Source organism: Lissotriton helveticus, chromosome 2_1 (genome assembly GCF_964261635.1).
Source record: "Lissotriton helveticus chromosome 2_1, aLisHel1.1, whole genome shotgun sequence".
NCBI lineage: Eukaryota > Metazoa > Chordata > Amphibia > Caudata > Salamandridae > Lissotriton > Lissotriton helveticus.
In genome coordinates this window covers 1,298,683,714-1,298,755,802 of record NC_136059.1, presented here as the reverse complement: position 1 = coordinate 1,298,755,802, position 72,089 = coordinate 1,298,683,714, and positions in this window count along the sequence as shown.

Here is a 72,089-nt window from a genome sequence, read left to right as displayed (position 1 = left end):
TCAAGTCATCTCCTCCTTGTGACAATATTTCATTATTGGTGCTGTCAATTTCAATCAATGTAGTGGAATCATTCAAGTCATCTCCTCGTGACAATATTTCATTATTGGTGCTCTCAATTTCAATCAATGTAGTGTAATCATTCAAGTCATCTCCTCCTTGTGACAATATTTCATTATTGGTGCTGTCAATTTCAATCAATGTAGTGGAATCATTCAAGTCATCTCCTCCTTGTGACAATATTTCATTATTGGTGCTCTCAATTTCAATCAATGTATTGGACAATTCAAAAGAAATTGCCACGGTCTCTTCATTGTGAGCCATTTTATTTTGAAATTGCTTGCTGTAAATTGCAGAAAAAAATAATCACTTTCATTTATCGTTTTTAGTAATACATAATATAAAACTAACTTTATCAAGTATTTAGTATAACAGAAGGACTGCAAATAAATAACAGAAAACATTTTTCAAATTATCTTCAAGTGTACAACATAGTTCCCCTTACAAATTAACAACTCACCTTTTTAAAAGTAGGAGAAGTGTTAGTACTGTGTAAATCAAACACCAGAAATTCACCACCAAAAATTCCTCACAAATGTACCTCAGACAGTAGTATCACAAAATGGCTGTGGTTTCCTCTCATTTGACATATATACATAACCAATTAACTTTCATTACACACAAATACAAAACCAAAGTAACATTTTAATTGGTTCTAAATTTCAACACTTTCAAATGTGTTTTCCCCATGCAATTTTCCATAGGACATTTACATACGTCTACAGCCTAAATGGCTGAACGGAATTACACCAAACTTGGCAAAATGGTACATCAAACCTAAGAGGTCAGGAAGGATCTACTATGCCCCCTTATAGTCATTTGCCCCTTCGCTTTGGCCTCCTCTTGTCTCTCGATCCTACCGAGAGACAAGATGGCGGCCGCTACGGACTGTTTGGAATGTTGACAGACGCCGGAGAACCAATCAGCTTCGCAAAGCTCCGTAACGCGAAAAGTACGAGAAGCAGAGCGCTGTTACAGATATATATCTTTTTTTGAACGTTAATTTCTCAAAATCCACTGGAGCACATATATTGAGACCTAGCAAAGGCACATCGGGCTACCAGTCCCTAATATTTTGCCAAGTTTCGTGCAAATCCATTCAGCCGTTCGATTATTGACATTTAGATACGTCTACAGCCTGAATGGCTGAACGGAATTACACCAAACTTGGCAAAATGGTACATCAAAGAGGTCAGGGAGGATCTACTATGCCCCCTTATGGTCATTTGCCCCTTTGCTTTCGCCTCCTCTTGTCTCTCGATCCTACCGAGAGACAAGATGGCGGCCGCTACGGACTGTTTGGAATGTTGACAGACGCCGGAGAACCAATCAGCTTCGCTTCACAAAGCTCCGTTGCGCGAAAAGTACGCGAACTGGAGCGCTGCCCGGTCCGCTGTTACAGATATATATCTTTTTTTAAACGTTAATTTCTCAAAATCCACTGGAGCACATATATTGAGACCTACAAAAGGCACATCGGGCTACCAGTCCCTACAATTTTGCCAAGTTTCGTGCAAATCCATTCAGCCGTTCGGGCTAAAAGTGAGGCCAACCGCCCTATGGAAAACTCAATGTTAAAAACACGTTTTGGGACCCCCCTTTTTTCTCGACCCCCCCCTGGACGAACCCCCCCCCAATTTTCAGGGGCTGCTCAGAAACAAAATGTGCAATTTTCCTGAAAATTTCAGCCAATTCCGTCCACAAACGCCAAAGTTATTAGACATAGAATTTTCAAAAATCCCATAGAGAAAAAATCCTAACTATATATACCTACTGGCGACCGCCAGTAGGTAATATATATATATATATATACAATCAGAGCCCTGAAAAAAGACCATCATCTTTGGACATTTTTCCTTGTGGAACTTACTCTGATCACGTTTAGTGGGACTTGATGAATTCATTATCTTGCTTTGAGACAAGCTCCAAAAGCCATGTTTCCCCCATTCGCTCAAGAGGTGTATGTGTGCTTCCCCCTTAAGACATCCCCCCTCAACACACCACTTGGTGAAACATAAATTGAATTATTCCAGTAACCAATACAACAATACCTAGGAAATGTGACTCTCATTCACCTGAAGCTGTGGGCCAGCTCCTACGTAGTATTCTCACACCTCATTAGGTCCCATAGGCAACAGCTGTTTTGCTGTGCCCTGGTATCTCACACCAGAAGCAGCATGACAAAAGGTCCAAAAGATAAGGGAGCTTCACTCTTTGGGTCAATACAGAGCGCCTCTACTGATTTCTGCCCCACTACAATAGATGTTCCTTTACTGTGTGTGAGGAAGGTTTTGCAATGACATCCCTAGATCATTCTGTGGCTTTGGACTTTGCTCCCACTCTCTGGATCATCTTCAAAAAAATTGTCTTGGAATCTGCCTTGTGTACGATTTGTTGAAATAGAGATAGAGATTGGGCAAAACATTCATTGGTACCTTCCTCTGTTTCCTCTTTTAGGTTTGGATCTTATTCTGTTCATATGTTCCAGGTTCTCAAACAACATCCACAATCCTTCTCAGGGCCAACCACAAAAGTCACCAAATTAACCTGTGGTTAACCCTCTGCTAGCTTGCCACAAAAGACGTCAGGCATAACTTTGAAGCAATGTGTAACCTATTTATGCAGTACTCAACAGTAACAAAGTGAAAATACATCACAAAAAATCACAAGCCTCTGTAGCTAAATACAGTAGATTTTGATCATTAAAATAACACCAACACAACAAAACCCACATAGTAGAACCAGAGTTATGAGTTTTCAAATTCTTGTGTAAAAATAGCACCAAAGCCACAAACTGTGGATATCATGTTGAGCTGTACTGGGATAAGTCAAAAGTTCAGGCCTACTGCAATGTAGTGCAGGCCAGATACAGTACCAGGTTTGTCTAGCTGGAAGACTTGCTTTCTGACTTAGATGCAAGGGCTTTGCAACAAGGCTCTTTTTCACACAGCGTTGGATTCGTTGACACCTTCAGTGAAACATTGCACAGCTCTGTGGGGGTCTGCATTGTTCCACATTGCATGTGGTGAAGCGTCCATTCAGGAGTTGAACTGCTTTGCGGGGCTCTATGTCACTCTGTTATCCAGTAAAACCTTCAGTTAGGCAGGGACAAGGGCACTTTGACTCCAGCCAAGTGGCCAGGACCTTGGGAATGATATTTGGCGGCCATGACTCACTCCCACAGAGGCCAGCAGAGGGGATCAGGGCAGATCCAGTTGTGCCTAGATAGCTGGAAAGCAGGAATGGCCTCTAGTACTTGTTGTACCCCATAGGGCACACAGGAGGCCAGCCAACTGTCTCTTGGTCACCTCTGGGGTCTTGGGATCAAGGCAAGCTGGTCCAGTCTTCCTTCAGATTTCAGACAGCAAGGCAGTTTTTCTTCTGAGTTTTCACATTTCCAGGAGTGTTCTTATTTCAGGTTCTTGGGGTGGCAATGTTCTACCCAGTGCCAACAAATGGGTGGGGGACACCCCTTTGCTTAGCTCTAAAACTGGGACTGGTCAGTTCCTCCCTTTCCTCGTGTTTTCATTCCAGCCTAGCTAGTGAAAAAGGGCATTGGAAGGTTAGTTTGTGTGGGTTTGGGCAGGCACCTTTGAAGTGTAATCAGGGCAGATGTACATCTCCTCCCTGGCCATCCGGTTAAGAAGACCCTCACCGCCTCCAATTCCTTGACCACTGTCTGGGAGGAATACACATCTCACTCCAGGGAGGCTGTAACAGTCAGGTGACCCTGGACATTGGCATCATGGTACATTTGGCTTAAGCAAGAAAATGGCAACTTTCTAAATATACATTTTTAAAATAGTCATTTAAAATCTGACTTGGTATAATGTAACCCAGTGCTTTTATATGGGAGTGTCAGACTGCCTGCAGAGAAAAAAGACTTTGGAGGTTGTTCACTGTCAGAACTTGTAACTTAAGCACACATGGCCTACTTTTTAAACACTAGGCACACTGCTCAATGGGAATTTTTGGCCCTCATTAGGGGTGACATAAGTATTAAAAGGAAGATTAAGGCCTATAAAAAGTTTTATTTTGCCTGGACGAAGTGGCAATTTCAAACTGTACACACAAGTTGCTGTTCCAGGCCGGGAGACATCTTTCTCATCACAACTATCACAGGTGGCACAATAGGTGCTGCATCCCACTTACAACATTTAATTTACAGGCCCTGGGTATCTGTAGTTAAATACACTAAGGACGTATAAGTGAATTAAATCGGCTAATTAGATATACCCCAATTTTATCATGTTTAAAAGCGAAGCACAAGCACTTTTCAGTTTGCTGTTTAGCAGGAGTAAAGTCCGATAGTCAACAAAAATGTGTTCAGCTACACAAGAGTTCAGCTACACAAGGCAAAAGTCTGGAGTGGTCCTCCAAATAGTGCAAATTTCCAACGCCCTCGACTCACTATTTGTCTTATCTTGTTTAATGCTCTTCACTAATGTCCTGCTCACATCTCAGCAATCAAAAATCAAGTGCAGACTTGGTGACTATTCCCAATTCCCAATGAGGTTTTCTTGGCAGTACACCTCTTCAGGGAACATAGACATCACACAGGTCAAAAAGCCAGCGCATGCAATGTCTGGTAGACAAGGCCTAAAAAAGACTGTTCCATTCTCTAATGGTAGCTATAAAACTCTACACTATGTGTGACAGTGCTGCCTCACTCAACACTGATCTAGGTGTACTGTTCCTAGGGATATAGGGTGGGTGTATATTTTGGTATGCATCAGAGCAGCTGGATCATGTCTCTTTGCACTTCCCCAGGCTAGAATATGTCCTGTCCAAACCTTGCACAGTGGCGCTCCATCCAATGTCAACCTAGTCCTGAGGAAGCCATGTTGGTAATGTTATGTTATGTTAAATATTTTCTAAAGCGAGGCGTCCCGGTGCTGGTAGATCTAAATGGTACATAATCCAACGAGAGCTAGCCAGTTATAATCCACAACACTATCTTAGAGGGAAGAGGAGGGGTTTAATTGCTTTCCTAAAAGCCAGCACGTCCTCCATTCCGCGGATATGGGCCGGCAAGGAGTTCCATAGCTTGGCTGCCATGAACCGAAACGACCGACCACCAATACGGCAGAGTTTAGTTTGTGGAACAGTTACCGAATGTTGTCCCAACGAACGCAGGTTGCGTTGAGGAACATATGGGGTCAGAAGGGTGCGTAGAAGTTCCGGGCTCCCAGATTTAAGGATCTTAAACGCCAGACACAGAGCTTTAAACTGAAACCGGGCATAAATCGGAAGCCAATGTAACCCCCTGATCGTAGCTCTAGCCGAACATCGGCGGGAAGTCCCACCAAAATTCTAGCTGCCAAGTTTTGGACTCGTTGGAGTCGTTGAATCTCGGCTTTATTGGCCCACAAGAATAGCACACTAGCATAGTCCAATCGCGATAGGATAGTGGATTGGACAATGAGCTGTCGCACTGCTGGTTCAAAGAACTTCAGGAGAGGGTTGAGGCCCCTTAGTAGACCCACACATGTGGCAGCCACTCGCTTAGTATGGGTCTGAAAACTAAGCGAGGAGTCCATCCAGACTCCCAAGTTCTTAACCAATGTCTTAGGCGTTGGCATAGCCCCATAGATGCCGTCCACCAATGCTCATTCCAAAGGGTGATGTTCTTCCCCACCAGTAGGACCTCAGTTTTGTTCGCGTTAAGCTGAAGACAATTGTCTGCCATCCATTGGGCTACTGCTGTCATCCCGTCTCTGAACCTAGAGGCTGATGTAGATGGCCCTTCAGCTAAGGTGATCACAAGCTGGGTATCATCAGCATATGATACCATCTTTAGGTCCCAATCCTTTGCCAAAGCCGCTAGTGGCTGGACGTATAGATTGAACAGAGATGGGCCTAATGCAGAGCCCTGAGGGACCCCTTGGCCTGTGGAATGGGATTGGGAGAGAAACGGCGGGCCGATACCCGGAAAGATCTATCCTTCAGGAATGATCTGAACCACTCTAAGGCGGTTCCGATAATCCCTACTGCCTCTAGGCAATGTAGAAGAATGTCATGAGATACTGTATCAAAGGCAGCGCTAAGATCCAACCGGATCAGCGCTGCACTCTGACCGGCATCTAAGATCGCCCGCAGATGTTCAGACATGGCTAGTAGGGCAGACTCGGTGCTATGGCCTGGCCTAAAGCCATTTTGGGATGGGTCCAGAATATTATGAAGGCTCATGTATTGAGATGAAACATTTTTTACATGGGCCTCAGCAATCTTAGCCACCCATGGGAGAAGAGAAATTGATCTAAATTCTCCGGTTTTAAAGGGTCCAACGTGGGTTTCTTAATATTAGGGGAGACCCAGGCCTGCTTCCAGGTCCCCGGGACACTAGCCATGGAGAAGGACAAGTTGAGTATATCACCTAGCGGCTGCTGGAATAGCGTCAATGACTTGATAAATTGTGCCGGTCTCATAGGATCCGAAGTGGACCCAGATTTAATTTTGCCACATAGCCTACTAAGCTCTTCGATAGAAATCTCCGGGATTACAGCTAGAGTGGGGCCGTCGGCCTTTTCCCTGACAGGGATAGATGAACCTTGGGGATGCTGCGGGAATGATTGATAGATTTTTTTGTACTTTTTCCATGAAGAAAATAGCAAGTTCCTCGCACTGCTGTGCAAATGTCATACTGGTAGGGGGGGCTCTGACACTCTTGAGTTCATTAACAATTTTAAAAATACATTTTGTGGGGTTAGGACTATTTTTAATTTCCTCCGCGTAAAATGCAGCACGTGCAGAACAAATAGCTTTATGATAAAGCTTTACTTTAGTCAAGTAAATCATTTTGTCTCCACCATTGTACTCCCTTCTCCATACTCGCTCTGCCCTCCTACATTCCTTCCTCAGGGCTCTCAGGGACTCGCTATACCATGGGCTAGAGTTAGACGTTCGACCCTTTGTCCATTTGGCCGGAATGAGAGTGTCCAGGCCTCCCAAGATCCAGTCACAGAAGGCAGTATAAGCCACCTCAGGATTAGCCAGATCTATTAAGGGAGAAGCGCCGAGGACGGCATGAAGATCTTCAGGTTTAAGTTTATGCCAGGGCCTCTTTAGGACCAGGCTCTCCCTATCCGGCCTAAATGGCTTAGTAATATCCAACTTAACTTCAATCAGGTAATGGTCTGTCCATCCCATGGGCTTGGGCGGGGCAATACTCACAGCCGGAATATTAGAAAAGACCGGATCCAGTATATGCCCGGCAGTATGAGTAGCCTCTGATATTAATTGTTCCAGCTGTAGGGCTGCCAAATCCACCAACAAGTTATAGATAGTCGTGTCTTGGGCTTGATCAAAATTGAGAAATTAGCAAACCCCATCACCAAGGAACTGACTGTCTCTAATAATGCCTCGATAAACTTAGCCGCAGGCCCTGGGGGCCGGTATACATACAATCCTGAGAAGGTAAAATGCACACTTATTTCAATCCTAAATCGGGCACATTCACATATGTCTTCCCTAGTAAAGGAGCAGGGGTACTGCGCTTTGTAAATTATGGCTATACCACCGCCCCTAGAGTCTCTATTGATGGTATTACTCAGGTACCCTGCAGGGAGAGTGAGGCTGAGTATCCCAGCCATGTCATCCCGCAGCCATGTTTCGCAAATAAAAAGAACGTCTGGTAATTCCTCAGTAATAAACGTCTGCACCTCCATATGGTGCTTAACAAGAGACCTGTACAAAAGGGGGTGGTGATGGACGGAGCATCCGAACCAATCAAACACTCACACCCAGTCAAGATCTGGGTTTAATCCATCACCGTTCTTTAGTCCAGTCTGCCACCCCAGTTCAGACATGGCTATATGCAAATCAGTCTGACCCTATGCCTCATGGGAACAGTCCAGCCCGAACTGCCAAGCCATGCCTTCCCTGGACCGGAAACAAGCTTCCGAGGACCGGTTTCTGGCATTACAGCCGTCTTCAGCCTGGCTTGCTTGAATCCAGTGGCAAAGTGAGCATGGGACTCACGTCTGAGCATACCCTTCCACACTTATGGCGGCCAAAAGCGGTACAAAAGGGGGTGGTGATGGACGGAGCATCCGAACCAATCAAACACTCACACCCAGTCAAAAGATCTGGGTTTAATCCATCACCGTTCTTTAGCCCACTCTGCCACCCTAGTTCAGACATGGCTATATGCAAATCAGTCTGACCCTGTGCCTCGTGGGTACAGTCCAGCCCGAACTGCCAAGCCATGCCTTCCCTGGACCGGAAACAAGCTTCCGAGGACCGGTTTCTGGCATTACAGCCGTCTTCAGCCCGGCTTGCTTGAATCCAGTGGCAAAGTGAGCAAGGGACTCACGTCTAGCCATACCCTGCCACACTTATGGCGGCCAAAAGCGGTACAAAAGGGGGTGGTGATGGACGGAGCATCCGAACCAATCAAACACTCACACCCAGTCAAAAGATCTGGGTTTAATCCATCACCGTTCTTTAGCCCACTCTACCACCCCAGTTCAGACATGTCTATATGCAAATCAGTCTGACCCTGTGCCTCTTGGGAACAGTCCAGCCCGAACTGCCAAGCCATGCCTTCCCTGGACCGGAAACAAGCTTCCGAGGACCGGTTTCTGGCATTACAGCCGTCTTCACCCGGCTTGCTTGAATCCAGTGGCGAAGTGAGCAAGGGACTCACGTCTGAGCACACCCTGCCACACTTATGGCGGCCAAAATCAGTACAAAAGAGGGTGGTGATGGACGGAGCATCCGAACCAATCAAACACTCGCACCCAGTCAAAAGATCTGGGTTTAATCCATCACCGTTCTTTAGCCCACTCTGCCACCCTAGTTCAGACATGGCTATATGCAAATCAGTCTGACCCTGTGCCTCGTGGGAACAGTCCAGCCCGAACTGCCAAGCCATGCCTTCCCTGGACCGGAAACAAGCTTCCGAGGACCGGTTTCTGGCATTACAGCCGTCTTCAGCCCGGCTTGCTTGAATCCAGTGGCAAAGTGAGCAAGGGACTCACGTCTAGCCATACCCTGCCACACTTATGGCGGCCAAAAGCGGTACAAAAGGGGGTGGTGATGGACGGAGCATCCGAACCAATCAAACACTCACACCCAGTCAAAAGATCTGGGTTTAATCCATCACCGTTCTTTAGCCCACTCTGCCACCCCAGTTCAGACATGGCTATATGCAAACAGTCTGACCCTGTGCCTCATGGGAACAGTCCAGCCCAAACTGCCAAGCCATGCCTTCCCTGGACCGGAAACAAGCTTCCAAGGAACGGTTTCTGGCATTACAGCCGTCTTCAGCCCGGCTTGCTTGAATCCAGTGGCAAAGTGAGCAAGGGACTCACGTCTGAGAATACCCTGCCACACTTATGGCGGCCAAAAGTGGTACAAAAGGGGTGGTGATGGACGGAGCATCCGAACCAATCAAACCCTCACACCCAGTCAAAAGATCTGGGTTTAATCCACCACCGTTCTTTAGCCCACTCTGCCACCCCAGTTCAGACATGGCTATATGCAAATCAGTCTGACCTTGTGTGAGTGTTTGATTGGTTCAGATGCTCCGTCCATCACCACCCCCTTTTGTACTGCTTTGGCCGCCATAAGTGTGGCAGAGTATGCTCAGACGTGAGCCCCTTGCTCACTTTGCCACTGGATTCAAGCAAACCGGGCTGAAGATGGCTGGAATACCAGAAACCGGTCCTCGGAAGATTCTTTCCGGTCCAGGGAAGGCATGGCTTGGCAGTTCGGGCTGGACTGTTCCCATGAGGCACAGGGTCAGACTGATTTGCATATAGCCATGTCTGAACTGGGGTGTCAGAGTGGGCTAAAGAACGGTGATGGATCAAACCCAGATCTTATGACTGGGTGTGAGTGTTTGATTGGTTCAGATGCTCCGTCCATCACCACCCCCTTTTGTACTAACAAGAGACCTAACATTTAGTTGATATACCTTGAGCAGCGTTTGTTGACCTACTCTTCTTTCATGTCCCACCCGACAAGGTCCTTGGGTTGAGAAGTCACAAACATTACAAATCAAGCCTATCTCACCTAGCTGGGTTAGAAGAGCCCCGCACCTCCGAGCGCATCGGTTTAGAGCTATCGGGGTCTCTCTATCATAGCACATGACCTCCGGCAGGACTTGGCCAGGGGTTCTGGCGAGAGGCGATGTCCTGGCGAGGACGGGCGCAGACGGGCTTGCCTTTGGAGCGCCTTCGGCGCGCCCGCTGCGCATAGTGCGAAAAGGAGCAAAAGATCAGTAAGTGACTATTAAAATCAGACACTTTTTAAAATGATAACACAACCTAACTTTCCTGGCTGAGCCTCAGGAAAGTAACATAAAATATCTACTGACTTTGAATCAGACAGCTTAGAGATGATAGCACGCCTAGCTTTCCGGCTGAGCCTCAGGAAAGTGCCATAAAGATCTGATAAGCGCGCGCAGTCCAGCGCTGTTTAAATAACACAGAGGGCGGGAGTCTAAAACAACTATACCGCCACCCCAAAATCCTCCTAAGATGGCGCCCGCGTCGGGCCCCGGTCAGCACCTAATCGGCTGCAAGGGATCGCGGTGGGACTGCGGGTAAAGAAAAGCACAGCGCGTAGTGCGAAAAGGAGCAAAAGATCAGTAAGTGACTATTAAAATCAAACACTTTTTAAAATGATAACACAACCTAACTTTCCTGGCTGAGCCTCAGGAAAGTAACATAAAATATCTACTGACTTTGAATCAGACAGCTTAGAGATGATAGCACGCCTAGCTTTCCCAGCTGAGCCTCAGGAAAGTGCTATAAAGATCTGATGTCTCAATGACTCATCAGGCCCCATGTGGTGTGATGAAGCCTTAGAATGGATCTCCCTGTAAGATGTACAGCAGGATGCTGAGTCTGCACAATACAATGTGAGGGAGTTATGATGCTTTGAATTCCTAGGAGTGCTTCTTCTTACTATTTATCCTCATTACTCCATTGAGCTCACTGTGCAAGGGGTCCTGCTTTCCATTGCTCAAGCAAATTCTGGCTCAGGGAGTGGGTGCTATTTTGTGACCTGACAAGGCTACTTCTTGCCTTTACCTCCCCTCCACACTGGGAAGAATCACTGCCATCTGGGAATTGGGAGACATATTTACTAATGTTTTATGCAATGCAAGGCAGCAAGCATAGTTGCTGCGCTGGGTAACCGGAAACAGAAAAGCCAGAAATCTGCCCTATCTACTAAGCATATGGTGCACTTCTGTTTCCTTCTAGTACTGCCACACTGTGTGCTGCCTAGGCCAATGCAGGCACCCCTTTGCCATGCAGCAAGGTTGCCTAATTTACTATAAAGATTGTTTTTGTTCAGAAAGTGATACCTTACCCCACAAAAACAATCCTTAAATTCCCTTTTTCTATTGAAGTGAAGAATACAGCACTCCCGTTTATCAGGACATGCACAACAACCTATTAGGAGATCACAGAAGGAACATCAATTGGTTTGCCCTCTTGGCTCCTTACTCCATATTCCTGTTTTTACAATACTTGGCCATATTTCCAACTACTTCCAACCTCTTCCCTTCTTAGAATACTAAAATACATGTATATTTCACGAGACAACTGTTCCAGAGAGTGTAGTACCATTGCTGTGAATTCACAGTCTCTTATACTTTGTGAATGGCAGGGCGATGCCGAGCTCTGTGTTTTATGCCACCATGCACTGTTGATGGGCCAAAATCAAATTTTGGTATCTTCATCCAATCCTATTGGACTTAACATAGAACCATCCTATTATAAGATTCTAGAACGTGATGAATGAGCTGGGTGAAGAGAGGAAGAAATGAGCTGACAACGGTGTATGGTGGCTAGGGTGTTATGGAGCAAAGGATTTTATGTCAAAACAGGAGACTTGGATTATGCATAACCTTTTATTTACCACTTCTGAGCATCATTTAAAAGTTTCAAATAGAACAACATGAAGTCATAGAACAATAGAACATCCACTGAGTACCTAACTACATACGTCCCCAGCGTTCCAATCTCATCTTCTTTTGTTTGCTGCTTCAGAGAAGATGAGTATATTTTAATCCTATTGAATATTTATGCACTGAATGAGTTTACAGTATTGTATATGTTTATAAAGTATGGTTTATGAATGGAATGATTGAATGTATGTGTATGAATTACCCAATTTTCAGGTAAAATGAATATCCTACATTTAATATATCTTAGTGGCTAACATGTTTTATGGCCTTTAAAAGTTAGAAGCAAGGTGTCTGCTTTAATCGCGGTGAAAAAAAACTATTTTGTTAGAGATATTGATCCCAAATGAGATTTTTAACATGAGCCTACTGTTAAATTGATTGTGGGTTTGAGCAGAGTTTCACAAACCGCTCCAGCGCATGAGTACTTTTGCACTGAAGCCTCGAAAAAGCCACATTGGTGGGAATTATGGCAAATAGGTTTTTTTCTAAGGAAGTTTGGGCATGAATGCATAAGCGACTACTGACACACAAGTATTTCAAAGGGCAATTGGCTTTATTAGACAGGTATCTGGGAGTGTGATGACTGCTTCTCTTGTCTGCCTGGCAATGGTTATCCACTCTGCATTGGATGTCAGTTAATCTGCTAACGGTTGCTCATCCATCTGTATATATTAAGGTTTTCCTCAAGAAAGCTGTGTTTTATGGGCCAAAAGGAGATTCAAAACTTATTAGAAGCATACAGCCCAGATAAAATGGAAAAATAAGGAAAAAGTTTAGGTTTTCTTTTTAAAGTGAAAGAAATAATGAGATGGCTGAAGAACATGAAATAACATCACAGTTTATGCAGGAGGAGGTAATTAGAAAAATAATTGATACAGAAATTGGGAATAATATTCAGGAGACAGTAAAAAATGGAATGAAAGAATGTAAAGGAAATGCAAAACTGTCGCGGATGTAGAATTTTGGTCACTCGTAGTGGGGTACGATTTGCAGAATAGAGGGCAAGGGGGCAAATGTTACAAGAAATATCTTGCAAATCACTGATAGGTGTCCAAGACAGCACAAAAGAAAGACAGGTATACCATGAAAAGGAAAGGGGCATACAGCCTAATTGGAAAGATCTAGATACAGTTACTGGGATACAATGATAGGCTAGATGACTTTTCAGGGATTGATATCATAAACAAATATGTTAAAAATGAGGTGAGGGATCCATTGGGTCACCCATTATTCAGTCTATCACAGATAAGGCCCTCTTGAAGCTCAGAGAGGTGGCCATTAGAGCATGTTGCAGATTACATAAAATATTGGATTAGGAGTCCCTTGGATAGGAATGCTCAAGGCTGGTGATAGGTGTCAAAGAAACAATGACACCAAAGTTAGACCCATGTCGTAATTTGGCAGCAACTGAATTAGCATTTAGCCCAGCTACACGAACTTCCACTGTTAACTTGACCAAACGTGCGGGGGCCATTTTGTATTTCCTGGCTTCCATTTTGTATGAACATGCAGCCTCGTGGTCAGCATGCCCTTTTGTCCTTCCTCTGTACCAATGACCATTCACCTTGCCCAGCAACAGGCTATTTTTAGCACTGGTCAAGCTCACGCATGCGCATTCGAACATTTAGGGTAATGAGCGGTCACTTCTTAGGCATGTTCTTCAAACTGACCAGTGGTACTAAACTCCTCCCACATGTTGGCTGTGTTCCAAAAATGCCCTTATATGTACCTAAACTGTGAAAAGAGTATACCGCCTACCTTTTTATTACTGTTAAACTTGTATAAAAGAGGTCACGCACCGATGTTCGGTGTGATACTTCTTGCATTGCCGAAGCGTGCTGTAGGAATGTACCACCACCCCATGGGGTCTTAATAAACTTGTTCTTTGCATTTTCCAGTTTCCGTGCCAACTTCTATTCTATGGTGTTTGAGAGTTTTTGCAGAGTATGTAGACCTGACGAAACCCAATACCACAAATTGGCGACCACGAAGGGACTCATCGGCGACTCGGATGCCCGAAGGAGAGGTTGCGACGAAGGCTTGGAAACTCGCCATGGACGCGCACGCTGCCACTGAGTGACCCGAGTCTTGGCATCCACGGTGTTTTTTCCTTTCCTTCTGACTCGACCTTCCAGGTGGCGCCGGTCCTCGACTGAGATCCTGATCGGTTGGGTTGTCGTGCAGTGCCTGTTTGGCTAATTCGATTACGGAACTTGGCAGTTGGAACCTGGACGTTTAAAAAATATTTGGTAAGTTTGTGATTGGTAAGGTAGTCTACTGACACTTACTGTGGCTTTTTGGATTTGTTTGAGTTAGCTAACATTTGGACCTATGATTTGAGTTATAGGTGGAGTGCACCTCACATAGACAGGCACGTAGAGATATTTCTCTGACTTTGTATTTGTTTGAACGGCACACAGTGTGTAAAACATATTTAAGTGCCATTTTATGTAAAATCGCGTTTTCGTGATATTTTGACATGCCTGTTCTAAGCACACTTCAAGGAATGTGCTGTTTTGGAAATGGTACCAGTTATCGATTAAATGAATCTCAGCCGGCTCCCCCAGAGGGGACACCTAATCGTGAAATGTACATAAAATTTGGCCTTCCTCCCAATATGTATAGTACATTATGGCACAAATATACAAAAACTGATCGTGAATTGCAATGGCCACTACATGGGTCGTTTGATCAACGAAAGGTTCAGTATGTGGAGCAGTGTCTGTTTCAGCGCAGGTCTAGACAGGATATGTTTGATTGTGTGCGTATGTGGGAGAAAGCGGTGCGTGAACGAATGAAGCGTGAACAAGCCTTGGCGGACAAAGAGCAGCGAAAGGCTGCTCGTGATAAAGCTTTACAGTTACAGGAAAAATAATTGCAGGAACAGAAAGAGAGGGAGATTCGGGAACGTAATTTGCAAGTTAATGGTCAGTTTCCTATTCGACGTCCTCTTTATCCTGTCCTTACTAATGAGTCAGATGATTTTTCATTATTAGATCGTTGCCCGCCTCCGTATGTTCCGCCAACGGCCCCGGATGAGGACTCGGGCGAGGACGATCAGGGAAGTCAGCGTATCAGGTTAACTGCTGATCGAGCTACGGAATTGCGCTCGCTTGCTCGTAAACTTAATATAAATTCTATAACTGTTTCAGAGATTGATGGTCTTATGAGTAAGTGGTCCGAAAAAGAACGATTGTATTTTCTAGATCATTTTGGAGATGAAGTTGTCGAACGGTTTAGACGATATTCACCTGAGTTGGAACCTAAAGTTATATCAGTTGGTCGTGAGAATTTTCGTAAACGTCTTTTTGTTCTTGCAGATGCGGATGAGTTTTTCCAGCGTTTGGTTAAGCTACGGGATGAGGCGATACGGCTACGAGCGGAGAAAAAGGCGTCGGGTTCGTCTACGTCTGGATCAACGGAAGTATCCAACGAGTGCCCTATCTTTGGAACAGATAAGAGCGCTGCAGTTAATGTCATGCCCATGCGAGAAGCTGCGCCTTTGTATGTCCCTCCTAAAGGGCAAGGCACAGATGATAAGATGTCTAAAGATGCGTAGGGATATTTTGTGTATAATTGGGTTTATACGCCATGGAATAGAACGGACGTTATGGCGCTCAAGAATGCTTTGCCTGACCCCCGTAAAAATCCAGCAGCTTTCTATGAAGGTGTGGAAGGTGCTATTTATTCGTGTGTTATGACATTAGTCGATATTGATCTTTTCTTTGGGTTGATACTGCCTCCTGATATGTGGAGGGCGATTCGTAAGTTTGATGATCGTGCGATTCTAGGTGCAGATTGGAAGGAGTTAGCCCGAGCTGATTTAGATAGAGAACCTGCGTGTAAGCCATGTCAATTGATTTTAGATCTCCCGGTGGCTATCTTGAATAAATTAAAAACGCTTGTTCCTCCTAAGAAAATTGACTGGACGATGTTGGCTTCTTGCAAACAGAAGCCGGATGAATCGGTCTCTGATTTCTTTTCACGTTTCGAGGAAGCATTTCATGATTATAGTGGGAAATCATTAACAGAGGACACGGGCAGGCATTTGTTCGTTGATAAGTACGTGGCTAATCTCCTACCGGAGATTGCAAAACATTTAAAAACTAGTGAAAGTTCATGGACCACGGCAACCCCTGCTTCTTTATTGACTATGGCTCAGTATTATGAACGGCAGGAATTGGAGGCTAAAGAAAGTAGTGATAAGAAAGCGAAGGATTTAAAGACGAAGGTGATGTTGGCTCAGGTTTATGCGACGCAGTCGAGAGGGAATGATAGGGGTAGACGAGGATCGTTTGGTACGTCTTCCACTCGTACTGATATTTCTGAGGATCAGTGTGCATACTGTAAACAGTTTGGACATTGGGCTTCGGGTTGTCCAGTGCTCCGAGAACAGCGTAATCAGCGGGGTCGATGAAGTGGAAGGTCACGGAATAGTTATTCAGGACCGAGGGGTGGAGCAAATGATCGTGGTAGGTTTGAAGTAAGGGGGCGTGGTCAGGCTGATCATAATACTTTTGATCAACGGAATCAGTACCAGATAGCTGAAGGAGAGTTTACTGAGTCTCAGGATAATACATATGCATAGGATTGCGTAGGATGGGGTGTGGAATCGGTTGAACTACCAGTCAATCAAAGGGGTCCATATATATCAGCACATGTTTTGGGTTCTACTCATCAGTTTCTGGTCGATACAGGAGCTACTCGTAGCGCTCCGTCTAAACACTTGGTTCCAAGAGCTCCCCTGTCTGGCGAAACGATTACATCAATAGGGTTCGATGGAACACCTTCTCTTAGCCCATTGTCTCAACCCCTTACATTTCACATTGATAAATTTACTGCTCCATGCCCGTTTTTGTTATCTCCAAACACACCAGATAATATTGTGGGACTTGATATGCTAAAACATTTTCGATCAACCATACGCTGTGCCACTGAAGGGGTGCGGGTTATTTAGAATGAGAATTACCCAGAGGTTGAAAGATCGTGCCTTATGCAGGAGGCCGATGCGTTAGCTTCTCTTCCAAGCACTTTATGGGCCACTTCTGATACCGATGTGGGTCAAATGATTATTCCTCCTGTATGTATTACTGTAAAGGAGGGAGTGTCTTTGCCGCTTGTACCACAGTACAAGATCTCCAGAGAAGGCGAAGTAGCCTTGACACATATTGTAAATGACTTGATTATGGCAGGGGTGGTAGAGGAAGTTCCCTATAATGTTTGTAACAGTCCGATTCTTCCGATCCTGAAGAAAGACACAGATACTAAGATCTACCGTTTCATTATTGATTTGAGAGAAATTAATAAGATAGTCGTACCCCAGTATCCGGTGGTGTCTGACATTACCACCTTACTTACTTTGATTCCACCTACATCCACTACATTCACTGTTATTGACTTGAAAAATGCTTTTCTTCTCAATTCCTATTCATACTGACAGTCGATATTTGTTCAGCTTCACATTAAATAATAAATCTTATAGATTTTGTCGAGTTCCTCAAGGCTATACAGAAAGCCCTAGTATTTACAGCCAGGCTTTAAAAAGACAGCTTGATTCTTTCGACTTACAGTCTGGGGTGGCTCTTATTCAATATGTTGATGACATCTTACTTGCGGAAGACACGCAGGAACAATGTGAGGAGAGTATTCTCTCCCTACTTTCTTTTCTTGCCAAAAATAATCACAAGGTCTCGAGGAAAAAGTTGCAATATTGTAGTCCAAAGGTGACCTACCTCGGTCATCTTTTGTCTAAGGAGGGGCGTGCATTGACATCAGACCGAATTCAAGCAATTTTAGATACACCAGTCCCTTGCACTCAGAAAGATGTTCGTGCCTTCATAGGTTTGACGTCCTTTTGTAGGCAATGGATACTAGGATTTTCGCACATTATAAAACCCTTGTTAACGTTGTTGTCCAAAGCTACACCAATTCCCCTTGAATGGACAGATGAATGTCAGAATGCTTTTGAACAATTGAGACAAGCCCTTTGTTCTGCACCAGTGTTAGGTACACCAGACTATACAAAGATCTTCACACTGTATGTACATGAGAAGGATGGGTGTGCATTGTCAGTTTTAGTGCAGACACACGGAGATAAACAGAGACCTTGTGCGTATTTTTCAGCAGTACTCGATCCTGTGGCTCGAGGACTGCCTGGATGTTTTCGAGCAGTTGCAGCAACAGCAGTAGCTATACGACAGAGTGAAGAAATAGTTTTGTCACACAAATTGTTAGTGTTAGTTCCCCATGCGGTAGATGCTTTATTGAACCAAACTAAAACACAGCATCTAACTAGCGCCCGTTTAACAGGATACCAGCTAACACTGTTGGCGCCACATATTACATTGAAGAGGTGCGCCACTTTGAACCCTGCTACTTTATTGCCATATCCTGTTGCTGAGACCCAGAAGGAAGAACACCATGATTGTGTTTCTCTAACTGAAGAACAAACAAAGGGTTGTATCGGTTTACAGGATACGCCACTTCCAGATGTAGATGGGGAACTGTGGGTTGATGGATCGTGTTTAAAGTTGCCAGATGGTATGACTTCCGCAGCCTATGTGATCACGACACTTAAGACAGTGGTATAAACAGCCCAAATACCGCAAAAATCGGCCCAAGCAGCTGAATTGATAGCTTTAACGAAAGCATGTGAGTTAAGTGCTGGATTATGTGTGAATATCTACACTGATAGCCATTACGCTTTTGGAGTAGGGCACGATTTTGGCCTACTCTGGAAGGAACGAGGGTTCTTGACCTCACATGGAATGCATATTATGCATGGAGAATTAGTACGTGACCTCCTGAATGCACTATTACGTCCAAAGAAGGTAGCGATAATCAAATGTAGTGCACATAAGAAGGTGACAGACAAAATAGGACAGGAAACGCTTTTGCAGATCGCATAGCGAGAGAGACTGCCATGTTACAAAATGTCTCTCCTATGTATGTGGTGATATCACAAGCTGAGCGATGGCATGATGCTAGAGAGGAAATATTAGACATACAAAAATCAGCATCTGAAGCAGAACTTGCAACCTGGGCAACAGAGGGAGTGTTGGATGATGGGTGTTGTTGGCGTAGCAAAGATATGGAGAGATGGAAATTGCCTGCCGCTTATTTGCAAGCAATGGTTCAAATGACACATGGGCTGGCACATGTTGGAGCTCTTGCAATTACTAAATTGCTAACTCGAGTTTGGGAGCATCCTGAGATTGCCAGCACGGCCAAAAGAGTAGTGCAGACCTGTCTGATATGCCTACAGTACAATCCTGCTAAAGGGACTTATACTACTAAAGGAGGATACGTTCCACCTACTGCACCATTTGAAGTACTGCAGATGGATTACATCCAGCTTGAGCGCTGTAATAACCTCAAATATGTCCTAGTGGTGGTGTGTGCCTTCAGTAAATGGGTTGAGGCCTACCCCACGAAGGATAATACAGCATTGCCAACAGCTAAGGTGTTACTCAAAGAGTACTTCCCACGCTATGGTGTTTGTAAATTTTTATGGAATGACAATGGGCCTCATTTTGGTGGGAAAATAGTTGAGTATGTCCTGAAAGGATTGGGAATTAAACAGAGGTTCCACACTGTATTCCACCCGCAGTCAGCAGGTCTAGTAGAAAGGTATAATGCGACTCTGAAGTTGAAGCTAGCGAAGATCGTGGCATCCATGTCTTTGAAATGGCCGGACGCTTTGCCTTTGGCATTACTGTCTATTAGATCAGTGCCACATTCCCGATCTGGCCTCACACCCTATGAAGTGGTGTTTGGAAGACCTATGAATATCTGGGGAGTTCCAAAGCCTCGTTTGATACATGATGTACCTTGTATAATGATGAACGATTATTTGGCACGATTAACAAATGATTTACTTTCTATTCATCAACAGGTTCGAGAAGCGCTCCCCGACAATTCCATTGGAGAGGCTCATGATCTCCGTCCTGGGGATCATGTAATGGTCCGCACGTTCGAGAGAACCAGCAGTTTGGAGCCGAGGTGGCGTGGCCCTGAACAGGTATTGCTGGCAACTCGGACGGCTGTGCGAGTCACGAATAAGAAGCGGTGGATACATTCTACTCACTGCCGTCGTGTCTCTCCGGATCTGGTGAATCCTGCGGTGCTGTATGATTATCGAGACATCTTGGAAGCAGAGAAGAGCCCAGCTGTTACGTCTCACGAGTCGGAGGGAGCCTTCCCGGACCACACTGTTTCTGGAGGAGCGAAATATAACCTACGTCCAAGGAAAGCAGTTATTTTGTGCAAGACTGGTTGAGCTACCGTTCTGAGGTTTGCGAAAAGGGAAGCCGAGAATATCAAGGGGGGGATCAGTTCTGGCTAGTGTAGCGAGCGACACCCGTCTTGAATCTCGGAGAAGACACCAGCGGCTACCTCGGATCTTAGCACTCAATTTTTATTTTTTAGTTTATTTTTTGAAACTTTGTTCTTTGCACTATGGCACCTAATACGATGAGAAACAGAAGAATTCTGGGTGCAGTACTTTTTGTTACGACTATAGTGGTAATAGCAGTAATAGCTTGGACTGTAGAACCATTGCTTCCTGCACGAGAATATTTACTGCCTACCACTCCAATCCCATCTGAACACTTCCATTTTACTCTGCCTTATCATGAAGAGAGACATAGACAGACTTACTTGAATAACAGCTTCATTCAAATTCTGCATCATACTCACAATATGACGAACACTTCGAACTGTTGGGTATGTGGAATGTTGCCAGGACATCAAAAGAAAGGAGGAACTCCACTTATTCCTCTTCCATTCTCACATAATGGTTCTTGTAATGCTTGGTACACTCTTCTTTTTACCCTAAGATGGCCAACAAAAGGTGACTACTCTTTCGATTAAATAAAGTGTGTTATAATGATAGAGATGGTTACCCACAAGCAGAAGGAACTAAATTTGAGTGGGAAGAATATCGACCGGACAATGTATCTACACCTCGTATTTTCACTAATCAAAGATTTGTAAATATGTCCAGTCTACATGTGATTACGGTTATTGATACTAAGGCTGACCTTTGTGTGAGGAATAAAGGAACAATTCCGGTAGGGAAAAGTGAGTGTAATACTACCCTCACATTTGACACACCGAGTGGTATTGTTTTTGTAGCCTCACGAAATACTTACTTTATCTGTGGTAATAAAGGATATCATCGTCTTCCCATTGGGTGGTTAGGAACTTGCTATATATCGTTTGTACTACCCCCTGTATTTATTGCCCCGCCTATGTACCATAAACATTTTGTACTATATCATGATTTTATATTAAATAGGGTTAAGAGAACATTAGAGATTGAAAATGTAGATCAAACAGACACTTCCTTACAACAATATGTAGATTTTAATTTAGGTCTGTTTTCCTTTGTTGGTGCTGCATTAAACAGCAGGAAAATAAGACGGCTAACACGTGTTGTGGAAGCTGTTGCTAATGAAACTGCCTCTGCTTTAGGGAACTTAACTGAGGAACTCCAAATTACCAGAATTGTAACGCTCCAAAACAGAATGGTTCTTGACGTGGAACTGGCTGATCGTGGGGGTGCATGCCGCATTATCGGAAGTAGTTGTTGTGTTTACGTCCCAGACAGTTCGCCTTCTGTGTATGATGCCATTTCCAAATTGCACAAAATTGCTGCTGAAATCCACCCCGAAAATGGTACATGGACATTCTCTAATTGGTTCTGGACTTTACTTAGTACCTGGGGTTGGAAATTACTGACTATCCTATGTATGATTATCGGAATACTCTTTTTCTTTTGTTTGTGTATTCAATGTGGCCCTACCTTATGCTCTGTATGCATTACAGCCTGTATCCCATCCAAACGAGCTATTGCCAAGAATGAGCAAATGATTAACGCAGAAATGATGAAAATCATGATGATTAATATTGATGACGAGTATCCCGATTACTTCCATTATGAGGTAGCTTCAGCTAAATGCTAAAAGGGCCGTCTTTCGTAATTTGGCAGTAACTGAATTAGCATTTAGCTCAGCTACATGAACTTCCACTGTTAACTTGACCAAACGTGCGGGGGCCATTTTGTATTTCCTGGCTTCCATTTTGTATGAACATGCGGCCTCGTGGTCAGAATGCCCTTTTGTCCTTCCTCTGTACCAATGACCATTCACCTTGCCCAGCAACAGGCTACTTTTAGCACTGGTCAAGCTCACGCATGCGCATTCGAACATTTAGGGTAATGAGCGGTCACTTCTTAGGAATGTTCTCCAAACTGACCAGTGGTACTAAACTCCTCCCACATGTTGGCTGTGTTCCAAAAATGCCCTTATATGTACCTAAACTGTGAAAAGAGTATACCGCCTACCTTTTTATTACTGTTAAACTTGTATAAAAGAGGTCGCGCACTGATGTTCGGTGTGATGCTTCTTGCATTGCCGAAGGGTGCTGTAGGAATGTACCACCACCCCATGGGGTCTTAAAAAACTTGTTTTTTTGCATTTTCCAGTTTCCGTGCCAACTTCTATTCTATGGTGTTCGAGAGTTTTTGCAGAGTATGTAGACCTGACGAAACCCAATACCACACCCAGACCTCATTACATATTTATTTAAGTTAGGATGTGATGTGAGAAAGGGCCTAGAGAGGTCGCTAAAAGAATTAGAGAAAGACCTTTTGATGTATTGGGTCCAGTTCCAAGGATCCTCACTATTGTAGAAGAATCCTATTTAAATGGGACAGATTTAGATATCGATATGTTGGGAGGCTGGAGCCTAAGGACAATTTGTTTTATTGGCAGCACCAATGCGGGTCTTCTAGCAGAAAAACGTAAGTTGGTCCTCTTCCGAATTAGTCCAAACTAGAGGATTTTGCTTAAAAAGAAACAAGTGAGGAGTCCAAGGGACTTTTGTTTGGAAATGGGTTGGTGAAGTTGCTGGGGAAACATGTCCAGACATTCACAGCCCTAGACAGGGTGCATGCCTCAATGAGAAGAGTGTTCGGAGAAGGGAATTTATATTACAGAGCCTGAATGCAGGGTCAAACCTTCAGCCACAGTTTTTGCAAATCCCCATGTTCATAAGGGAGAGGATACACCAAAAGTAGAGTAAGTTTCAGAGGCAATTTTTCTTACTCAGGAAGTTTGTATCATCAGCGAGGTAGAGGATGAAGATACAGAACAAGCAGTGGAAGAACTAAAGGATCCCAGACAGGATCTTATTCAGGGCAAGGTGAGTGTGAGGATGAAGAAAGTAATTGGTTTTATACAGAGAAAGACAGAAGGGAGGTTAAAATATTACCTCAAGACATTGATAAAGATAACAAAAGTTTCCTGGGTGTTGAAAACAGTGTGTGGTATGTGAAAGACTTTCATACAGTCCCAATTCAAGGAAAAGAGCTGAGGATATATTTTACCAGAAAGAGGTGCAAATAGATGTAAAACAGGAAATCAAAGGAATGGAGCAGTTCTAAAGATATTGAGGAAAAAAATGGTTTGTCAGTACTCTATTTTGTATTGGAGAAAAAGGAAAAGGGATAGAGAATAGTAATAAATTTAAGAGAGTTTAATTATTTTGTGGTTTACAGACAGTTCAAGATGGAGGAAATCCATCTTTTGGGAGATACTTTTGTGGGCAAAGACTAGTGGGTGAAGATAGATTTAAAGGACGCTTATTTTTCAGTACAGACAATGCAAATAAGTCAGCAATATCCTAAATGCAGTTAAAGGACAGCTAAACTAATTCACTTGTCTCCCCTTTGGTCTTTTATCAGCACCATGGTGGTTTTCAAAGGTATTTAGACCAGCAGTGGGTTACCTCAGAGAAAGAGGTGTGTGATTGGTAATTTATCTGGACTACATTTTGATTATGAATTAGGATGCAGAAACTTTGAATGTACACAGTGTTATGGTCTAGGCAATCCTGGAAGGTTTAAGATTTAAGATTTGTAATAAATCAGGAGAAATAAAGCAGGCAACCATCACAGTGAGTGGAGTATTTGGGATTTGTGGTAGACACAATGAAAGCACAGTTCCAGTTACCAGAGAGGAAAATTACATTGAAGAAATTAGAAGTATTGTATTGTATTGTATTTTGCTCTTATATAGCGCGACTGCCACCCTACAGGTATCCTGGCGCTCTGGGGGAAAAACATTATCAGATGGAAACTTCAGATTGAAAGGCTAAATGATGGGCGCCGAGGTCTCAGACTTTGGCAAATAGCCATGTCTTTAGGCTCTTCCTGAAACCTATCAAGGAGTCGGCTTGCTTGATGTTCTGGGGCAGCTTGTTCCATAGGCGAGAGGCTGCTATACTGAAGGATCTGCCTCCCATCCTAGATCTCTTAAATCTGGTGGTGGTTGCCAGACTAAGATTAGAGGAACGAAGAGACCTAGTGGGCTTGTACCATGTGAATCTTTCCTGCATTGGTAGAGGACCCGTACTGTGTAACGCTCTGTAGACTATGCACAGCGATTCAAAGGTGACTCTGTCCCGTACAGGCAACCGGTTAAGGTCTCTCAGGGCCATTGTGGTAGAGGAGCTACGTGGTCTATTAAGCGCCAACTTGGCTGCTATCGACTGGACTCTCTGCAACCCCTATGTAAATAACAAGGACCCCCTGTAAAGGTAAATACAGTTCCTAGGACAGGGAAAAGAAAATATGTGTATGAAACCTAGGCATTCTATAACAACATAGAGGAAAAATGGGATCACAATAAGCGAGAACAAACAAGGCACAAATTTGGTAAAAATTAAGTTATTTTTAATCTACACATATATATAAAGAAACAATTCATATCATACAAATGTAACCAAAATCAGTAATACATAATTAATCATATAAAAATTCATAAACAGTTTAAAACAAACCAAACAATCTAAAAACAACTAGTGGCATTAATAGGTGTCTACGCGTGTTTCGGCGTCAAACAAAACGCCTTCTTCAGGAGCCACGAATATTTCTGTGAATATTCGTGGCTCCTGAAGAAGGCGTTTTGTTTGACGCCGAAACGCGCGTAGACACCTATTAATGCCACTAGTTGTTTTTAGATTGTTTGGTTTGTTTTAAACTGTTTATGAATTTTTATATGATTAATTATGTATTACTGATTTTGGTTACATTTGTATGATATGAATTGTTTCTTTATATATATGTGTAGATTAAAAATAACTGAATTTTTACCAAATTTGTGCCTTGTTTGTTCTCGCTTATTGTGATCCCATTTTTCCTCTATGTTGTTATAGAATGCCTAGGTTTCATACACATACTCTCTGCAACCCCTGCAAGATGTATAAGGGGGCGCCCAAATAAAGGGAGTTACAGTAATCCAGTCTAGCCAGGATTATGCTCCTTACCACCAAGGGTCTAGTGTCATCGGGCAGGAGAGGGAGAATCTGCCTGAGTGCTTTTAGCAGACCAAAACAAACACTAATTGTTTTGTTAGTTTGTGACACCATTTGAAGGTTTTCATCAAATAACACTCCCAGATTCCGCACGGTCTTTACTTGGACGCAAGGGTCGGCCCCCGGCGAGAGCCTGAGCTCGCTCGGTATCTGTTGATTTAAGTGAAAGGTTTAGGGGCGTGGCTTGTGCGCCGCACGAGATGGCGGCGTAGCTGCGAGGCTCCTTCACCGACCTCCGTTCCTGCTCGTTTTTCGGCGACACCATCAGGCAGCTTCCAGCGGCAAAAACATATTTTAAGGTCTAAACATGAGGTGAGCCCAGCGCTCCCATATTTGTCACGTTTTGAGGTCTCCTGCACCTGTATTTCAGCACGACTCGATCTACTCGATTCCGGCCGCCATTTTGTTTCCTCCTTCGCACTATTACAGCCTTTGGCGCGATGCTGTGTGGAATACTTTCCTTTCCTCGAGACTGCCTCTAATTCTCTTTTTTCACTGGAAGGTGTCCCCAGTATTTGCCTCTTTAACCCTTTCTATGCCGTTTTCTGCATATTGCGCATTTTTTCTCCTCAACATGCTTTATTTGAAGCTGGACCTGACACCATTTTGAATATTTTCTTCATGTTCTTTTTTAATATGCACATTTAGTCTCTTCGGCACTGTTTTTGCGGCCTGTGGATAGGAAATAGAGCCTCTTTTAAACCACCTATTTATATCTTTATGGGGAAATTGCACAATCTTAAGCTTTCTGCAGTTACAAAGTCTACTGTTTGTTCAGATTCTGACTCCAATTTACAAGATATGGAAGACACCTCTAGGCCAAAATCTGATTCTTCCTCAGGATCAACTTCTAAAATGAAATCTTCCAGTAAACTCCCAACAACGACAGTGGCTACCAAGCGCTTAAAGAAAGACCTTCCTTCACCAGGTTCTGCTTTAACCTTGCCCTCCATGGATCTAATTCTAGAGGAGATTCACACTCAAACCGTTCATGGAAGAGACCACAAAAACTTTACAATTTTTGCATGATAAATGGTCTACTCTGGAATCTCGTGTTCTTATTGTAGAACAATCAACAGAATCTCTTCAGGCCTCATGCTCTTGTATCTCTTCTATGGAGGTGGATATACTTCAACTCAAAAGACAAGGAGAGGATTTGGAAAATCGAAATTGCAGGAATAATCTTCGCCTTTACGGACATCCAGAACTTTCTGAAGGGTCAAATCCCACTGCCTTTTTCCAATCCTTCCTTCCAAAAATTCTGGATTTACCCGCTTCTTCTTCTTTCAACATTCAGAGAGCCCATAGACTTGGTCCCAAGATATCTAACAAACCCAGAGGTGTCATTATGCTGTTTCTGCAATACACTGATCTTCTACAGGTCCTATCAGCCGCCAAATCCAAGAAGCAGATCATGTGGGAGGGTCACCACCTTTTCCTTTCACAGGATGTAGCTAAAGCCACAGCTGATCGTTGGGAAAAGTTTCTGGATATGCGTCCACAGCTACGAGCTCTTAATGCCAGATTTGGTTTGCTTCATCCTTGCCTTTTCAAGGTTACTTATAAAGACAAGACTACCACATTTGAAGATCCAGCGGCCTTACAAGAGTTCCTTCGTCACCATGGAACGGATGTTATGGACACCTCAAGAATTGTTTAAGTTGTTTCCCATGGACTTGGTCTAGTGACTGTTTGTCCATATATTTACCCTTTGTATAGTTGTATTTTAATTGTTGTCTATCTATCTCTCTTTTTCCATGTTTCCTCTCCATAATTAGTATTTTCTTCTCTCTTTTCACAGGTGTTGTACCCCTTCCACCTCTCCCGATGTGTCCCATTAGTTACGTGCATTCCTGATGTTTTTGCAGCCGTTGTTCTGGATGTTGTTGTCGTCTTCTGGCGCCGTCACTCTCATACTTCTTTTGTATTTGTAAGTTTGTTTTTCAGTCGTCTGTATTTACCTTGTACTGTCTTCTTGTTCCTTGCCTTTTTCTCTTCTTTATGTATTTCACCGCTTTTCTCCTCTTCTGGGTTTTTTTGCTCTTACCTTCTCTTCTCTTTTATTCTATCTTTTTTCTTTATAAGATTTCTTGGATGCTCTGGTAAGCATAATTTTATGTTCATACTTTCTTATTGATTTACATTCCGAGTTACTACCTGGAAAGTTAAAGGTTTAAATAACCCAATTAAAAGGCAGCGGGTGTTGTCTCATTTAGCTAAGCTTAAAACAGATGTTGCCCTAATTCAAGAATCCCACCTTTCAGAAAATGAGGCCTTAAAACTCAAGCGATGTTGGGTGGGTCATGTATTTAGTTCTCCTGCTGTAGGTAAGAAAAATGGTGTTGTGATTCTGTGCAAATGTTTCTGCTATTTTTCATGAATGTGGTATTGATGGTCGTTGGGTGATTGTTAAACTTCATATAGATAAGATGCCTGTAGTTATTTTTAACATTTATGCTCCTACTGGTGTTGATACATCTTTTTGGCCTAACATTTCTGAAAAATTGTACTCACTTCATGATGATTATATCATCTTTGGTGGTGATTGTAACCACATCCTTGACCCCATATTAGATAGAAATTCCAAAGTTAAATTCTGTACATCCAAAATGCATACTCAATTTACTGCTTCCATACATCATAAAGCATTAGTAGACATTTGGAGATTATGTCACCCTGACCTCAGAGAATATAGTTATTATTCCCCTTCCCATCACTCCCAATCTCGCATAGATTACCTTTTTCTAAGTAAATCGTTAGCTCAACATGCTTCTTCTTCTGACATTGGTTCCATTTTAATTTCAGATCACGCTCCCGTTCATGTGGATATTGATCTCATTCCCTTTTCTCCCCACCCAGGCCAATGGAGGTTTAACAATTCTCTACTCCTTGATCCTAAGTTCTGTGCCCAATTCAATGCTTTTGCCACTGAATTTTTTCTGATTAATCATACCCCAGATTCTTCCTTTGTTATGGTGTGGGATCCTTTTAATGCGGCTGCTGGAGGTTTTATTATTAACTTTGTCTCACAGAGGAAAAAGCTTATGGAAGCTATATCGACTCAACTTCTTGAATATACATATTATCACTCTAACACTGAATCCTCCCTGCAAGAACTTATTGATGCTAAATTCACCTTTAATAAATTAACCACGGACGCGGCCTCCAATTTTCTCTTAAAATGTAACTCCTGCTATTATTGAGGACAAAATAAAATGGGAAAATTATTAGCCAATTATCTGAAAGTGCGAAAAGAACGGACTAAAATTGAATCTACTGGTGTCTCTTTATTTAAAGACAAGGACATCCTAAACAAGTTTGTTACCTTCTATCAAAATCTTTATACTCCTGAGTTCATCCCAGACTCGGCTGATCTTCTTTTCTTTTTTCAAAATATGCCCTCGCCTTCCTCCAACCATGTAGATTTTGGACCCTTGGAAGCGGACATCTCCTTAGCTGAAATCTTGCATGCGGTTTCGATTTTACGTCGTGAGAAAGCACCTGGTCCTGATGATTTTACCCTTGAATTTTATAGTCATTTTGCTTCACTTCTCTTGCCAAATCTTTTACTTTTATTTCAATCCTTTCTGGCTTCAGGTTCTTCCCAGGGTACGTTTCAAGAAGCCTTGATATGTTTAATTCCTAAGGAAGATAAAGATCATAGCTTGTGCAAAAATTAACACCCTATTTCTTTAGTAAATACTGATTATAGGATTTTTGCCAAGGACTTGGCTCTTAGAATGGATCCACTTTTACCTGATTTAATTGGTCCAGAGCAATCGGGTTTTGTCAAAGGTAGACTTTCTTCTGACAATTCATGCGTCTTTTTTAACGTTTTAAGTAAAGCTTCTTCGCTCAATCATCCTTTGGCCGCTATTTCCCTAGTTGCGGAAAAAGCATTCGATAGGATTAGCTGGGACTTTATGTTCAATGCTCTCAAATGGGCTGGCTTTCCACCTAAATTTATTTCTTTTATCTCTTTATTGTATTCTGATCCTCCATCTTCAAGATTTGCTAATGGTATGGTTTCCGGTTATTTTTCCTTACACAGAGGTGTTAGGCAAGGTTGTCCATTGTCCCCTTTATTGTTTGTTTTAGCTTTAGAGCCTTTTCTCACTAAGATCCGACTTGATGATAATATTTCTGGTTTTCAATTTGGTTCCCAACAAGTTAAGCTTTCACTTTACGCAGACGATATTCTTTTATATTGTTCTAATCCTCAATCGTCTCTTCCTTCAACAGGTCTCTTCCTTCTCTCAAGTCTCTGGATATCGTCTTAAAGTTGACAAATGTGAAATCCTTCCTTAAAATCATTTATGTCAGAAACATCTTTTTGAACATTCTGGTTTTTCTTGGCAACCTTCTAAGATTAAATATTTGGGAGTTTGGTTCACTCCTCTTTTGTCTGACACTCTAAAAATAAACTTTGATTCTATAACCAAAAAATTGGATACTGCCATTACCCGATGGAACCCTCTTTTTCTATCCTGGTGGGGTTGTCTCGATTCAATTAAAATGATGTTATCACCACTTATACTATACACCATTTCCATGATTCCTATTCATATCCCTGACTACTATTTTAAGAAGATCGATTCTACGCTTCTCAAATTCCTGTGGAAAGGCAAACGTTCTCGTATAGCCCTTGCCGCCCTGAAGAAAGATAAATCTCATAGTGGACTTCGCTTCCCTGATTTTGAAATTTATCACCGAGCTTTCTCCTTGAAACAGGCTGCCTGTTGGATTTCCACTGATCTCACCTTTTATCCTCCTCTCTGGCTCAAAATAGAATCCTCCTTTTTTTACTCCGATTGCGTTCAAGAAATTCTCTCCTTCACTTCCAATATGACTTCTCTTCGAAACCCTGTTATCTCCCATTCTCGTAATCTCCTTATTCATTTTCTGTCCTCCTCTTATCCCTCAGTTAATTCCATTAATCTACAGCCTATTTGGCATAATAACATCTCCGAATCCGTAATCGTACCATATATTGGAAGTCTTGGCATTCCAAAATCCTACGATGGATTTCTCAACTTCTTTTTAACAATCAACCTCTTCCCTTCTCGGATCTCCAATCTCAATTCTCCTTACTTCGTCATCTCGTTCACAGTATAATTTACTTTATCCTATTCTTGTTCAATATATTCGCTTTTTACCCTTTACCACTGATATCCCCACTGTATTTCAACCTATATCCTCTGCAGTAGACCATTCTCCTTCTGCTTCCTTTCTTTATAAATCCTTTCAATTTCTTTTAGACAGATCCAAAACTAAAATTGAGATAGCTTGGGAAAAAGATGTTTCTCAGGATTGGACGGTTCCTCTTTGGGATAAGATATGGTTAAAGATTCATAAGACCTTTAGAGCTGCTAATGCCACACAAACCCTTTTTTTCCATTTATAATCGGATTTTATTTACTCCATTGATTTTGTAAATCTTTTCATCAGACACTCCCTCTACTTGTTGGTGTTCCCCAAACTTTTCTGCTGACTTAAAACATATGCTATTTGAATGTCCCCCTATACTCAAGTTTTGGAAACTTGTTTGGTCCCAAATTCAGACAATTTTCAATGTTCAGATTCCTTTCTCCACCACTCATGTCTTCCTGGGTACTCTTTCCCCTCTTTGGTCCCAATCTTCACAATATAGGCTCCTTGACCTTTTAATAGCTATTGCATTTCATCTCATTACCTCTAATTGGAAAGAAGCAAATAATGTCACTTTTCGCGCTTGGTGGAACGCAGTTTGTTTCCATCATCGATTAGATACTAATTATGTTTCCCCCATTTCCTTGGCAATCAAAAGAGTTCTCCACTGGCTTCCCCTCACCAATTATTTATCTTTAGTTTCTTCCCCGTCCACCACTTCTCAGTCTCACTCAGATGACGTACAGAACTCACCTTAAATTCCCCCATTGCCTTTTTACTACTTCTCTAATTTGCTTACCAATTATCTTTTTACAATGCTTTGTTTGATCTCCTTATCTCCAGATATAGTTATGCTTATGATGATATTTCTATTTGTATATTTTGATTGACTTCTTCTATGAACTTATATACTTTGTATTACTTTTATTAATTAGGTTTTCATCATACAGTATGTATGGTTGTATCAATTGTTTCTGTTGTTTTAATTTTTGTTTTCTGTTTTGTTTTTCAATAAACTCAAACTTAAAAAAAAAAGTAGTGAAAGATTTACTGAGGAAACATGAGGCAAACGTGCAAGAGTTAGCAAGGTGGATTAGACTACTGTCATCATCGATTTAGCACATTTTTCCAGGGCCTTTAAACTACAGTGCTTTATAAAGGCTAAAGAAGTCAGGTTTGAACAGAGGTCGGTGATATAGAGACAGAGTGTAGTTGACTTTGGAGGCACAGGTGGAATTGAACTGCTAGTATGAAAGTTTGCAGGTTTGGAATGGCCGGGCAATAATTGGTGAAACTCCAGATTACGTAATAGAGGCAGATTTAGGATAGGGAGCAAGATTGGATTCTCAGGAGACAGGAGGAAGATCGAGTATTTTGGAAAGGGAGGATCATAGCAGTTGTTTGGAGATGAATTAGCAATTCACATTTTCAGGAAGCAATTATAGGATTGTACGGTTTTTGGAAAAATTGACAATATTTTGTCAGTGACATACATGAACAAGTTGGGAGGCAGCAGGTCCAAACAACAATCGGAATTAGCGATGGATCTTTGGGAATTCTGCATGGAGCACAAGATAAGCAGAAGGTAAGCATTGGTGTGAAATATTTGCCAGGGAAAGAGAACTTAGTGACGGACTGGATTTCCAGTTTTTAGAAGGAAAATAGCGACTGAAAGCTGATGCTGAGAGCATTTCAGGAGATTCAGAAAAGTATGGATCCTTCAGAGACAGATTTGTTTGGTCCGGGTTAACAAATCAATTGGGCAGATTTATGAGGTTGGAGGCCAGACCCAGGGGGAACAGCAGTGGATGCTTTCAGTCTCAATTGGCAATTGACAGATATGTTCACACTATTCTCAATGATTCAGAGAGTTCTAATCCAGATGAAGAGACAGAAATGCAAATTAGTGTTGGTGCCTCCTTTTAGTGTAATGGAAGCTTAGTATCCAACAGTGATGGAGCTGACTGTGAACGATCCAATATAGATAGAGGCAGGCTAAGGACTTTTGTAGTAAGCGGATGGGAGAGTGCATCATTTGGTGGAATCCGGAGTGCCAAATATTTCAGGAAACCAGATAGATTCGCTCAGTTATCAGGAGAAGCTTCAGAGTTATTATATGAGTCATGGGCACCAGTAACAAGAAAGAGGTATATGAAGCTGGTACCTGGAAAGGGATTTGGATCCCGTTGAGGTGGATGAGATTAAGATAGCGACTATCTTGGCAGATTTGTATAAAAAAAGATTTGACTTTTGTCTTCAATTGTTATAGGTCGGTGATTGAAACTGGACATTCTCTAGTTTACGGGTTGCCATTGGTCTGTATGATTATGAAGGGAATTTGGTTGAAGAATGCTCCAGGCGCAAGGTACAATACTCTATGGGATGTTAGTCTGACTTTCAGGTTGTTCGAAAAATTGCAACATAAGTATCTGGCGACAAAACATTTCACATGGAAGCTAACCACTTTATTGTATATGGTTTCATTTAAGAAGGTATCAGATATAAGAGCCTTGGAGATTACAGTTAGGTTTAGTCAACCAAAGGGTGTGTTTCTTGAAGTAAGAAAAAGAACTAAAACTATGACAGTGACAATTTTTTACTCTAGGTTTCATGATCATCCAAACGTGGGTAATCAGATGCATTAAAGTGCATGAGGCAAAAGTCAGTGAGTTTAGAGGTGCAGGAGTGGATCAATTACTGATTTTATATGTGAAGCCGCATGGAGCAGAACTACTGCAAAAACAGCTAGGTTAAGATTACAATGTGTGTATTAGGTGTGAATCTGGAGAAGTTCAAAGTGCATTCAATTTGTGGAGTAATGGTTGTTCAAGGTGTTTGATGCAGGTGGGAATATAAGTGACAATTTGAATGCAGCAGATTGGTCGAATGATAGAGTATTCCAGCATTTCTATTTTAGACCAGTAGAGCATGTTGCAGACCTAGTTTCGAAGGGCTTTAAACATGCATATTGTTAGCCTCCTGGCTTGACATACAATGTTGATTCCCAGAGTTCTTTTAGTTTCAATACATATTTTTAAGTGAGATGCAGCAGTTGCAAAAAAGGCATTAATTCATGATATTAATACACCAAAATACACATATGAAATACATTTCATTACAAAGTTAATCCAGGAGCAAAACAAAAAGCAAAAAAGAAACAACAATGAAACACTCCACATGGCATAAATACCAGCAGCGATGTCAAACAGCTTAATTTTTAGTTTAGGCCACCAAAAGTGCATAAACTGCTGAATGTGCAAAGAAGCAATAAGGTGCTAACCAGGTTTTTAAACCTACCCCTGGGCTTTCTCAATAAACTGCCCACAAAGTTTGTTGAATTTCTTAATCCTCCATGTATACATTGCATATAGATGCTCCATATGTCTTAACATGTTTCATTTTTATCATCCATTCCCCTGCTGAAGGGATCAGCTGTGTCTGCCACTTTTGAAGTAATAAGGATCTGGCCACTGCCATTGCCACTTATAATAATTTCACAAATGTAGTGGTTAAACCAGAAGCGGGATCATACCACAGAACTTTCGACCAGATAGTGGGAGCTAGTTTAACCTGCCAAATATTTTCAAAATACGAAAATATCCCATTCCAAAATTCCTGAATAAGAGGACACTGACCTATTACATGTGACCAATTTTCAGCAGTCTCAAGGCACATCGAAAGCAATCAGGCCTGATGTGTGACAGTGGTGTTCTATATAACAACTATTTACTAAATAATTGCATTCTGCACCAATTGGCACCTCTTAGAGCATTAACAGTTTATAGATTGATTGATTTAGTATTTGTTAGCTTCAACCCTTCATATTTTCCAATTTTTTTTTGTAGCTTTCTGAATAAGATCGGTGCCTTTCATGGAGGCAAACAAGCTTTTCCATTCCCCAGCTTCAACTAATGCGGTTACCACTTTTTTACCACAGCAAATCTGGCTTGCATCTAAATTGATAAAAACTTTATTCAACATTCTGAAAAAGCCAAGAAGCAGAAAGTCACCTTGAACTAATTTGCGGACTTCAAAATACATAACCACCTCTCACCAGATTAAAAAATCTGCTAACTTTTTTAACCCGACTTTCTCTCAGTTTTGCAGGTGCAAAATTAGCACCAGAGGCCAAAACTAGTTTGGACAAAGGTATAACCACTTTAATATAGAGAATGGCGTATCTCCTATACCACTTCAGACTTTGTAGCAGACTTTTTTGGGTGGCTTTGATCATTTTAACACATCACACACATTATATTCTTTAAAGATCAACTGTATAAAATAGTTATTAAAATTCCCATGGCAGAGGTGTACATTAAACCTGGACATATACTGTGCAAAATAGACAAATAGTCATCTTTATGATTAGGAAGCACCAAGCCACCTTTTTCTAGTTTTTCATAAAAAGTGCTCACTGCCTCTATGGTCGGGTTTTTTTGCCAGATGAATGAAGTAAACCTAGACGCCAGTAAAACACATGGGATGGAAGAGAAAAGAAAATTAAACAATGGTAGAATCAACATTTTATTCAAGGTGATCCTCCCCATTTTATTCAAGGTGATCCTCCCTATAATATTTAAAGGAAGTGAGTTCCATTGTGCAAATAAATCTTGTATTTTTAAAAACAAAGGGGGAAAATTAACCCCTCCACTGCGCTGAACGTTCCGCGCTGGTGCGGAATGTTCTATTGCGTGGGCGGGGCCGGAACGTTCAGCGGACGTGCGCAGCACTACCGAGGTAGTGCACGCGACGTCCGCTGAACGTGCGCCGCACGGAAGGGGTTAAGATCGTATAAATTCTCAATCCATGAACATTACGCAATGACCAATTATCTTTTCAGCTGCACATTGATGCAGGAGACTCTGTCTGGATGTAATATATCAGGACTACACCAGCATAATATGATTGCAGATATCTTCCAGTTGATGTTATAGCCCCCAATTTCTCGTACTGTGCAGAAATCTCAAATGCTGTCACCTGTGACCCTGTACTAATGTTGAGAATGAACATAATATCATCAGCATACAGTTTTATTTTGCCCATCTGTGCCAGAGGAGGACAGATGTTGGCCTTCTGCTTTATTAATATTGTCAATTACTCAATAATGAAAGCAAAAACAATCAGTGTTAGGGTACATCCCTGCTGGGTCCCCAGAGAACTTTTAATTTCCCCACCTCTGGAGCGTTTATGATGATATTAGCTACAGTATTGCGATATATCCTAAGTAACAGCCCCATGATCTGGGACGGAACCCCAGATCTAGATAGGATACAGGACAAGGTTTACCAGACCAAGAGGTCAACTGCTTTTTCAGCATCTAATAGAAGCACTATAGCTGATGTCCCAATAACAGAGAAATATTCCAATGCTTTGGCTAGATAGTGTGTCTTTGTGCCTAATTGCCGTCCGGCAATAAAACCATTCTGATCCGAGTGGATCTACTTAGATGTGTTTAGGTTGAATCTGTTGGCTAATAAATTTGTGACTATTTTATAATCTACGCCTAATAAAGTGAAAGGATGATACAAGTTTGGGTCTGCACCATCTTTCCCCTTTTTTAATAAATGTACGCAATTCCACATAAGAAATGAAGCAAGTATAGTACCCTCCTCTAACATTGTGTTGGCCACCAGTGAGAAATAGTCGACTATCAGGTGTGAATCTGGAGAAGTTCAAGGTGTATTCAATTCGTGGAGAAATGGCTTTGAAGGCAGAAATTTGAGTGAAATTTTCAAAGCAGCAGATTGGTCGAATTATAAAGTATTCAGGAATTTCTATTTTAGACCAGTAGAGCATGTTGCAGAACTAGTTTTGAAGGTCTTTAAATATGCATAATGCTAGCTTCCTGTGTTGAAATAAAATGTTAATTCTCAGAGTTTAACTGTATAGAGAATCGTAATTGTATTAAAGACACAAAGGCTAGAATTGTAGCTCCCTCCTTCCCTTGGAGGTGGTTTAAGGTGGGTAAATCAGATAGCTTAAGTTGCCAAAAGGTGTTAAAAAATATATACAGGAATTCTAACAATTTAACAAAAGGTTGTTTATATATGATGCTATGTAGGTAATTAATTAAAAGAAATATATATATTTTAATTTGAAATTTCAGAGTCTCAATAAGTTAAGTTTGGGAAAGAAATTGGAAGAAGACGGTTCAAGATGTGGAGGGGAAACAAAAGAGGATGAGATTGGAACACTGGGGATTTATGTACTCAGTGGATGTTCAATTGTTCCATGACTTCATGTTGTTCTAGTTGAAGCTTTTAAATGCTGCTCAGTAGTGGTGAATTAAAGCTTATGCATAATGCTAGCCTCCATGACTTTAATAAAATCACTATTCTCCATACATTTAACCTCTGAGAATCTACATATTTCTTTAAAAGCACTTCTGGTCTTGTGTCCAGAATCACACTGGCAACAGAATAATTTATGTTACTGAACAAATTATTTATCATTAAAAGCACTTCTGCTGTTGTGTCATGAAGTCTCACATAAATATACACATAGACAGACAGAACTATTCCATCTTCTTACCTGAGACGGTAGGAGGCCAAAATGTGTATGCCTGGTATGAAAAGTAAACGATTCTAAATTATAATTTGCAGGTTTTGATTACATTTTGTTAGGGCAACTCATTAAAAAGTGCTTAAAAATAGCTGTACTTTTTAATTCAGGGTGTGTTAACTGTTTGCTGCCTGATTTATTCAAGAGTTTTCTGTGGGTTTTTTTCTCGGAACATTCTTTAGATAGCTCTGGATGCTCTATCTTACACATGTACACACAGACACATGCACATGTACGCTCGTTCATGCAGACACACTCATACAGAAACACACAGACACGCACGCACACATACGCTTATTCATGCAGACACACACACTCATGCATAAACACACAGACACGCACGCACACATACGCTTATTCATGCAGACACACACACTCATGCATAAACACACAGACACGCATGCACACGTACGCTTATTCATGCAGACACTCACACTCATGCAGAAACACGCACGCACACGTACACACATTCATGCAGACACACACACTCATCATGCAGAAACACACAGACACGCACGCATGCATAAACGTGCACGCCGCGCACACACACACACATAAACTTCCCCCATTGATCTAAATAGTAGGTTTGATAAATAGTTGTAGGTACAACGTATTGCCATGGTAATCATGTCCGAAATTTATAGCAATCTACGAAGAGCAAAAACACACATTGCAGAATAACGCATGGAAATTACACAATGTGCATAAGCACTTCAAACGAAGTATGCTGCATTCTATTAAGAAATTTGAAGAATGTTAAAGAAATTATTGTCTCTGGTGAAGACAACAAGCTTATCTGTACTGGTTCCACTGCACTAGTAAATCCATAGGCATGCACTGCTGGAAAGGCGATTTACAATTGAGTATCCCTATGCCACATGATGTACTTCTTAATCTATAAACATCATTTACTAAAAACCCGCCTTTTCTCTCTATAATAATAGATCAAGGCCTCGAAATTGAAAAGCCAAAGGTCTAAACATCGAAGTGTTCATGGTTTTATAAACAATGATGTGGGACCAGACGAACTTTTACAAATTGTGTTACAGCCTTGGGTTCCCTCTGAGGCATAAGGTCAAAGTTCAATTTCTTGCCGGAGCAGGTAATTACAGTCCAAAGAGGATTTGTAAAATATGGTGTTCAAGTACTGCTTCCCACGCCCTACACTCAAATTGCATTGCTCGAAAAAGCGGCTGTAAGGCCAAGATTTAAGACCATATTTCTGATTTAGTTCTGCCAGTAAATATAGTTTTCTTGAAGTAATTGCGATTGAGCTTAGCTAGCTTTTACAATAGGGTAATATAGTCACACCTGCACTTTTAAACCTACATCTTATGAATGTTCTTATGTTTACTTTCTCAATCTATTAAGTGATTTCGTACTCATGCTTTCATATTCGTAACTGTCACTAGTGGTATTATTTTGACTAAAAAAGGCATGAAGCGCATAGGTAGTTGCTGTCTTCGTCCTAAACGATGCTGTTGTTGTTTTAAAGGCTCTTTTAAAGTGCAAGTGGGTGAAACAAAGCCCACAGGACTGCATCACATAAACTGCAAACATTCAACAGAGAGATGTTTAGCTCCTTATTGTAAAGGGGTGCTATCTTTGGTTTGTCTGACGAGCTCAGCTGCTTTCCTAGAGCAACACTTAAAGCTATTCTTCTCCCTAAATAGAACATATTGAAAATATGTGTGATCTAAATTGGAAGAATATGATGAAAAATCAATTTAACATGCTGACAGGTATTCTGTTAGCCATGCCTATCCTCTATCTCCGTAATATTTTGGTTTCCTTAATCTATTTCCAGCACACATAACATGCTGTTCTAGGTTTAGCACCACGTGTTTGAGATGATTCTACTGCAATGGAAATCCTAACTAAAAATAACTTACCCACCAGTGGCTCCTTCGAGCGTCGCCCCACTGCTCGTTGAGCAGTGGAAAATAAAAATAAAATGATAATAACAAGAAGTTATTATCATTTTATTTTTCTAAGTGACTTCAGCCAGGTGGGGGAGGGCGAGGCTGGCTCACCGTGGAGGGAGCAGGAGTGGTTTGCTCTCCCTTCCTCTGTGCGCAATGATGCTTTGACCGGCCCTCTTGGGCCGGCCAAACCGTCATGTGCACTTGGCATGTTCTCCATTGGGCTGCTTTGCACAGATCCATGAAGAACATACCCAGCGTCCCCAGGCACTGCCTGAGTGGCCAAACAGGTGCCTCAGACCAATCACAACACTGCTCTTCCTGAGTTGTGATTGGACTGCAGAGTCCAGAAGCCTGGGCGCTACCGGTGCTTCTTCCAGCGCTGGAAAAAGACAGAGGAGAGGCGAGACAGAGACGTGCAGCAGCAGCATAGAAGGTAAGTTATTTTTTTTATCCCTCCCCATCCTACCATACTCGTTCACAGGCAGCCGCCACTATTGCCTACTCCTTTGAGCTAGATCTGCTATATCAAATGGCTCATGTTGAGTTTATCTAGATATGGCCTAGAAGCCCCTATGAGCAAGTAACTAGAAAGAAGCACTGGAGAAAATCTACGTCTCCTGCTTCCTGATGAAAATGATGTGCACAGTGAACCACATATTGGACAATAGAGATGTGTAAAGTTGGGAAGCTTGACTACTCAAATCTCTTCGGGGCCTATTGAAAAACAACATTTTGTAGTATGTTTTGTCGTACTTCAACAGTACTACAAATGCACTTCAAAATGCTATTCACATAACTTCATCAGGCAGGGAATCATCATCATATTATGGAACGTGAACCCACCCACAAAAGAGTAAGCACAGTGCTTTTCACAAGCTGCACTTTTAAAGTTACTACGGCCAAAAAGGAATCTAAAAGGGTAGTAAATAACTTAACTTGAGAGTTGAACTAAGTTCAGCAGTGCACACGGCCAACCACTGGTACTGGCAACCGCTGGTATCAACACCCTCCCATAGAACATTATGGAGGCAGTGACTTAAATGTATAGCCCAATAGGAAATAATGTTAATTTAAATTAAAGAACTTAAAATAGTTAACAATATAAATAAATGTAATTTAATGTTGAACAATATATACAAATAGGTCGTTAATTTAATTATATAATAATGTAATACCTTTACATTAAAAAATGTAATAAAATTGGATTTATTTAATTGTATACAACACTTTATATAATAATGTGGACAAGGGGGCGGCAGGCAACACCCATGCACTGCTGCTAGGTGACCTTTCCCTCCCCCCATCCCTCTAGCCATTGCCCTGCACCAGTTTCCCCTTCATGGGTTGCGGAATGCCAAAACACCAAGACACTGAGAAGGGGCTATGCGAAACAGCGGGGGCTGTGGAAGAGGAATACTGGGGCATACTTGATGCCCTAGCAGGAGGCAGAAGGTATTCGCTCCTCTCCTAGCTACAGTGCGGCTCTCGATTTTGAGCTACACAAGAGTTGCTAGAGCCCCATTCCTACGGGCTATGTGGAACACGGGGGTCGTTATAGAAAAGTACTAGGCTGCAGTTAAATAGCTGTATAGGCATTGCAGCGCTGCTCTGGTCTCAGAGAAATAAGAGAGAGACAACACATGAGGCTTTTTCTTTCTATGCCCTTCAGTGTGAGGATGGTGTCAGAGGCTACACTAGGGGAGAGCCGCCATGTTTCACACTAGGGGTAAGGACCTAAGCGAATGTACATTTGTAGGTTTTCCTAGTTGTGGGTTGCTGGTTGGTCTTCTCCCCTAACTCAAGACAGGAAAATTGGAGGTCCGCATTCCACTTCAATGGGGAAGCATTTAAAAGTGGCTAACATGATGGACAGTCTACGTAATGCTGTGGCTTTTAAAGCTGAAACACAGACAGCACAAATGAAGATAGCATCAGCAGCAGTAAGAGCAGAGTGTAGTGTAAAATCACGTCAAGAGTCAGTAACAGTGTCAAACCCCCTGAGCTCGGGGGAGGACATATTGGACAATGGTGCAGAGGCTGGATATGCTTGGGCAGCCTTGGAAAATCCCTCACAATGTTTGCTGGCAGTAGAAGATTTGGGGAAAGGATTCCCCCCACAAAGGGATACAACAAATTTCTGATTAGAAAATAGCAGGGCAGCAGAAGACAAGGAGACGGGGGAAAGCAAATACGTCAACAAAGTCAAAAACGATCCACCGCACGTGGATATTAATAAAGGAAGCACTAGCTTCAACCAAGGCAAGTGGAAAGAGTACCTGCCAATGTTCCCTCTAACTTTTTCCTCTGTGTGTGGCAGTGTAAGGTCTCTGTGTGCTGCAGCCAATGCTATGTGCGCCAAGAACCAGACTGTGCATGAGGGTGCAGCGACTAATGTCAGTGCAAAAATCACTCCAAACTTCTGCTTAAAAGTGAAAATACAGTGCATTTCCACACATACGGCGCCACAGGATGGGTCTTAAGCTAAGTTTGCAATTTACATACACACATCATTACATGAATTGGTTACACAGGCAAGTACACTTCGACTTTAGAAAAGCACAGGACTCCAACGGTAGTACCAAAATAAGATTTCACTAAAGATTCTCAACTAGAGCTCTGTTCATAGGGCGGGGATATGTTGCGAGCCTATACAAGACCGCATACCTTTGGATACTTGCAGGGGGGGGACATGTTATGCTCCGTTGTGTGCATGCCCATCCAGTTCCTGCTGCAGGAATTTGCTTTGGCATTCTCATTTCAGTGCCTTTTGTATAGGCACTGCTGTGGGACAGCTTGCACTTTGAGATCTGGATGGTGCACATTTTTTACAGCAAGCATATTAACCCTCTGCGCTACCTTAAAAACTCCACCAGAGAAAACTCAGAGTTATTTTGACATATTTATTGTTGCATGAAAATTGCTGGAGGCAAGGAATGTCACAGAAGGTGCTTTTAAAACAATAATATACCTGCAAACACTGCGCCCCCCCACCTGAAGTCAGCACCCAGTAGAGTGGCACAGGTCACACCGCCCTAGAGTCTTCCCTGGCCCCGTAGCTGAGCCCTATAAACCAAAGAAATGCAGCAACTATACCAGGGACATCTTAAGGATTTGGGGGTGGGGCTGGGTGAAACCTATTTTGGGGACCCCTGTTTAGAACAGGTTTCAATTTATGATTTCATTTCAGCTCTTTCATGCCCTCTTAACCCAGGTCACTGACAGTATACAGGCGCAATTTTCTGAATTCTAAATGTGTTTATATCTAATGTTCAGGGATAGTGATGTGTTATCAATATTGTAACATATCAGGAGGTCACATATATTACTGCAAATATCTGTGACACAATCCCATTTCTCATATGTTTGGTCCTATTGTGATCTAAAAGAAACCTTTTTTATGGAGGTTGCATGAAAAATAAACATTTCTCTGCAGAATGGCTATATTAGTCTCTCACACATTTTGGTACTCAAAACAATCGGTTTAGTTATTTTTCAAGGTCATCAGGGCAAGACTTTTAGGAGACTCCCCAGAAAAGCTGGGGTCCGGGGCCAGAGCCCACTTTGGCCATGCTTTAAATCATCTCTGAAGTCCCTGCCCTGCTAAGTACCACTCATCAGGCATTAGACTAACGCATTTCAGTGTGGTGGTCCGCATCACTGCACTTAAATGCAAAGTCATGCATAATTGCAGGTCCTCAGGAGCTCTAGTAATCATGCACTATTACTGACTGATTGATTTTCACTGACTAACTTTAACTCCTGTGCTTATTTTAACTCACTGACATTAACTCCTGTGCTCTTATTTCAGTTTTGTAAGGACTGCTTCCTCCAAGCAAGACAAAGGTGAGTCAAAATCGTAACTTTCACTAAATTGCGGGCAGGGCTAGGCAGTGGGTGTGTGTTCACATTTGCACAGCAAGAGGGGGCCAAGCCACAGTGGCTGAAGGCTGGAGTAGAAGCAGTGATGGTCCAGGCTATCAACGGCAGCCTGGGTGTAAGTTCTGAGTGACTGTGGGGAAATTACGGGGACTGATATGGATCATGTTCATGCGCGCTGGACAAGCATGATTTGATGGAATGGTGGAGGTGCCTCTCACCGTGGAACTGACGGGTTGACTATGTGACAAATAACCATGCTCCTCCTTCGTCTGTTTCACACTGCATCTGCAAGGCCACTTGTGGATTCGAATATTTGCCTTCTAAGAGAGGGCAAATCGGCATATAATTGACAGAGCCGAGCCGGACATCCTGGTTGGGTGGATGGTTTCCACATTGAGAAACATACCAACCGTTTGTACAGTTTTCTTGAGAAGCCAAAGTTTATCCCGTTGCAGCTGCTAGTGAGCCATTGAATCTTGCTCGAGCTGGCATTTGCCAAGGTAGTCGTTAGGGTGAAGTGGACCGTACCAATTGCTTCTCCTTGAGAGTTGCCTTGCAAAATAAGTAGTTCCTCAGTGAGGCATTTCTCTCACTGCTTCAAAATGTACTTTCAATTATTAATAGCACCAGTGTGCTGCCCCCTGCACCAGCTCATTAAGTCAGCACACCACTGGCCTGGTCAGAGCCAGTGGTGTGTAATTCTGTGACAGTCTGTGGCTACAGGGCTGTATTGATTACATCATTTTCTTTAACAGTACGATCAGGTTAGCTATGTTAGTGCCCTTCCTATTTTGGGGTCTTGCTCTGGAGCGCAACTAAACCTGAACTACGGGGGCTAACACTCCCAGCCAGTGCTGGCCCTATCACTGGTTGCACATGGTGCAACAGACTTTTTTAGTGCCCCCTTCCCCATTTCCCCCTTCTCCATGAATTCCCTCACTACCACTCGCCAACAATGCACCTTATCTCTATATAGCAGCTTTCTACTTTCTGACAAACATTTCACTTGTTTATAACGCTAGTCAGAGTTTACTCACACTCAGTTCTATGATCTACATGGTACATGTTCTTTGTAACAGGCACATTAACCCACCTTGCATTCACATGGGCACTCCTGCCACCCACACAGTGCACTGTCTGGGTGGCAGGAGTGCCCATGTGAATGCAAGGTGAGCGATGTGGCAGTGTGAGAGTTGGGTAGGAGGAGGAGAGACTGCAGGGTGAATGAGGTGACCATATGAATTTGGGTGCAGATATAAGTGCAGAATGGGACGATTGAATGCATGGTTAGTGATGGAATTGTTTCAATGAGATTGCAGATTGAGCAGTGAGGGGGCAGGTGAGTGAAGTGTTACATGAGTGCAGAGTAAGTAATGTGCTCGTGTGACTGCAGGGTGAGGTACAGGGTGAACATCGAAAGTGCATTGTGAGTGCAGTGTGATCACTGTGAGTGCAGTGTGAGCGGGTGAATGGTGTGAGTGCATGGTGATCAGTGAAAGTGTATTGTGATAGTTGTCAAAGTAGGGTGAGCATGAAAGCGAAGGGCGAGAATGAGGAGTGAGTTGTCTTAATGCAATTCCCAGACACTTGAAGTAACTCAGCATGTTATTGACGGTGGAGTAGGGTTTCAGATATAAATTAAACTATTGCTAATATGGCACTAATCAGAGATCGAGGGTGGGGAAAATAAATAATGGGCTGATCCTGCAACAAACTTCAAATCTTATGATTAGGGTAGCCAGGTCATTATTTTGATGTCTAGAAGATACAAAAATAAACAGTCACCTAAAGCCATATTTTCAGCACTTATTTGTGCATACTTCTAACAGGAAAAATGAATAGAAAACACTTATAAATGTGTTCTAGGGCTGCATGAATTATCCATGACTGATATTTAATGGGGACTAAGACAGAAAAGTCACATTACAAATTATCTATTTAGTGTCAAGAAGAGGTCTTTGCAGGCTCTTTAAACAACACATGGCTGGCATTTTTCGTTTGGCAACCCCAATTTATATTCCTTTTCATGAAAGGGATTCTCCAAATATGGCAAAGGAACAGGCAGAGTGGGCGCCCAGAGGGTCCTGGAAACAGAAAATATATCTAAGTCTCTGTAACCAGTTTACAAATAAATGTACATATGCAAATGGTCTTTGAAGAGCTGTGAAAAACGTGGGCGTGCCAGAGATTAGACTCCAGACACCGCCCAGCTGAACCCACAACACTATCTGCCCCTCTCTATTAACAAAAGAAATGCAGCAAGTCTACAAGCACGAGATGTCATGCTTGTAGACTTGCTGCCTTTCATTTGTTAATAGAGCACAGCTGCAGGGCAGATTGTGTGCCTTTGTTAAAGTGAACATGTTAATTGCAGCACATGACCGGCGCTGCGATTAACATGATTACTTTAAAAAAGGCACACAATCTGACCGTTTTCACGCAGCACACATTTTAAAAGCAGCGACTCGACAGTCCTCAGCTGCCTCTGCGCGCTTTATATTTTAAATTTCGCACTCTGTGAGACATAGGTGCACGAGCTTGCACCTTACAGAGAACAGTGGTATCTGCTCTTAGCAAAAGGAAAAACTACTTGCACCGCTGGGACCTTAACTTTATGTTGAACCCAGGCTTCTTTAAATACACAGTCTCCTGTTCAGAGCCCAAAACAGACCCCTCAGTTGCAGGGCAATGTTATTCAGCTAACCCCTGCTGTTCAGAGCAACATTTTGATGACAGTACAGTCTGTGTCTTCTACAATGGTCTCAGAAATGCGCCAGCAAGATCAGATGCACCCTGAAGCAGACAGGTCCCAGGATGTGCAAATTTCATAATTGCACCAAGAAGAGAAGCCTATTGAGTAGTGGGGTATAAAGACTATGCTGAACCGTATTCTAGATGAAATAAGAAAATGAAAAGCAACACAAGCAAATGAAATAGCATCCCTGCACCAACAATTGTCTAAAATTGAAGAAGCAGTGGGTAGTTTTCCTGCAAGAATGCAGGAGGCTGAGTCAAGGATCTTGCAGCAGGAGGACCAGATGAATGTCCTGCAGCAACAAGTCAACCTAGCGAGGAAAGACAATTTTTTACCAGAAAATAAAATCAAAGAGTTGGAAAATCATTCATGCTTCTCCAATTCAAACCTGGTAGGAGATCCGGAAGAATGTGAAGTGGTGCCCGTCCTTCAATGGATTGAGTCATTCATTAAGAAAAATATTCTACCAGAATGTTCTGGTGATCCTACAATTATGCAGCCATGTCCCAACTCAAAAGTGCCGTGGATGATTTCGGTAAATTTTACGGACTTTCAGATAAAAAAGTGGATTTTGCTCAGAGCCATTCAAAAGAAACAATTGTCAACTGATTAAGTACCTTGCTGTTGTATCTTTTCTGATATGTTGACGGCGACAGCACGCCCTAGGAAGGAATTTGTAAAGTTATTTTATTTTATTAAAGCACAGTGCGCGGGCAGCAATCTAAACAGTCTAAACTAATGGTTCTGATGAAAGGAACATTTCACATTTGCTAGCTTAACTAAGGCTCAGGAGCTGCTGCAAACGACATCCAGCTGAATATGTTGCTTAGAAAAAGTAAGCTGGAGGTGGAACTTGATGGCTATAATGAATGCGTTGATGACGGGGATGGGTATTTTACCCGGCGTGCACCAACATGGCACCCAGGCAGGGAGTTCATCTCTGCCAGAAGGGTATTGTGGGCCATTCCCTTCTCTCTTGGGATTGGGGGGTCTTGGGTGGAGCGGGATTTTTTGTGAATGGGTGAGCACATTCAGTAAAAATGGGCAGAATCATAAGTGGAAATGTAATTTTAAGAAGAATACAAGAGGATTCAAGTAAAAGAAGATTACAGCATCAATGGGTCTTACATTTTGAATAATATCATATAATATAAATGGAATGTCCAATAAGTAAACATATAGTGGTTTATTTAGGTGGCTAACTTCTTTTTCTCCGCAAGTTGTATTGCTCCAGGAGACCCATCTTAAAACTAATACACCAAAGCTTTTTTATCCATGCATATTACTCCAAAGTATATTTTGCTTCAGCTGGATTGGTGGTAAGGGGGGTAGCGATTTACCTTGAGGAATGGGTTGAGTGAGAGGTCACTCAAGTTTGTAGGAATTCCAATGGCAGATGGATCTGGATTACAGTTAGTGTGAATGGCAATCCTTTCAATCTAGTAAACTACTAAGCTCTGATAGTGGACAATCCTAATACAATCATGTAGATTAACGAATTGGCCATGAGAGCAGTGGGCCCTTTAATGATATTTGGAGATTTTAATTCTATCCCGGACTTTAGTAAAGGATACTTTGAATTAAACAAAAAAGCTGTTGGAGCTGTGTACTAAAAAGTGTTAGATATAATGAAACATGATTACCAATTGACTCATCCATGGTGTAGTGTTCATCAGGGACTCTCAAAATATACTTGCTTTTCCCATTAATTTCAGTCAACATCTAGTATAGATTATTTTCTAATGTCCCGCTCTCTTAAATGTGTTGGTTCAGAAATTTTTACTAAGTCATTTTCAGATCACTCACTGGTTGGTATTGAGTTGGAGGTGGAGGCTAGGAAGAGGGGGAGGCCCAGGTGGCAGATGGAGCGTCCTCTCTTTCTAATCAGGAATGGTTGATAAGTATGAAAAAATATATAAATGAGTTTTTTCAGATCAATAAGGGTACTGCACCACTTTCCTCAGTTTTGGGGAGCTTTTAAGGCAACCATGCTTGGTCAGATGGTGGCATTTATGGCTTCACAAACTAAAAACAGGGTGCCACAAATAGCCGAGCTCCAATCTGCAGTTGATACCGCTCTCCAGAAGAAGACTTGGGGTATGGGTAGGATAGAAGAGAACGCTGCCATAAAATTGTTATCAGAGGAGGCCAAGTAAGGCATACTCGGGTTATCTAAGAACAAAACCCTGGGCCTTGATGGGATTCCCCTGACCTTTATGTACAAGACATCGCAGTGTGAGTCCCTGTCCTGACCTCTATTATTAATGCCGCTGTGGAGGTTGGCCCCCTCAGAGCCATGGGCAAAGTCAATTATTGTACAGTTTTTTAAAAAGGGTGACACGGAAAGTACTCTGCGCTACAGGCCTATATCATTGCTTGACTCAGAGGTTAAGGTGGTAGGGCACATTCTCCTGAACAGGCTCACTAAATGGGCAGATACTAACAATGTTTTGTCTGAGACACAGTATGGCTTCTGGGCCAGGAGGTCAACCGTGGATAAATGCCTGAACTTATATCTAGTACTAAGTAAATATACTGTTTCAAGTCCCAGCTCCATACATCTGGGATTTGTGGATCTATCATCTGTGTTTGTCCGAGTAAATAGATCCAAACTCTGGCAGATCATGTCTTCCATGGGGGTAGATCAGGACATTGTTTTATTTTTGAGGGACCTCCACAGAGACAAGGAGGAAGCTGTACATTATTCAAAAGATTGAAAGGTCACCCCCCACTTTAAAATTCAAAGAGGGGTATGGAAGGGCTGTATTTTGGCCCCATTCCTTTTTAATCTATACGCTAAATATTTGGATCTTATCTGATTCCAAGTAAACTGTCCCCATGTGGCGGTCCGGTATCTGGCGGTCATATTATAAGATGATGTGGTACTTATGGCCAGAAATGCCAGAAGCCTGCAGACCTAACTGGATTTGTTCATTTATTTTATGGAAGAGTTGGATTTATCGGTGAATGATAAAAAACATTCGTAATTGTCATAGGCCCCCCGATCCACCAACTCAATCACTTTTAAAGTTGAGTATTCTCCGATGCCAAAGACCAGGGAGTCTTTCTATTTGGGTTTGTTGTTCGACTCCTCCTTGAGCTCGCATCCTCTGGTCAACAAGAAAAAAGAGGACCTTGTTAGGATGACGGCTACTGTATTCAATTTTGCTGCGTGACTAGGCAGCAGACCCACTGGCACACTGCTATAGATTTACAGGGCGAAGTCCATCTCTAAAGCAGTTTATGTGAGTGCAATCTGGGGTTAAACCAATCAGAATGAGTTGCAAATTGTCAAAAACGCGTTTCTGCGATGTGTTCTGTGTGTCCTGCAAAGTACCCCAATCTTCTCAGTACATCAACAATTGGGATTGGCTTATCTAACTGATATCACGGACTTTTGGCCACTCTCCTTCTGAATAAATATCTGGACCGGGCCTGGGATCCAACTGAGTAAAGAGATTATCAAAGAGTGCCTGGCCCTGAATTATGATATTCACATCCCCTGGTTTAAATATATCAGACTGTTTTTTTTTTACTTAGGCAGAGGTGATTTATTCAGGAATCTGGACAGCATCTGGTAGCAGGATCACCAGTGCGAGAAAGAACACTTTTTTAATAGGAGGCACTTGGATAGGGGTGGGGACGCTGTAACAAAGACCAGTGTCTGTCGATACGTCCTCCTGAAAACTGTGCCCTCTATCGATCCTTACTTCCTGTGTGTAGAATTTAGATACAGCCATTTCTGACTCACTAGGTTCTGGCTGGACCAATTACCCTTCTTGTCAGCCTACCCGCAGGGAGGCAATAGGGGGGGTTATCCTTACGTCATGCGGCTGCGACAGTAAGTCACCACAGGACCTGCTACATTTTATGATATTTTGTAGATTTTATAAAGTACCCAGGACACATTACATTCTCCCCATATTGAAGATGGCTGATTTTATGCAGGTTTGCCATGCACACATATACTTGCAAATATTTTTGGGGAGATAATATTCTCAACATTCTTAACTATTTAAAAGTTGCTGTTAGGTTGAGAAACCCCTCGGAGTACAGGACATTTGTCACCTTTTTAAATTTGTAGTACCTTTTTAACTGTGTATTTATTCATGAAATTTTTAAATTGTTGATATGGAGGATGATTTTGAAGTGTGTGTCATGGCTTGCTTTAATTTTATGGTTTTTATTTTAAAGACTGAATAAAGTTTATTGATTTCATGGGAAACATCCTTTACAACGCAACTTTTACCACGCAGTGCCTTTACGACGCAACTTTTACAACGCAAACCATTACAACGCATTGCACTGGGGGGCGCTCTAGGATAGGGAATAGGTTCAATTTACTATCCAACACCTTCCCTACAATCCACGGGGACTGGAGTTGGAATAGTAAATTAAACTATTCACTATCCAGCGCCCCAAAGCACTATGCGTTGTGAAGGCATGCGTTGTAAAAACAGCGTTGTAAAGGCATGCGATGTAAAAGCATGCGTTGTAATGTCATACATCCTGATTTCATGATTGATTGACTTGGTTTTAAGGGTCACAGTTGACCAAAGCTAAGCGTGAGTTAAGGGACATTTTTATTATAGAGGAAATCCATAGCTAACTACTGTTTCAGCAACAGGTGTATGAGGAAAGCCATATTGTAGGGAAATTCCTGGCCTGGTCAACCAGGAGTACGCAGGAGGCCACATTAATCACTGGGCTAAATAAACCGGGGACCGGGCTGTTGTCTCTGAAAAGGAGGGGGTAAGCAAAATATTTTTCCAGCATTAGAATAATTTGTATGTTACCAAATATGTGGTCTCAAACAAAATCACACATCATTATTTGCAGTCTATTAACTTACCACAATTGACAAATACACAGCTAGAGGGATTAGAAGTGGGTATCACAGCATTAGAAATCCAACAGCCCCTGACCTCAATGCCTTGTGGTAACGCCAGCCTTCCTACCGAATTTTTAAAATAATTTTCTATAGAATGAATGCCTTTTTTAATGAAAGAAGGGGGTGGATTTCATACATTTTTAAGGACTCAACAATTATCAGTTTAGTTAAGAAAGAAAAAGAACCCCAGGGATGTAAGCTCATATCGGCCGATTAGTTTATTAACTACTGATTGCAAAATGTTTATAAAAATGTGGGTAAATAGTATTACTCCAGTAGCCAGAAGGTAATTCATATGGACCAGACTGAACTTGTGGATAGCAAGTTGATGTTGTGTAATACTGGTTTGTTAGTTCATGCCCTGGATTCTTTTAACGTGAATCAGACGCCTGCATTGTTCACGATGGTAGATACTGAGTAACCATTCGACCTAGTAAATTGGGATGCTCTTTTTTATGGGCTATAAGGTTAAGCTTTCCTTCTCAATTTATTATTATGCATCACAATATATATCAAGGGGCTCAGGCAAAGGTTTTTATAAATTCTAATTTATCAGGAATGGTCAATATAAATAGGGGAACTCTGCAGGTTTGTCCGTTGCCTCGTATACTATTTATCTTTATATTGAATCCCTGGCAGTCAGGAGTAGGGGTAACCTGGATAGACAGCCCCAGATAATGCGAATGCCAATGCTAAAATTATTTGCAGATGTCATAATACTATATATCTCAGGCCAGAAGAACAAAATATAAAAATGGTATTGGCAGAATTTGAGCAGTTCCCATCAAATGGAGAATATAAAATGAATCACAATAAAACAGAATTGCTTCTATTTAATACCCCTTTTATTACTCTTCCTCTTAATCTTCAGCACCAGGCTTCCTCTTCCAACCCAATTCTTTACCCGGGGATATACATAACTAATAACTGCACGGAACTTCATCATTTGAATTATGGTGCGATGAGGAAAAGATCAAAACGTATTGTACTTCTTCCTCTCACATTACTAGTAGCTCTGATAAAATGCCTGTTTTACCCTTGTAGAGTTTTCTTTTTAGTAACGTGCTGATTAAAATTGGTACGACCTAATTGTAAAGAATTATAAGCATTTTTCGATGCTTTATTTGGAAAAAAAAGGTGCTGAGAGTGAAACTTTCAGTGCTTCAGCTTTATAATAGGCAGAGGCAAAATTTGCCATTGGTTAAAGGGGCTGAAATATATATTAAGAGCACCTCTCTAGTTGCTCTATCTTTGATCTTGCAGAATTTGAAGACAACTAGAGTACCAAAATATCAAGAGTGGCATAATAAGATGAACCGAACAAAGTTTTTTTTTTTTTAAAAACCTTTATTGAAAAGGAAATCACAACATGTTGCAGGTTGTCTTTGCAGCAGTAATCCAGTCACATATACACATACATTTACATTGCACATTGGAAAGTGATGATAGGCCAAAATGGGCACAATACACAGCCCAGCCGTGGCAGGTAGTAATTAAGGCACATTGGGGGAAGCCAAATAAGCCAGCTCGATGAGGGGGTACTATCCGCAGCAATGTCTCTTTTGTTTGGTGTGTTGGGACTGGGAATTCCGTTGGTGAGTCGTCTTGGGTAGCTAAACGTTGCAAATGAGAGGGGCCCATACGTCTTGAGGTCTGCTGGCTGCCGGCATCAAATCCCAAAATTCACCAAGCAGTGTCTGGCATTGGGCTGAATCATCCAACCAATTTTTTACTGTAGGCGCCAATCTGCGCCCCCAGTGAATGGACACCCAAGCATTGCGGTGAGTTTGCAATTGGCGTCTGATATATGTTTTACATAATCTAGGAGGCACACCAAGGGATATGAAGTGATATGTTGAAGTGTGATGGAACTAATAGCTGTACATACCCCTTGCTAGAAGGCGGAAACCCAGGGGCACAACCAGGCCAGTTGGGAAAAATCTGTGACGGGAGTAGAGCACTGCACACATCTGTTGTTTTCGAGTAGGAACCTCTTATGTAGTGATACAGGTGAGTGGTAAAGTCTTTAAATATTTAAAATGTATGAGCCGCAGGCTATAGTTAGGGGAGAGGCGCTTGGTCTGGTTGCAGCAGTAGAGCCAATGCTCCTGAGGAAGGTCCCTGTAAGAAATGGGGTTACCAAATCTCCAGGGGGGTAGCACGGAACCAAGCAGGCAGGCCAAACTTCGGAGGACATGTGAAGCACTCACGCAGTACCCACATACGACTCATCAGGCACACCACAAAAGAGGCAGGACACTAGCTTGAGTTGGAAAATTAGTAATTAGTTTAGTATATCTCCAACCTGCAAGGCAAAAATGCATAAACAGTTGTATCACAACACGGCGCCAACTGGCACCGGAGCCAAGTGTATCAGGGGGGATTATTTACATGGGAAGTAAGGGCTGAGTCCATAAGTCCATGGCTGAAATAAAGAATGATGTGATCAAAGTGACATGTAACCTGGGGTAAATACGGCGGGGCCAACTCAGGCTCAAATCCTTAGCAGTAGACTGTAACTGCAAAGTACAACATTAGCATCAGGACACCCCATGCAGTATAACTCCAACACAACCCCTGTAAAGGAAAAGCTTCATGGCATCACAGCAAATCCCAACAGACAGGAGCACCTGTAATAAAGCAGCAGGCTTGCTCATTAACATGGAATGTAACCAGGGGCCTGGAATGACACGTCAGGCCAGCATAAGGACAGGACACCTGTAGTAAAAGGGCACATCCAGGTTTTACTCCACCCTCAACCTGTGGGAATTAAACACTAGGCAGAACTTGTAATGCCTAAACCAGTGGGCATCCAACTTTAGGCACAAACTCATTGGACACGGGGCCTCAACAGCATATCTGGAATCAACCGGTACTGGATAACTGCTCAGCCCGGGACCTGCATGAAAGCATGAGGGCATCAGCATTAGATATCGGTCTCATCTGTTTGTGGCCCCACTAACCATCACCGGAGGGGCTCTGCTCCGGCTCCTCCGGGGTCTCCTTTGCAGTAGGGGCCGGGCACCGACAATGTGCCTCGAGGCCCGTGCCGCACAGCACTCGAATCGAGTGGCTCTCCTCAACACCTGGGAGCCCCAGGGCACCTTTTTAGTGCTGCGCAGGTCACTCGGGGCCCGCAAGGCCTCACTCAGGCCTATGCCGCACAAACGGGGCTCCCTCTCCACTACGGGAGCCCCGTGATACACCTCCGGCTGGCTTCGGGCCTCCCCCGGGCCCCTCCCCTCTCTCGGGGACCCGGGGCTCTCATAGGAATCCGCTCACCCCGGCCTTGTCAATCCCGGGGCTCCCCTCCGCTCACTGGGGGCCCCGCAGCACCTCCTTCGCCCTTACCCGGGCCCCTCTTCTTTACTGGGCCCGGGTCTTCCACAGCGGCCTCCGCGAGGCCTCTCCCTGCTGCTGGTGCTGGTCTCAGCCCGGGAGCCAGGCAGGACGCAGCTCCCGGAGGCGCGGCTGCGCCAACCAATCGGTGCGCGGCAGGCTGGGGGCGCGGTTGGTGACATCACCGGCGCCCCAGCCACTTGATGCCGCCCTCTCCGGCTTCAGGCCTATCGCGGCCCTCACTCCACTCCGGCGGGCGTCTCCTGGCACTGGGGGCTGCCGCGACGATGCCCACAGCAGTGGGGGGGTCCCTCAATTACAGCGCCGGGCCGCGGCGGTGATTTTCGGCGATATCCAACCGGCGCAAGGCAGCGCCAACACTCCTCGGGCTGCGGCGGTGAGGACGGCCGCAATAAGGGGTATTAATTATTTATATTGCGGCAAGCGCGCCAAAACGAGAGTAGGCTCCTCCAGCGCTATGCACTAAACACAGTTCCCTCAGGCCACGCGGCGCTTCAGCGCTTCCAGGCACAGCGCTTCCGGTGGCAGGTTGGCACCTCGCAAATGATGGTGCTCAGGGCTTCACAGCGCTTCGGGCCCTGGCGCTCAAGGGGCCTCACAGCACTTCAGCCAGCAACAGTTCCTAGGGGCACAATCTTCCCCAGGCGGCGCTTCAAAGGGGCCACAGCTTCACAAGGGGGGCGGACAGTCCCACAGCAGTTCCTCAGGGGAACGCTCCTCAAATCCTGGGCGCTTCTCCCACGCAGCGCTGGCGTGGTACGCGGTCCAAACAGCGTCAGCGACCTAGGTAGGGGCCCTCCTTCGTCAGGGGCCCGGAGGACAGCAGAGGGGGGGGTTTAGGGGTGCAGAGCCCAGCTCACAGGCCCATGTGGGGGTAGCACCTCGCAGCAGGTCCCCTCTCGTTCCTGTCCCAGCTCTGTCTGACTCTCTGGTGGCACATCCCCCTTACTTATACCCTCCTCCCAGGCAGTGCCAGAACCTTCTAGAATGTTGGCAAAGCTGGCCTAAACTGGCTCAAGGGGAGGGGTTGAGCACCCTGGGTGCCAGGCTTTCCCTCCAAAAGCTAGGGGTTACTGGGTAATAATATCTAGACCGCTGACCTACGGCAGTCAGGTGGCAAAACCCAGGGCCATGGCATTCATTTTAAATACGGAACATTTCACCAGGGTACATTTTACAATGGGGGAAATTTACAAGTGCTCACACCATTACATGACATTACATCTTAACAAGGTGTCTCACACCACACATGGCCTATACTGGTTTATTTCCATGGGGGAAACATTTCAAATTAGGGGGGCAAAAAGCGAAAAAGTTTGGGGGAAAGTCCAAGTCCAACAGTCCCTATATAAGTCTACAGGCCACGCATTGCAGGCACCCTCAGTGCTAGTGGAAGAGGGGGCCAGTGAGAGAGCATACAGTCTAGTGACCAGCTTACGTGGGGAGCTGGAGGAATGGACCAATTCAAGGGCAGCATTGGCTTGGACGGCCTGGGGATATGTAGGTTTAACTTCTCTGCAAGCTGCCCTAATCTGATAGTACAATAATTTATCCTTCGGCACAGCATTTTCGTGAATGGTAAAAATTTATTTTCAGGATAAACGTCCGCTATATTGTTGAGTCCTAGCAGGTCTGCACGGCGGGGCATGCCTTCTCTCTGCAATGCTGGGGAATGCTGGATTGCTGGCCAGGGTCATGGAGGGGGAATACAGTGTGTTGGCCCCTGTGTGTTTATGCAGCCCATCCCAAGCCCAACGCAGGCTTTCCACTGTATCAATCCCACTGCGCAGAGGCTTAGGCGGGGGAAATAGCGCGGCCATGGAGAAGCAAGATCTGCTTTGCCTGCCACATGGTGTTGAAAAGGCATGGGATGGAGTCAAAAGTGGAGGAAGCCGACTTGAGCACACAACGCATATTGCTTGTAATCTGGAGCACCCATAAAGCCTTGGACCAAGGGCAGTTTGAGAATATCATAAGGAATTCTAGGTTGCCGCCCTTCCCAGACCAGTGTTTTGATGTTGCAGCGTAATTTTCAGAAGAATTGTGACGTGAGCAGGACGGGGATGTTTAAAAAGAGGTACAAGAATTTGGGGAGCACCACCATTTTAGAAATGGCAATGCATCCGGCTAACGATAAAGAGAGTTTTTCCGACAAACGGATGTTGGTCTGTAGCCAGTCCATTGCTTGGCCAAAATTAGACTTCCAGAGTCCACGTCCCTACTCAGCCAAATGCCGAGGTATCTAGTGGGGCCCGATGCCCAAACAAAGGGTTAATCTGGGGCAAAGGGCTTTGTAGCTTGTGTGAGGGGGAAGAGGACCAATGTGCTCCAATTGATTTGGACTCCAGATAAGTAACTAAACCGCACCACCTCCCTCGTCATGGGTGAAATATTTTCCTGAGGGTCACGGACGTAGATAGTAACATCATCCCCGTACATGGGAATGACAATGGCACAAGCTGAGAAGCTGATGCCCCATTTGGTGTGCTGTTGGCATAGATGGGCCGACAGGGGTTCCTTGGTGATGGCAAAGAGCATGGGGGAGAGGGGTCACCTCTGCCTGGTGCCTCTCGCAATGGAAATGGGATCTGTGACCTGCCCATTTATTCTGATGAGAGCCATGGGGAGCGTGTATAATAAGCCTATCTTGCGCACGAAGTCTGGGCTGAATCCCAACCATGGGAGGAGGTAGTAGAGGAAGGGCCACTCATGAGTTTTGAAAGCTTTGGTTGCGTCTAATATTGCAGCCACAGCTAGGAGCAAGGGATTAATCTGGTGGAGGACTGAGAAGATGGTCCGAAGGTTATGGGAGGTGGTGTGCCCTGGAATAAAACTGTATTGCTCTGGGCGAGCGATTAGTGACATGAGTGGGAGAGGCAGGTGGCAGCAGTTTGGCATGAATTGTTTTGTCAGTGTTTATTAGCGACAGAGAATGATATGGATCACAGCACTCAGGGGATTTATCCGGCTTCAAAAGAAGAGCGAGCAAGGCTTCATGATGAGATGGGGAAAGCTACCACATTTGAGGGAATCATTATACATGACAGCTAAGTGTGGGACCAGGAGAGGCGCATATTGTTTGTAGAATGCAGGAGTGAGACCATATTATCCAGGAGCCTTATCATCCGGGAGCCCCACGATAACAGTGGACATCTCCTCCAGAGTGAATGGTTCCTCCAGGTAATCCCGGTGATTATTGCTGATCCATAGCAGTTCAATGGTGTCAAAATATTGGTCCATAACCGAGTGCGGGCAGCCTCATCAGCAGTGTATAATTGGGAGTAAAAGGTTGAGATTCTGCCGATGACCTCCGTAAGGGATGCCGTTCTGCCAGAAGCATCCTGCAGAGCTGTAATATAGGAGGAGGCATTCGGTTGCCTGAGAAGGTTGGCGAGGGTTTTGCCGGGGTGATCACCCTCACCATATCGACGGACGATTGCCTCTCTGCCCAAAAATGCGATCTCCCCTATCAGCTTCCTCATGGAATTCAGTAATTTGGGCTCTTGTCATTGCAAGGGTGGCAGGGCTGGGGTCCTGAGACTGCAGGAGATCTAAGGTTTTAATCTCGTTCTCCAGCCGCTCGAGGGTACCCCGGATGGATCTCAACACCTCGGATTGCTTGGCGATGCACTCCCCTCAAATTACAACCTTGAAGCTCTGCCAAAGGGTCAAAGGAGAATCCACCGAGGGGGCAATCGCCATGTGAACATACAGTGCAATGTGAGTGGGAGTCGCAAGCACAGGGGTATGATCGGAGGTGGTACGGACCATGAGATCTACAGATGTTGTCCAGAAGGAGACTTCTCGGGTAGTGATCCAGAGGTCGAGGCAAGACCATGAGCCCTGTGAGCCAGTGATGCAGGTCCCCTTGCTTGCTCCTATCAGGCTGTACATGCCTCCATGCATCCAGTAGTGAATTGTTGGACATAATGGAATGAAGAAGGGAGGTGGCCTGAGGGTGTAGGGAGCGATCTCCAGAGCGGCCTAGTGCTAGCACAGAAGCTATATTGAAATCGCCTTCCCAGATCAGTGAGTGGGGTTCCAGGGAGGATATGAGCTGCCAGACTCGTGTGAAAAAGTCAGAGTCATCCGTATTGGGGCCGAATTGTGCTGCTAGGACTAAGGGCTGATTGAAGAGAGTGCCAGCGAGGATAACATATCTACCCTCAGAGTCAATGATGGAGTGAGTGTTGTACCAGGGGAGACCTTTCCGGAAGAGGATAGAAATGCCTCTGGAGTAGTTAGAATAGAAGAAGGAGTAGTATTCACCCCAGTGCCGTGATTGCAGCCTGGAAGTGTTTTAAAAATTACATACCACAACAGCATTCCAAGAACAAAACTAAACAGTGAAGGAAGCAAGCCCCTTGTGTGAGGCATCAACCATCAAAGGAATTTCCCCCCCGCACGCCACTCACTCCAACCCCCCAATCAGGTTGAGCATCCACACCCACCCCACCCAGGGGCCCCCAACTTACAGAATTAGCAATTCAAAAGATAAAGGGAATCATCCCAAGGAGGCGTGGTTCTACCTCGCGTCTCCCCCTGCCATTTACAGGGTGGTCTAGCCACAGTGGTGGTCTGACATTGATAGGCAAAGCATTGTGGAGCGTAGAGGCACCCATCCCCAAAAGGGAAGCAGCTGTGAGTCAATAACAAAGTAATTTCAACAGGCTCAATAACCAGAATGCAGTGTAATGCAGGAACAATTAGTTGTGCCTCACAGTTTAGTCAATCATTGGCACTGTGGTGTTCATTAGCAGAGCAGGGGGCCAAGCCTCTCTGGTAGCCAGGCATTGACGACACACAACCTTAGGGAGCACCCAGACATTGCCCCAAAAAAGATGTGGCTAAGTTAAGGCATCTTAGTCCAGCAGAGAAAATGACAAGGACAGAACTGTGATCTTCTGTTAATCATTATCGCTAATTGCTCTGCCCTCAGTTTGCTGTGAGTTGTTTGGTGCATGGTGCTGTTGCTTCTCCTGTTTTTTGGCAAATGCCAGGGCGGCTTTCAGGTCATTGAAAAATTGTGTCTGTGCCCCCATTTTTATTCTCAGCTCAGTGGGGTAAAACGGGGAGTAGGAGACACCATGCTTTTGGAGCAACCTCTTAGCCAGCAGGAATTTCCACCGAGCAGCCTGCAACACCAGCGCAAAGTCCAGGTAAAATGCCAACATGTTCCCTTGGTGTCACACCTTACCTTTGTCTTGAGCAGTGCGCAGAACCGCGTCACAGTCGAGGTAGTTCAGGAGCTTGGCAATTATCGGGTGGGCCGGCGCGCCCACGGGAATCTGTGTTCCCATGCATTGGTGTGCCCTCTCCACAATAAAGACAGAGGAAAGCTTGGCTCTCCCCAGTGGTGGACACTAGAAGCAAGCACGTGTTCGTATGCTTAGGGCTTGCTTCCATCAGAGACTTCTTTTCTGGAGGACAGGTGTTCCCCCACGTTGATGACCCCTGGTTTGCCTCTGCTTTATTTAGGACCACTTCATACTAACCCTTTTGCAGAGTGCACTTTGTAACACGATAGTGACCTATCCGGTAGAACCGGAAGAGTTCGGTCCACTTGCAATGATGATCTCAGTTATCAGCTGAGGACACGTCACCTCCAGATTGTATAAAGCCAGTCTAGCCCTGATGCCACAGGATTACAGCAAGATCAGAGACGCCTGGGCTACTGACATTGACCAACCTCTCCACGATGACATCTGGGAAGGATGCTGCAAGCGGGTTCAATTTGTCTCATGCAATCACAGACAACATTTTTTTACAGTTTAAGGTACTCAGGCTGACTCATGCCACACCACAGCAGATGGTCAAGATAAACTGCACATTGTTTACACATTGTCCTAAATGTAACCAACATGCGGGATCATTTTTCCACATGCTTTGGTCCTGTAACGCAATCAGCATTTACCTTCAAGAAATACATGATATTGTGTGACAAATAATTGGATACCAGTCCCGACTTCCCCCCAAATCTCTTTAATGGATTATGTAGACTCACTACCCAAAAGCACACGCAGATTTATAGCAATCGCCTTGAGATTGGCGAAGCGAGAGGTAATACTTCGCTGGGGCACCAGGCAAAAGCCCAGCATAAAGGGCTGGCTCAAGAGTATATCTTACTGCGATGTCACGAGCGAGCTGCTTGCAGAACTACAACCGCCCACATAACGGCACAAAGAGATATGGGAACCACGCAGGGCATATCTCAGGTCGCAAGAGTCACCAATAATTCCAGTTCCTGAGGGATAAAACACCAGTCAGTCAGTGCAACCTGAGGGGTGAGGAAGAAATACATTAAAACGTAAGCAAGCTGACAGTAGTAATGTGCAATTGTGGGTTTGGAAGGAAAATAAATCATTACAGAAAAGTAGATAGTCATGGATCGTAACTAGCAGTCACACACTAGAATAGCCCACTAGGAAAATGTACCTGTTCAGCTGTAATCTGCATTGTTTCTATATTTGTTTTATAATGTCATCTATTATTGATTTGCCTGCATATCAAGGATCATGCTGCATGAGAATTGTTAATGTAAAGTGACGAATAAAAGTTGTTTTTTTTAAAAGAGAGGAAAGCACCTCTGCGAAGAGGTCACGCAGTAGGTCCTCAACAAAGTTTTCCATTTTCGAGATGTTGGAGGACTCAGGCACGCCCATGATGCGAAGGTTGCTCCTGCGAGAGAGCGCCTCCAAATCTTCATTTTTGGCTTTAATTAGCTTCATTACTCTATCCATTTGGAGCAGCTTTTGCTTATCGTTGGTCATTGAGTCTTCTGCTTCCAACACCCTTTTCTCCAATCATGCAATCTGCGAGTTGTGTGTGTCCACCCTGGCCTTAACACTGTCTAGGTTGGCAGACAGCTGGTCAAGCTTAGTTGCGATGCCTCAAATGCTAGCCTTGACGTCCAGCAGAATCGCCTTGAGATTGACATCACGTGCTGTGCCAGGGTCAGTTTGGATACAAGCTCACCGGTCTCAGGAGCCTACTCCTCTTGCCTAGTCTGCCTACGTTGTTCAAAGGCAAGCTTAGATTGTTTGTTGTCAACCTTGCCCATGTTGCCAACTGACCCAGCAGGGGGGGGAATCGCCACTTGCCAAGTAGGAGCCCTGAGGGGTGAACAGAATGCACTGAAGGTGTGAAGGAGCAGGAGAGCCTAAGTCAATGAACAGGGAGACCACAGGAATGCAGTTTCAAGCCGCAGCAAATGAAACAGCACCAACAGCAGGGGTGGCGCAGCAGGCAGGGTGGCAGGCCAACCTCCCAATGGATGCACAAGATGCACCAGTGCGTAGACCGACGCCTTTCCCAAGGTATGTAGAGAGTGGCAACAGACGGGGCTTGCACTTTTAGCACAGGTGTGTGCTTCACAATGTACTTTTGATGCTGGTCCTCAGTTATGCAATGATGAGCAGCCCACCGATGAAGCTTAGTCCACCCCACAGCAGGTGATTGAGTCTCAGGGGCCAACAAGTAGAGAAGCCCCCTGCGTAAGAGGGTATGCTGGGAAAATGAGGCACAGTGCCTTCTGGTGGTTGTGGGGGTGCTAATCCAGGTGCACGGCTAGCAGGATCAAGCCAGATTATGAGCTTGGCTGGCAAAGCCCACTCAGAGTGCAACCACCTTGCAGATGGCTAAGACACAAGCCCAACAAAGACGTTTGAAGAGGCTTTTGTTAGAAGGGTTGGGGGTATCAAAAGATTCATTGCTTCATGGCAGGTCATGGAGGGAAAAGAAAACGCAGCGGCACAAGGTCCTGTAAATAATACTATATACCATCTTTTAATAAGGCCAGCCTGGAAATTAGTAGTATTTGCATCTCAGGCACGTTATGCACTTTATAGAAGGATTTCATTAACGGCTCGAGAGTGGAATCTCGAATGATGTACTTTATTTAGCTGCTGAAAAATATTGCATGCATGAATATCAAAATATGCATATCTTAGGCACATTTGCACTTTGCTTACAATGTATTAAGGATTGAAAAATATGGTTTACATGAATATCACAATATGCGTATTTTTAGGCACGTCTGCACTTTCTCTGGAATTTTTTTATACAGTTCAATCATGATGCACTTTATAGTGATGTCTAGAGTATCCATGTAGATAAATGTTTATATAAAGCAACATTAGATCCCAATGTTCCAATATTATGATGTATATTGCTGATGAAATAATGGTTATTAACTTGGTGTATTATTGATTACCCTATGTATCTACTTAATACAAAATAAATATTAAAAAAACTTTAAAGTATATTTGTTTTTAATTTTTTACCTTGGGTAGGAATTTATGTTTTAATTTAACTACAGAGAAATAATTTCAAAGCAATTTAGTATATTATAAATAATTACAGTTTATGTTCAAAATTTAGTGATAGTGCTGTAGATTTTTCGAATCTATGACATAATATCGACAGACAGAATATCTACATACAAAATTATCGACACAAAAATATCGACATCAAAAATATATGAGTTATATCTTCATAAAGGTAAGTACAAAAATTTCGAAAAAAAATATCGTAGTACAAAAATATCGAAATTCAAAATATCGTTTTTTAAAATGTATTAATAATGTAAAAATAATTTAAAAATACATATAATTTTACAAATATTAAATAAAAACATTAAAACATATTTAAAAAATAATAACTAATACATATAAATTAATATATATACTTACTCCACATATTGCAAAAGTAGGAAAAGCATTAGATAGCGTTGGGGTAAGAATTACTATTCCCACTCCAGAGGGTGCAACAGTAGGGAAAACGTTGGATAGCGTAGGGCTAACAATTACTATTCCCACTCCAGAGGGTGCAACAGTAGGGAAAGCGTTGGATAGCGTAGGGGTAAAAATTACTATTCCCACTCCAGAGGGTGCAACAGTAGGGAAAGCGTTGGATAGCGTAGGGATAAAAACTTACTATTCCCACTCCAGAGAGTGCAACAGTAGGGAAAACGTTGGATAGCTTAGGGGTAAAAATTACTATTCCCACTCCAGAGGGTGCAACAGTAGGGAAAGTGTTGGATTGCGTAGGGGTAAAAATTACTATTCCCACTCCAGAGGGTGCAACAGTAGGGAAAGCGTTGGATAGCATAGGGGTAAAAATTACTATTCCCACTCCAGAGGGCCTACAGAAGCTCTCCCTAGCGAGGGGGACTGGGGCTGCGAGCGTCTGGCGAGGCAGGACAAGATCACGATTGTATGCGCACTGTTAGACATTGTTTTTAGCATTTATAAAATACAATTTGGAGCGTTTTTTTAATGTTTGTAATTCCGCCTTATTTTTAACTTGGGGGCTGCTACTAGAAGGGGAATTGAGAAATCAGGCACACTGACACCCTACTCACCTTCATTTTCCTCTTTCTTCAGCCCAACCGCTCTGTATTTGCCATCACTCGGCGGTGGGCGCCATCTTTAGTGAGGAGGGCGAGGTCAGCGCTCAAGTCGGGCCGGCCTCCCGCCCTCCCACTGTATTTAGACGCGCCCCTCACAAGCGCTCCCTGCCTACAGAAGCTCTCCCTAGCGAGGGGGACTGGGGCTGCGAGCGTCTGGCGAGGCAGGACAAGATCACGATTGTATGCGCACTGTTAGACATTGTTTTTAGCATTTATAAAATACAATTTGGAGCGTTTTTTTAATGTTTGTAATTCCGCCTTATTTTTAACTTGGGGGCTGCTACTAGAAGGGGAATTGAGAAATCAGGCACACTGACACCCTACTCACCTTCATTTTCCTCTTTCTTCAGCCCAACCGCTCTGTATTTGCCATCACTCGGCGGTGGGCGCCACCTTTAGTGAGGAGGGCGAGGTCAGCGCTCAAGTCGGGCCGGCCTCCCGCCCTCCCACTGTATTTAGACGCGCCCCTCACAAGCGCTCCCTGCCTACAGAGGCTCTCCCTAGCGAGGGGGACTGGGGCTGCGAGCGTCTGGCGAGGCAGGACAAGATCACGATTGTATGCGCACTGTTAGACATTGTTTTTAGCATTTATAAAATACAATTTGGAGCGTTTTTTTAATGTTTGTAATTCCGCCTTATTTTTAACTTGGGGGCTGCTACTAGAAGGGGAATTGAGAAATCAGGCACACTGACACCCTACTCACCTTCATTTTCCTCTTTCTTCAGCCCAACCGCTCTGTATTTGCCATCACTCGGCGGTGGGCGCCATCTTTAGTGAGGAGGGCGAGGTCAGCGCTCAAGTCGGGCCGGCCTCCCACCCTCCTCCTCCTACATTATGTGCAACCCTCCCAGACGGCGCAGCGGGCTGGCGCAGCGGGCGCGCCGGATACGCGCCGAAGCCGCGCCAAAGCCAAGCCCGTCTGCGCCCATCCGCGCTAAGACCGCGCTAGGCGCAGGACACGCCGTCTCCACTTCCCCTGCACTCAGGTACGACGTTTCCGAGCTGCTGTCTATGCGCCACACCCTTCCTAGTCCTTCCTGTTATGTGCATTCCTTTTCCGACCACCTTTGGGGCCCTTACTTCTGCCGCCAGTGTGGTTGGTCATCTTCCAACCCCTTCAGCCCCATTCCTCCCCCCTTCCCTCGTCCTCGGCATAAGACAGCCTCCTTTAATGGTGGCCTTATCAATGCCAGATCCTTAGCGCGACACAGACAAGACATCCATGATCTTATCATAGCAGCCAATCTAGATGCCTTGTTCATCACTGAATCTTGGTTGCACGATGCTTCAAATCCCGATCTTGCCACCGCTCTCCCCCCTGATTACACCATCCTCAGACGAGACAGACCCATTGGTCGGGGAGGCGGATTGGCCATCATTGTAAAAAAAGCACTTAAGTGCCACACTTTTGACCTGGCCTCCTTTAAGGACTGCGAATCCCTGGGATTTGTTATCCACACTAGTTCCTCCTCCGCCTTTTCAGGAGCACTTGTCTATCGCCCCCCCGGAAATGCCACTACATTCTTGGAATCCCTTGATGAAACTCTGGCAGCTTTTCTTATCCATTACCCCACCTTCACTCTTTTTGGAGACTTCAATCTTCATCTGGAATCTGATACTGACCCCCACACTCTCAATTTCCGCCATTCACTGGAGATTTTCGGTCTCTCCCAATTAGTCTCCCTTCCTACCCATTGTGCCGGGCACACCTTGGACGGCATTTGTACAAATCTGATTTCCTTAGATGCCGCTACCCCCGTGCCACAAATATGGACAGATCACTGTCTCATTCCCTTCTCCATCAATAACAAAACCTTGCCCCCTCCTTCCATTAAACTCTCTCACACCCCTTTCCCTGTTAATTGGAAAAAGGTAGCTGAGTACATCAAACTTAATCCACAACCGGCAGTACCCCCCCTACCATCACGGGTGACGCCTCATTAGATTCCACAAACTTCCACCTGTGGATTGAGAGAGTAACCTCTATAAATGCAAAATCCGTCAGCCAAAAACCCGTCCGAGGAAAAAAGAAACCCAATGCCCCCTGGTATACTCCGGCCCTCGCTGACTGCCACCTCAAGTGTAGGCTTTTGGAGAGAGAATGGAGGAAAACCTACAATTCAACGTCCAGATCCATTTACATTCTCCAGAGAAAGCAATATCTCTCCGATATAAAAAAAGCAAAAAAGGCATTCTTCACTTTAGCAATAGATTCAGCAAAACAGAAACAACAAACGATTTTCAATATCGTAAAATCTTTTACTCATCCCAAAGCACTGGCACTTGAAATCCCCCCCTCACAAGCCCTCTGTGATCAAATTGCTGATTTCTTTGAGGAGAAAATTAATAATATCCATAAGGACTTCCCCCCGGCTCCCATTCCAATCCAAGAGTCTGACACATCTATTCCCTCACTAAACCAATTTACAGCAGTCTCCCTATTGCAAACGCACAAAGCCATACTAGCCTGCAAATCAGGTGCACCCACAGACTCCTGCCCCCCAGTCATCTTGCACCACCTTATTGAGTCCGTCAACCCTCTAATCAATGCGATTGTGAACGAATCCCTTGACTCCGGTATTGTTCCTATTGAGTGGAAGAAGGCCACAGTCAAGCCCCTCATGAAAAAGCAAAATAAATCCCCTACTGATTTGTCCAATATGCGCCCAATCTCACTTCTCCCTGTGCTAGGCAAAATCACCGAGCAACTAGTCCACGAGGAATTTAAATATTTTGTGGAAAATCAATGTATCTTGCACCCACAGCAATCCGGTTTTCGCTCCGGCCACTCCACAGAGACCGCTTTGATTGAGTTGTCAGACACCATCAAGCTCTTGCAGGATGAGGGCAGGCAGGCCGTCCTCATCCTGCTCGACTTAACCGCGGCCTTCGACACCATCTCGCACACTATTCTAATTAATAGGATGCGTGAGATTGGTGTCTCGGGCTCCGCACTTGCTTGGATTACATCATTCCTGTCCAATCGCTCTCAATCGATCACTTTAGGCCCCTTTGTTTCCGGTGAACGATCCATCACCTCAGGGGTACCAGAGGGTTCCATCCTGAGCCCCCTCTTCTTTAATGTGTATATGGCCCCCCTACTCACGTTGATTGAATCACATGGGATTCTCGTGACATCCTACGCTGATGACACCCAGCTTGTCGTCACTATCGATAAAAGACTCCCGGATGCTGCCATCAAATTCCAAAACTGTCTGTCAGAAGTCTTTTCTTGGCTCAACCTGCACCATTTAAAATGCAACAGCGCCAAAACAGAAATAATTCCCCTCGGTAAAGGCACATTCTTTTCCCCAAAAGACTGGTGGCCTCTTAATTCCGAAGCACCACCGAGCGCGGTTGCCTCAGCCCGCAACTTGGGTGTTCAATTTGATGCTTCCCTCAGCTTCGATGAACATGTGCGCATTACCGCAGGGCGCTGTTTCAGTTTGATCAGGCAATTAAAGAATTTTTTTAATTTTTTGCCTATCAGTGCCAGGAAATCAGTCGCGGTGGCGCTTATCCTCTCCCGGCTGGATTATTGTAACGGCCTCCTAGCAGGTATCAAGAAGTCCTCTCTGAAAAAACTACAAACTGTCCAACATGCAGCAGCCAGGCTTGTTTTGAAACTCCCCCGCAGGTCCTCGGCCTCTGCAGCCCTCAACGCCCTCCACTGGCTGCCCCTCCACAAGAGAATCCTATTCAAGCTCTTAGTCACTGTATTTAAAGCTAACAGGTGCATGGGTCCATCCTACCTGATTAAGCGCTTCCAGCGCTACAATCCAACTCGCTGTTTGAGGTCATCGGGTGCCAACTTCATCTCTGAACCCCGTATAAAATTAAAATCCAAGGGTGGAAAGACCTTTTCTTTTCTGGCGGCCAAGGCATGGAACCGCCTCCCCCCCAGCCTTAGGCACGCCCCCTCTGAAAGCCTATTTAGGAAATCCTTGAAAACCTGGATCTATGCTCAGTCCGACTCTTCAGTTCTCGCAGCTATTTGATCCATGCCCCCCATAGACGACCTTCTGTGTGCTCAGCGCCAAGATGCTCCCTCCGGAGCGAAAGTTAGCGCTTTATAAATGATAATAAATATCAAATATCAAACAGTAGAGAAAGCGTTGGATAGCGTAGGGTAAAAATTACTTCCCACACTACTCCCCCTTTTAACACACAACACACTACACATACAAAAAAAACACAATTAATATAAATATCAAATAATTAATTAGTAACAATTAATATTATTAAATTGATGTAATTATAAATGAACTAATTAACACATATTAATTACCAATTAATTAACAATAAATACCAATAAATAAATACAATCTCTTTAATTAATTACATTTAATTATATCACACCCTATTCCCCTATAACCACACAATCCACTACACATAAATAAATCACATCATTTAATCACTTAATAATAATTAATTACCAATTAATTATTAATTAACAAAAACATAACATTAAATACATTAACACATTAACTCTAATTAATTTAATTAACTAATTAATAATAATTAATTACAAATTAATTATTAATTAACAATAACTGAAAATTTAACAATAACAAAAAATAGTAAATACTACTACATTAACTCTAATTAATTCAATTACCTAATTAATAATAAGTAATTACCAATTAATTATTAATTAAAAATATGAAAAAATATATATTAATTAATTATTAAATTACTTTCCACCCTATTCCCCTATAAACCCACAACCCGCTCTGATACTAAAACGCTGAATGTAAACAAAATTACTAATTTCCAAACATACATTAAAAAACATATTTAACAAACATATAAACATCATAATAAAATACATAACAACAAACAAAATTTTGATATTAGTAAATTTCGATATTAGTAACATACATACTTTAAAAACGATATTCTGTCTATCGATATTTTGCACATCGATATTCTATACCATCAAAATTAAAACATCGATATTATTGTATGTCGATATTTTATTTTCGATATTTTGTCTCTCTACCAGATTTTTCATTAGTTCTTTATTTAAAAGAAATATATACAATTAAATTTACAATAACATTTAAAATAACAAAATATGTTTTCATACTTATTCCAAGTTAGCTAAAAAATGTTTACTTTTTCTTATATTTTATCATAGGGAGAACTTAATGTGAACCCTCCTCTTGTTTCATGGGTGGAGACATAAAAGTCTACAATTTTGATTAACTTCACACTCAGATTTTGTCAATAGACCTAATTAGTAAAGATACTCAAAGTGTATGAATAAACTTTCACATGTAGCTTACCTTTGTAAATAACCCCAATAATTTAAAAAACTTCAGGAAGCTATGCAAAGGGTATGATTTCCTCTAACTTTATTTTAAAAAATGGAGGTGGTGAGGAACTCTTACTGTTGCTGCAAAGGTCAATGGGAAGACTGGTGCTGCTCAGCAGCCGTGACACACATCCCATGCATTCACCCCATCCATCCATGCACATAGAGCCAGGGGCAGCGCCCTGCATAACTCTTCCCCCAACACTGTGCCCAGCTGTAACACTCCCTTGCAGTAAAACCATAATTGCAGGTAGGTGTAGCATTGTGTCCTCTTCCAGGATATGTAAACCAAGGACATCTGTGATTTTTGGCTGAATTTATTCCATATCTAATATTTGCTGTGTGGGTATTCTTGGTAATAAGTTTATGTGCCTGATTTAGATCTCCGCGGTTGGGTTACTCTGTCACAAAGGTGATGAATATCCTGTCTGTCAAAATATAAACAACATTAATGTCCAATGAGATTTAGATTTCAGTGGACGGGAGAACCGTCACAGTTGTGACAGAATAACCCAGCTGATGAGGTCTAAATCAGGCCCTATACCTTTGTTGAAGTTCTTTTCTACCCAGATCACCCTTTCACTTTGAATTTAAGAGTGCTCTTACAATCAAAACAGTGTAATACCAATTAATTCCCACCCTCTATAGATGTATCCATATGAATTAAACATATGTGAAAAACCAATTCCTAGGCAATCCTACATGAACATAAACATAATTATACAGTCGGAGGGTGTCTATATAGGTAGGTGTCTTGATTTTATTACATAATTAGTTAAAAACAACATAATACATACATATCATAACAAATTAGGATCAGGATTACAATATTTCAATTAATAAAGAATAAAATTAATAAAACAATCAATAAACAAAAAAGTTTATACAATTAATAATAAATCTAGTAGTAACAATTTGACGCGCCTTTCGGCGTAATGTACGCCTTTTTCAGGAACTTACTGCCATAAACCTAAAAAATAAAAAGATTTTTTTATTGCAAAAATGTATTATCTTTAATATGCATATATAACAATAACATAATATAACATAATCAATTAAAATGTCACAGATTTTAACCTTTGATTGTCTTAGTCTATGATATTCCACACTCCATTCTGTATAATAATACAACTGTAGACATCTAAATAACCAGTTTCTTCGAAAATACCACTCCATTGTTCTTATACATGATTAAATCAAATTAGATAAAAATAGGCCATGTCTAATGAGAAAGTACTTAATCTCATCTATGAGGTAAGATGCAACATATTCAATGATTTTGATTCCAAATTAAATGTTCTCGCAACTGCATACAGGCCAAATATTAACAACATTCCACTGTTGGTGACTGCAATTGGTTATTAAGATCTAAACATCTACCAATTAGGTTAGGTAAAGAAAAAGAAGACAAGAAAGTGATAAAAAAGTGATAAAAGACGATTAGAAGAGGGTAACTTAGAATAGTACCAGAATGAAAGATAAAATATTATCAAAGATGAATAAAAAAGATAAGAAGATGGGGGATTAAAGGGGCCACACCCAAGGAAAGGTAATCCATTAGCCTGTTACAGAGATAGAATCTCTTTAAATCTACTTACTTATTTCTAAGTACAGCCTGGACCCACTGTCAAGTGAAGTCGTTTGTTCTTTTAGTTCTATTAATTGTGTAATGGTTTTCTCTGAAATATACAATTATATAGAAGTTATTATTTATTCAGGTTTATTGGAATACTGACAACTAGATACGTTCCTAGCGGTAGAATATGTAGTACTTACTAAAAGATCCCAATTATATTGAGGTAGGGATCGTAAAAATCGAATTTGATGATAAAAATGTTTTCATTGAAAGGTCCATCCAAAGGATTCCTAATGGTATAACACAGCAGCATCAATACAACTGCCTCTCTTAATTGACTCTAAGTTGATAGGCTATGTAGACAGTCTATATATTTTTAAAGAGATACATTATTATTGTCGTGATATATGATGTTGTGATTCTTTGATCCCGGTGACGTCAGAAGCTGCCAGCAGGCGAGTCGGCTACATGAAATTTTCCATTGTTGGATCTCATGCAGGTAAAATAGTGCACCCCTTTTAGGTTTAGAATAAATGGTAAAGAACGTAATAGTACATTAGATCTAGTTATTTACGTTACGCTTTTATTCTTTCTATGCAACCTAATGTGTTTTATCAGTAAGATCCTTTGTCGACCATATCCGGTTTTGTCAGTGGAAGTGTCTGGTTTCACCGTTTCACGTAGAAAGTTTTTTAATAAAGGTATGTACAAGTTAGAAGACACATTATAAGTTTGACGTTAGTACTGGGCTATAGATGTAAAAAAATCAGATTATGTCTACGACCGTTGAATTAATATTGACCGAGTGGTTACCACTATCTATCTTCTAGCGTTGCCGTGCCTGTATCAATATATATCTACAAGGAGACATTATCAAGCAGTCGCCGTGATTATTGGTTGAACACCGTACAAGGTTGTCTTTAATACAGGTACGATGATTGTCTTTAGACTGACATGTAGTATACTTATAAAACATAATTACCATGTATATTGAGTTCAGTTGTTTATCAAATTGTAAATACATACCTATGGAAGGTTTTATCGACTAAGACCATAACTCATAGTGTGTTCCTCACGGTCTATAAAGAGAAAGAGCAATTAGAGAGTGAATTAGCAACCATGAACTTAAATTGTTGCAATATATAACTGTTATATATGGCGATTATGTAGGTAGAGATTTATTTGACAAATCATAGCATGCATCAGGAGCACCGAGATAAATCATTCGTGAAAAATATAGATAATTTTTAAGGAAATATATAATGTATCGCACACAGGCGATACAATAGATAATAAAATAGAGGATCTTCTGCATATATCACGATAATAATAATGTATCTCTTTAAAAATATATAGACTGTCTACATAGCATATCAACTTAGAGTCAATTAAGAGAGGCAGTTGTATTGATGCTGCTGTGTTCTACCAATAGGAAACCTTTGGACGGACCTTTCAATGAAAAATTTTGTATCTTCAAATTCGATTTTTACGATCCCTACATCAATATAATTGGGATCTTTTAGTAAGTACTACATATTCTACCGCTAGGAACGTATCTAGTTGTCAGTATTCCAATAAACCTGAATAAATAATAACTTCTATATAATTGTATATTTCAGAGAAAACCATTACACAATTAATAAAACTAAAAGAACAAACGACTTCACTTGACAGTGGGTCCAGGCTCTACTTAGAAATAAGTAAGTAAATTGAAAAAGATTCTATCTCTGTAACAGGCTAATGGATTACCTTTCCTTGGGTGTGGCCCCTTTAATCCCCCATCTTCTTATCTTTTTTATTCATCTTTGATATTATTTTATCTTTCATTCTGGTACTATTCTAAGTTACCCTCTTCTAATCGTCTTTTATCATTTTTCTATCACTTTCTTGTCTTCTTTTTCTTTACCTA